This window comes from Rattus norvegicus, chromosome 12 (genome assembly GCF_036323735.1).
Source record: "Rattus norvegicus strain BN/NHsdMcwi chromosome 12, GRCr8, whole genome shotgun sequence".
NCBI classification, from domain to species: Eukaryota; Metazoa; Chordata; class Mammalia; order Rodentia; family Muridae; genus Rattus; species Rattus norvegicus.
This window is the reverse complement of record NC_086030.1, coordinates 10,543,128-10,609,448: the sequence shown is the minus strand read 5'-3', so window position 1 is coordinate 10,609,448 and position 66,321 is coordinate 10,543,128. Positions and strand designations below refer to the sequence as shown.

The 66,321-nt window shown below is 47.1% G+C and overlaps 1 protein-coding gene and 2 long non-coding RNA genes across 4 annotated transcripts; 1 reads left to right on the top strand and 2 right to left on the bottom strand.

The window, feature by feature from the left end:
• The first annotated feature begins 15,938 nt into the window (after nt 1-15,938).
• Wdr95l (WD40 repeat domain 95 like) lies at nt 15,939-51,328 on the top strand. The gene is made up of 8 exons (XM_039089921.2): nt 15,939-16,693; nt 21,567-21,807; nt 40,447-40,500; nt 40,826-40,909; nt 44,955-45,020; nt 47,308-47,538; nt 48,486-48,568; nt 50,865-51,328. Exons 1-8 carry the CDS (start codon nt 16,632-16,634, stop codon nt 50,959-50,961), a joined length of 918 nt encoding a protein of 305 aa, XP_038945849.1. The 5' UTR covers nt 15,939-16,631; the 3' UTR covers nt 50,962-51,328.
• On the bottom strand, nt 48,282-53,218 carry LOC134481257 (uncharacterized). 2 transcript variants are annotated; one of them, XR_010056691.1, is made up of 3 exons: nt 50,810-50,948; nt 50,060-50,172; nt 48,282-48,774 (listed from the first exon to the last, which is right to left on the bottom strand). It is a non-coding gene; the product is annotated as an uncharacterized LOC134481257 (long non-coding RNA). The 2 variants fall into 2 exon arrangements; XR_010056690.1 differs by lacking the exon at nt 48,282-48,774 and adding an exon at nt 53,085-53,218 and having other exon boundaries at nt 48,816-50,172; nt 50,810-52,700.
• A 2,304-nt stretch (nt 53,219-55,522) lies between these two features.
• Nucleotides 55,523-59,145, bottom strand: LOC102551137 (uncharacterized). The gene is made up of 3 exons (XR_358491.5): nt 58,956-59,145; nt 58,389-58,543; nt 55,523-57,352 (listed from the first exon to the last, which is right to left on the bottom strand). It is a non-coding gene; the product is annotated as an uncharacterized LOC102551137 (long non-coding RNA).
• Between the last annotated feature and the right edge of the window lie 7,176 nt (nt 59,146-66,321).

Sequence of the window (66,321 nt, the reverse complement as noted above, 5' to 3'; positions counted from 1 at the left end):
TGAAGTCAGGTCCTCTCTGTGAGAGCAGCCAGTGCTCTAACCATTGGGCCACTCCTCCAGCTCTCGGTCTGTTTTTGTCTCTTGCTTTCCAGGCCTTTGCCTGGGTCTTACCTTGTATAACAGGTCAGACTGTGTGTTCTGATGCTGGTCACCCCATTGTGACAGAGAACCCCCTGGTTTGGGGTTTCTATACCATGATTGCCATTTGCCACCCTTCCTCTTCCATTTTCCCAGTCTTCTCTACCTTTTAAGCATGTGAGCTTCGTTTTCGCTATTCATCACACACCGTTATTACTAAATCTAAGTATTCTCTCCACCCACATGTGTGTGTGTGAATGGCACAGTCCCTCTATCCTCAGTGCCTTTGTTTGGTCACTCAGTCCTCCCTTTGTCTGGTGAGAAAAAAAAATTAAACATTTTTGTTTTCTCACTTCGTGTTTTGCTCCTAATTCCATCTCCTGAGCACGCAGCGTGAGCTCTCTCTCCAGTTTAGATGTTTAGATAATTTAGAGTTTGTTTTATTAGAGACCCCCCCCATTTAAAATTAGTCATAAGCGTGCTATCGATGGTCAATTGCTTATTAATGCGGTCCTTTATACAGAGCTAGCTCTCCTTCCTATTCCTTATTTCTCTGCATCGAAAGCTCCATGTTCTGATTTACACTCAGCTGGTGAGAAAGCTTCCCCATTGAAGGCAGTGTAGCAAATCCTTACTCGTTCAAGCGTATCCTAGAACTCACCACATACAGCAGGCTGACCTCAAACTCACAGACATCCACCTGCCTCTGCTTCTGGAGCGTGAGAGTAATTTGGGGCTTTTCTATTGTCCCCAGTGACATGGCGACCTGGTGTGTTTATTTAAGGCTTTGGGTGCTAAGCTGGGCAGCTTCTGAGCTGTTCTAACCAACCATGCTGGCCTGGCCCACTTCCCAGCCACACATCCCGTCGTCACTTACCCTGCCTCTTCTTTCATGTATCCTCATGGTGACTCTGGTGATCTGTTCAAGGTGAACGTGTCATGGCAAGTCTTTCACAGCAAGTCTCTCATTTTCTGGTCCTCACCAGAGACCCACTCACTGGGATTAGAAGTCCCACCTTATTCTCGCCTGCCCATTCATTAGGTAATTGGCACTTTAATAACCAACCAGAGATGATGGGAAACGATGTTTACACAACACCGAGACAGGAATGTTTGACAGTGCCAGTGTCTGGACGGCCACCACACCTCTGGGCACAGTAATCAGCGTCTAACTACACCGTGCACAAAACCATCCCCCAACCCTGGAGTGCTGGGATTACAGGCATGTGTCAGCCACGCCCAGTTTATATTTTAATTCGAATGTTTCCTTTTCCCCCTCTCTCTGTTTCCTTTTGCTAATCAGTGGTTTGGTTTTTTTTTTAAACTACTTCAACTTCACTCTCAATTTCTTGTTTGCCTTGCTTGTCTATTGATTGGTTGCCCCAGTTTTTCCAGGATGCTTCTAGAATTAATCAGACGTTGTACCAAATAGCATCGCCCCAAAAGTATTTGCAGGTCTTCTACATGTGTGTTCCCAATTCCTCCCTCCTTGCCCTTTTGCTAATGTAATTCTTATTTTATTTTTACATATAAATACACATATCTGAATTTCAAGCAAAATTAGTTATTTACAACACTTATATTTGTCATCTGTCTAGCCCTTTTTCTTTCAGAGTTTGTTTGGTGCCATGTTCCTCTCTCTGAAGAATTTCTTTCTACCACTTTTAATAGCTTTTCTCCCTGGTACCCCCTTCCTGTGCGGTATGAACTTCGTCAGGAGATGGGGTGAATTTGAGACTAGTTGTTGGGGTCACCATCAGAGCACCAAAGGCCTCCAAGGTTTCTCTTTCGCTTTGTGTTTGCCTTAAAATGCCATTTCTCCTCCGGTCACGAGAGGTAGCTCTTCCAGCCACAGAATCCTTTCCCAGCAGGCTTTGGTTCTTTCAGCCACCAATTGCTGGTGTCAGTTCCAAAAAATGTCTCTTTCTCTTGTTGCCTTTCAATAGTTTGAATATGCTATGAAATGTTTTTTCTTTCTCTTTGGCTAGCTGTGGTATGTATCCTGCTTGTTGTTCTGTGAGCCTCCTAACAGGATTGACGTCTGTTATTAACTTGGAAAGTTCTCATTGTGTCTTTAAATATGTCTTCCACTCCGGTCCAGTTATATGTCATTGGATACTGTCACACATTTCTTTTTTTTTTTTTTTTTTTTTTTTTGTTCTTTTTTTTCGGAGCTGGGGACCGAACCCAGGGCCTTGCGCTTCCTAGGTAAGCGCTCTACCACTGAGCTAAATCCCCAGCCCCTCTGTCACACATTTCTAGAGTGGCTTTTCTCCCCTGGTTGTTTTTGCCCCTTATACTTCAGTCAGGCTGAGTTTTACGGAAGCGTCTATTAAAAGTGGCGTACATTGACTGTCTACCACGCTTACTGGTTCTTTTCTTTTCTTTTCTTTTCTTTTTTTTCTTTGGTTCTTTTTTTTCCGGAGCTGGGGACCGAACCCAGGGCCTTGCGCTTCCTAAGTAAGCGCTCTACCACTGAGCTAAATCCCCAGCCCCACTGGTTCTTTTCTTGTCTGAGTCAAGTCTCCTGTTCAGCCTTCAAAAGGGTTACCCATTTCTGCTGCTATGCTTTCGTGGGGAACATTTCTGTGTCTGTCTTCCCGTGGATCCCCAGCTCTACTGAAATGTCTTTGGTGTTGCATCGCGTCCGTGTTTTCATTGGCGACTTTAGCATTTTAATCAGTTAATTAAAAATTTAACATCTGGGGCTTAAGGGACGCCTCAGGATTTGATAGCACTGTCGGCTCTCAAGTTCCAGTTCCAGCGATCCAACTCTCTCTTCTGGCCTTCTTAGGCGCTACCCGCATGTGGTGCACAGTACACGTGCAAGCAGAACAGGCAGGTAAGGGAAAGGAAAAAAAATCCTAAAGCGTTAAAAGTCAAATTTGAATGCCTGTGCCATGTCTGTCTGCTTCCGTGGGTTGCTTTGGGTCTCCATGCTGCTTCCAGGCACATCCACAGCTTGCTTTGTTCACACAGGCAAATTGCTGCGCGAGAACAGCGCCCTCACACCACACGGTTTTCTTCCCCTCCACCTCCCATCCCCACATAATGAAATCTATGCAGACCAAATCCGTCATCTAAACGTGCAGAACAAGTGCCTGGAACCCGATTGCCGAGTCCTGAGTAGAGATCGGGTCTGTGCAGATCTCAGTGGAGCCTTCCTAGTGCGGAACCAGAGGAAGCTGCTCACGCCCCCTCCCCTTACCTCTGGAAGGGGCTTCTGGATTGTTCTGCCTTGCGAAACCTCTGTGGAAAGCCAAACTTTTTGATATCCCTTTTATGGAAACCACAGACACAGGACAAAGGTTTTGCCTCGCCAAAACTGCCGTTTCCCTACCGCAGCCTCCCTTCTGGTTTGCAGGCCACCACTGCCTCTTTTCTTTCGCAGATGCCTTCCTTCCCAACCCGAGGGCTGATGGTATTTACTGCCCCCACCCGAGGGTGGGCGGTGGGGGTTGGGTGTGAGGTGGAGGTTCTATTTGTCAATCATCGCTGGGACACTTGATCTTAAGAATCCAGGAAGTCTTTTCTCTATTCCTGGAAGAATCCTTGCCTTCCTTTTGGCTCAGCAAACAAGAAAACTTCCAAGTCCTGAATAAGAGGGAACGCCAGGAAGGCTTCATTCTTTCCATCACACATTAGGCTGAGGCAAAGCACAGTTAAGAGTCAGGGTCCCCAAACTGTGGTGTCCAGAAGTCTGGAGGGATCAAGGAGCAAGGCTAGCTTTTCTGGTGTCTATAGAGTTGAAGCAGCCAAAGGGGTGCCAAGCAATCACCACCCCCAGCCACTCTCGGCTGTCTTGGACTCTGCTGATCACTAATTAGATGAAACACTTCTCCAGTGACCGCCATTTCTTATTTCTCATCCCTCGCCGCAAGGTGATGTGGGAAGCCAGGCTGGTTTGCCAAATGCCTGCTGATGGAATTCTTTGAGTAAAAGGAATTTAGTCTCTCTCTCTCTCTCTCTCTCTCTCTCTCTCTCTCTCTCTCTCTCTCTCTCTCTCTCTCTTTCTCCAGGAAAGGGTGGTAGGTAGCATTTTGATGCCCAGTTGGACAGAGTAGGAGGAGTTGGCCTCAGAAGTGGAGTGAGTAGATGGTTGTTGTATTTATCTTGAACCATTGAGATTGCTATAACCAGCCTCCCTTTACAGGAGCCTAGAGAGCCCAAAGGATAAGTATTGGGTGAGGGCTTGGCTGCTGACACACACTGTGACCTCTTGTATGGCTTAAGGGTTCCCTTGTGCCCTTGGGCTTATTTTCTAAAGACTTTCAAGCCATTAGTAATTACTTCTCAAAGGCCCCAGCTCCTAACACCAGCACCTGGGGTAAAGATCTCAACAGAGGAAGGGGAGCACACACTTTCAGGTGGGAGCACTCCCTTGGTGCGCTCACCTAGCAGTAGATATTTTTTAGGTAGCGACTGGCTTCCAGAGGTGGTTTCTTTTTCTTCTTCTTCTTCTTCTTCTTCTTCTTCTTCTTCTTCTTCTTCTTCTTCTTCTTCTTCTTCTTCTTCTTCTTCTTCTTCTTCTTCTTTTCTTCTTCAAAAAAAAAATCAAATTCTGTAAGTGAGGACCGTGGGAGAGTTTTAGCTCTTTTTTATGCAGAATACATTTCCAGGGGCTGCAGCCATAAAGCAAAAATAAAGACAGCCAAGTGCCAAGTGTTACTCCTCGAACAACTGAATTATATCTCTCATATAGTGAAACAAATATGGAGCATTCTCACAGCAAAAGTATTGTCAATTATTTCCCCTTAGTGCTGGAAGTAAAATATCACTCTGTCTCAGAAAAATAAACAAATAAACCATGCAAAATGAATTAATATTTTAATTATTTGTGGAGTTTTGTTTGTTTGTTTGTTTGAGATTACATCATTTCACATTTCCTTTCTTCCTCTAGCCTTTCCTAAATGCTCTTCCTGGATCTTTTTCAATTTGATTGAAAGCCATGCTTACATTTAGATATATTTTGGTCCTATTCTCCCCCTCCCTCCTCTTCTCCCCTCCACCCACCCAACTTTAAGCTCTTTCTCAAAATACAACCCCCCCCAAAAAAAACAATACAACAACAAACTCTAGAAAGCAAAATACAGTAACACACAAAAAAGGAAAAGGCCAACAAAAACACACAAAAGCCACACCAAATTGTAACCAAATAATGAGTTATTCGTAACCAGAACAAATGACAATTTTGCTGTTGACCTTGATCCTAAGTTTATAGTCACTCGTTCTTTCTTTCTATTTAAAATTTTAACAGAATACAGTAAGGTAAAACAAAAACTATCCCATCAAAATTGGATGAGACAAACCAACAGAAGGAAAAGAACCCAAGGGAAGGCACAAGAGTCAGAGACCCACTCACCCCCACACTCAGGAATCCCATAAAACAGGAAACAGGAAGCCATGATATAATCACAGAGGACCTGGTGCAGACCCGTGGAGACCCTGTGCATGCTACTTCACATGCAAACTTTGCTTACATTGACTTAGCCTGGGTTTTTTTGTTTTTTTTGTTTTTTGTGTCCCTCATTCTCTCTGACTCATACATTCATTCTTTACACTTCTTCTTTCTTGAGGTTTCCTGAGTTCCGAGGGGAGGGATTTGATGGAGACATGAAGACATCCCATGTAGGAGTGAGCGTTCCAAGGTCTTTCACTCTCTGTGTAACGTCTGGCTGTAGGCATCTCAGCAGCTGTTCCCATCTGCTGCAGGAGGAAGCTTCTTTGATGATGGTTGAATAAGACACTGATCTATAAATATAGCAGAATGTCGTGTCTTATCACTGGTTTTCCTTTCTTTTTTTCCATCTTCCTTTTCTCTTTTTCTTTCTCTTCCCTTTCTCCTGCCTTTTCTTCTCCTCTTCCTTTTTTTCTTCTTTTCCCTTCCCCTCCCCCCTTTCCTCCTCCTCCTTTGCCATTATCATTTGATTTTGCCCTAAGTCCTAGGATATCCAGTTTCAGGTCACCCAAGCAGTGTTGAGTAGGGACTCCATTTCATGGAGTTATGGTCACTCCCACAAGCTTTAAACCGCCATTGCCCTAGCAGATCTTAAAGATAGGGGGCTTGTGGCTGGCTTGGTGTTTGCATTTCTCTTCTAATAGCACACAGTGCCTTCTTGTAACAAAGACACTGTCACGTAGGGGTGAGGGCTCTATGTAGGCACCCGCTCAACATCTCCATGATCGGTGAATTGAGCTGGTGTTGTCTACAGCAACGAGGCCTTGCTTTCGGTTTGTCATAGGAGAACAACCTAAGGGCTTGACAGCAGCCTGGGTTGTTCGGGGGTTCCCATGGGTCCCCAATTGCATGTAACCTAAGGCCGGTACTGGAAGTTTCATATCATGACAAGTGATGGCCAGTGGGGACCCTATCTCCCCTGTTATTTGGCAATGTCATTTAGATCATAAATGTATGCACCGTAGGAGTTTTCTACTGTTAGGTTTCTATACTGCCTCTCAAACGTCCTTTAATTTTAGATGTCTCTCCCATATTCTCTCCCTCTACCCCTGCCCTCTCCCCATCCCTATTTGCTTGATCCTCTCATTCTAGATCCCACCTTCATCCATCCATACAATTGAAGCTGTCTTCAATTTCTGGCTCATATGAGGAGAGCGGTGGTGAACACAGCCAAGCAAGTGTCCTTATTGTAGGCTGAATCGACCTTTAGGTAGATGCCCAAGAGTGTTATAGCTGGGTCCTGAGGTAGATCTACTCCCAGCTTCTCATGTTGACTTCCATAGTGGTTGTACAAGTGTGCACTCCCACCAACCACGGACGAGTATTCCTCCTACTCCACATCCTCACCAGGAAGAATTGTCACTTCTTTTATTGATCTCAGTCTCCCTGACAGGCATAAGACGGAATCTCAAAGTAGTTTTGATTTGCATTTCCCCGATGGCTAAAGGTGTTGAATATTTCCCCGATGGCTAAAGGTGTTGAAGTGCTTCTCAGCCACTCGAGTTTCCTCTTTGGGGAATTCTGTTTAGATCTGTACCCCGTTTTTAAAATCAGGTTATTTGTTGTCTTGATGTCTTAGTTAGGGTTTCTATTGCTCTGAAGAGACACCGTGACCAAGGCAACTCTTATAAAGGAAACCCTGTCATTGGAGCTGGCTTAGAGTCTCAGAGGTTCAGTCCATTATCATCATGGCGGGCAGCATGGCAGCCTGAGGGCAGACATGGAGCTGGAGAAGGAGCTGAGAGTTCTTTCTACATCTTGATCTGCAGGCTGCAGAAGGGGACTGTGTCACACTGGGCACAGCTTGAGCATAGAAGACCTCAAAGCCCACCCCCACAGTGACACACTTCTTCCAACAAGGCCACACCTCTCTATAGTGCCACTCCGTGTGTGCCAAGCATTCAAAAGAGTAAATCTGTGTGGGCCATTCCTGGTCAAACCAGCACATTTGATATCTCGTTTCTTGAGTTCTTTATACATCTTGGAAATTAGCTCTAAGAGGGTTTTTCTTGGTTGCTCCTCTTGCTTCAGTCTTTGCTTTCTTGAGTGTCTCAGGGTGGTCTTTTCCACAGCTGTGAGTCCCTCCTGCTGCTACTTCCGGCTCCTGCTGCTATAGGCTGAGCTGAGACAAGCTTAGGAAGGATTCCAGGCAGTAGTTACTGTCCCCAAAGCCTGCACCATTAAAGATCTCCCCGCCAAAGTCACCAATCCCTTGTATGTACTCTTGGGGCCATAAAGAAAAGTCTGTAAGTGGTGTAGATGCCATTAACACAGACACAGCCCCACTGCGCTCCACATGTTCTCAGCCTCTGTGTCTTTCCCAAGTCTGCTTGGGTGAGTTAATTGAATGGTTACCATATTACTGTGAGCCATGAGAACCAGCTGCCCGGAGGCCTGAAATCTTCTCTGAAGGGATGGAATAAAGCTAGTTGAATCTAAAGTAGCCCCAGAGCCACTGAGACAACCAAATATTATATGCTGATGGATACCTTCTGTGTTGTGACAGTTGACAGTTGCCCCGGTGACAACTGGAAAGAACCAAGAACCATCAATAGACCTGGGGGGGGGGGGGCAGCGCCTGGATTCCTCAACTCTCCATAACTTCCAGAAAAGACAATTTTCCGGGGGTTAGTCTGTCGTCCTACATGATATCTGTACCCCCACTCCAGGGTTCTCAAGGGTTAAGAAGCTGATTTTGATAATATTGGACCAACTTGAAAATCAGCTTCAGATGGTGCTCAATCTCACGGTCGAGCTCGATCTTCTGAGATGGAAAAGAGGACCCATGCTGGGGTAAACAGCCCACAGCCGTTCTTTTCCTAGGATCCTTCTACCACAAGTGTCTCCCTTCTCCCCACAGACACATGCTTGCCCAAAATCAATCCCTCTGAGTGACTCAAAATGACAGCAGTCAGCGTGACGCTCGTCCCTGTTCTCTGTTCCTGCCAATGTGGAAGTGACACTATTCCCAGCTCTTTAGATGCCCAAGCAGGGGCTTCCCACGGAGATTTCTGGCCTGGCTAGGTGCTCGGTTCAGGTGAGGGGAGAGAACTCAGACAGGGACGGGGAACAGCCTTCGCCACTCCTGCTGATGGTGCTGCTGCTTTCTGCTGCTGCCGGTTAGGCTGGGCTAAGCCAGCAGAGGCTGACTAGCCAGCGAGGGGTGCAGGGGAGCTTCTGATGGCGATTTCGAGAATTCGGGAGAGCAGATCTCTTCCCCAGCTCTTATGACAGAAGCTCTCAGATGATGGAATAATTTCTGCACACTTTAATCCTTCTGAACAGGATTCTTAAGTACAGTTTTGGGACAGGTCAGGGTCTGACAGTGGAATACTTCCTGTTGGTTTGGCCTGAGAGCTTGAGAAGACCTCATCTACATATTTGGGGGCGTGGTCCTGCTGCTACGTGACTGATCTGTCTTGAGCCTATGTGACCTGTGGTCATATCCTCACCTGTGGAGGAAGGGCTTGAGGCGTTGCCCTAGGAGACTGATCTGTCTCAAACCTCTCTACAGGGGTCTGTGGGGGCTGTAGCTACACAAGAAGGGCCTGATCCTCTAGGAGACTGCGAATGCTCCTGCTGTCCCTTTTAGGGTCTCCAGGGATTTGACTTATCTCGACCAGGAAATAGGGCACCTTTCACAGCCCACAGCCCTACAAGCAGGAACTGAGGCAGGGGATGATAGAGGACAGTAAGCCTTTTATCTTTATATTTTCGACAAGCTTTGGAATTGAAACAGCCCTAAGGGTGTCCCTTGGCGATTTCTCCGGACTCATGAAACAAAAACTGTAGATGAACCTGATTCAGCACATCTCCCTCTTTGCTAATTTTTTTCTTAGTTGATAGGAAGAACCTGCTTTTCAATAACCCATTGTGAACTGATTTCTTTTTTTTTTTTAGTTTTTAAATTTTAATTATACATCTATATATAAACAGTACATATACATTGACATGTAATACGTAATGAAAATAAATAATTATATACAAATCAAGATTTAATCGAAGGTACATAAATGTACAAGCCCATAAAATACATAACATTCCTCTGGAAATGTATGGGACCCATATGACAAAGCTTCTGGAAGCTCACTCAGAGTCACAAAGTTGGCCTTGAAGAAACTTGAGGCCACTGAAGTTTTAGGCAGGAAGATAGAGCTTCCTAAAGTGACGTAGACACTTCAACACGTACAGAACTTCCAAAGATAGTCACTTCACGGGTGCTGCATGCATATGCACAAAATTTAAAGAGAAAAAAATGAAAACTGGCTTGGAAAGAATGCATATCTAGAAAGTTCAGAGGCTTTGTGATGGAGGGGCGAGTGCAGGGGACAGTGTCTCCTCACAAATACTAAAATACATCAAAAGTCATTGAGCCACTCTGCTACAGGTGCAAGGGGAGACAAGTGGGTTAATGGAACAAAAACAGTCTCCAGAAAAAAATATATAAAGTGTGTATATATATATGTATATGTGTACATATGTATGTATATGTGTGTATATATGTACACATGTGTATATATGTATATGAATATATGTGTATATATGTATGTGTATATATATGTATGTATATATGTGTATTGTATATATGTATATATGTATATGTGTATGCATGTATATACATATGTATGTGTGTATATATGTATATGTGTATATGCATGTATATACGTATATATATGTATATGTGTGTATATATGTATACATGTGTATATATGTGTATATATGTGTGTATGTGTATATATGTGTATATGTGTGTATATACATATATGTGTGTATATGTGTATATGTATGTATATGTGTGTATATGCACATATATACATGTGTATATGTGTATATATGTGTGTATGTGTATATATTATATATCTGAACATGTGTGTATATGCATATATGTGTATATATGTGTATATATGTATATATGTGCATATGCATGTATATACATGTATATATGTGTATATATGTATATGAAAACTTGATATATAATAAAGGCACCAATATAAAGCTCCATAGAAACTGACTTATTGAATAAACAACACCGAAGCTAACCTTTGCAGGGAAAAGATGTGCTTATACACTACTTGTCCATAAAACAAACTGCAGATAGATGAATCATAATATATAATAAATACATCTATCATTTAAATTGATAGAATAAGTTTCAATTCCCTACACACACACACACACACACACACACACACACACACACACCATAATGTTTTCATTAATCATTTTGGAATTTCATTCAATAAAACCAGATCACACTCACTTCCTATTCTTCCCAGGTCCACCCTCCCACCCTTGGGCCCCCTCCCCTTCGCCCAAAATATATGAACAGAAGAAAAGCTACATTTGTATTGACCGTATCCTCACTGGATGCTGGTCGAATCTACCAGTGGCCAGCCTCTTAAAGAAAAATGAGTCCTTCCCCACCTCACCCCAACACCCGCTAGAAACCATCAACTGAAGGGCTACACTTCTGCATCTTGTTCACAATTGGTAAGGACTCTCTTCCATGTCTAAACTGTTTCCTGGGGAGTGAGGGAGAAGGAAAGCAGGCACAGAAACCTACAGTGTGTCTCATTCTCGCGAGACTGCAGTCACAGCTAGAACTGCAAAAGATGCCTCCTTGCCCAGAGCACCAATCAACATGATTTCCTGCAGTAGCGCAGATCACAGGAGATTTAACCCAGAAAATGAACCACTTTTCATCTCGGATACCTTGACGTCGCTCAGAGTCAGGGTGATCTGCACTTAGGCACTCTGACCCCAGTGCCAGTGACCTAGCCAGCACCATGGGCGTGACCATCATGTTCGACGCCCATGGGCAGTGCCACAGTCCCACTCTCCTTGTTCTCCTCGGCAGTGATGCTGTCCTGTGTGCCAAAGCATCTGCATCGCGGCCTGCACACGTGCGTCTCTTCACTGTGCATGCTGGGGGGGGGGGGTGGTGTTACGTCATCTTTTTTTGCCAAATATCAAAAATTTTTAAAGGACAGAAAAATAAATCACCCAACTTCTAAAAGATTTTCTATCTTTTTTTTCTTTTCTTTTTTTTTTTTTTACCTTAAGTCTGTGCCTAAGGAAGTCTTTTCTAACTAAATGTGTTATAAAATCCATAAACTTAGACTGCTAAATTTGTCTTTCTAAAACTTAAAATCTTAGAGTGGGGGGAGGGAGGTGGGGGAAATCCTCTTGGAGACAGCGGGGAGGAGGAATAGGATGAGAAACTGTGGGAGGGTGGACCAGGATGGGGCGGGAGTGGGGGTAACGGCTAGAGTGTAAAAAAATTAAAAATAATTTTTAAAAAGTTACTGATAAAAACCATGCCACAGACTGAAAAGCGAAATACTTCACTATGGCCCAAATAAATCAAAAATAGTATTTATTCTCTAAACACACACACACACACACACACACACGTACTCGAGCACGCAGGCTCGCACGCGTCGGGTGGGAGGAAGGGAGGGGAAGAGAATTCTTAAATCATTAAGAATTTAATAAGCACTTCTGTGAAAAACTTGGTCAAAGATTTGACATAGGACAGAGTTGAACCAAACAGTATGGGGAAAGGAACCTCAAAACAGCATATGTCTCCTAGGACTATAACCAAGTACCATGGGCCAAACGGCTTAAAACAAAACAAAACAAACAAAAAATGTAGTCTTGTAGTTCTGGGTGCTAGAAGCAAAATTTAAGGTGTTGGCCCGGGATGTCCTTTTAAGGATGCCAGGGAGGACCCTGGAGTACCATCTGATGATCTAGGGCTTATCACTGCAGTCTCTCCCCCACTGTTGTGTCTGAGCCTCCCCACCGCCATCTTTCTTTGTGTCAGTTTGTACAACTGTCCTCCATACTGGACTATTGAGTCTGGCCAGATGTTCCAGGTGCCACTTTTATTAATTCTATTAACTCTAAAATTTATTAATTTTATTAACTCTAACGAGTTCCTTACATCTGTGGACAGTTTACATTAAAAGTATGTCATTATTATTAATCAAATCACCATGTAAGATAAAAAAGTATTAAAAAAAACTTTCTGTTCATCAAACACGAACTGTTAGTGTGGTGGTTTAAGTGAGAATGTTCTCCATAGCTTACGAGCTATGGAGTATTTGGGTCCCCAGTTGATGGCACTCTTTGAGGGAGGTTTGGGAAATGTGGCTTTCTGGAGGAAATATGTTGTGGGGTGGTGCTTTGAATGTTAAAATTCTCTAGTCACTTCCAGTTCTGTCTGCCTGTGTTTGTCTGCCTGTCTGCCTGCCTGCCTGTCTATCTGTCTGTCTCTCTGTCTCTCTCTGTGTGTCTGTGTGTGTATCTGTGCGTGTGTGTCTGTGTGTCTGTGTGTGTCTGTCTGTGTCTGTGTCTGTGTGTGTCTGTGTCTCTGTGTGTGTGTGTCTGTGTATGTCTGTGTGTGTGTTTGTGTGTCTGTGTGTATGTGTCTGTGTGTGTGTCTGTGTGTGTGTCTTTGTGTGTGTGTCTGTGTGTATGTGTCTGTGTGTATATGTGTCTGTGTGTGTGTCTCTGTGTGTGTGTCTCTGTGTGTGTGTCTCTGTGTGTGTGTCTGTGTGTTTGTGTGTCTCTCTGTGTGTGTATCTGTGCGTGTGTGTCTGTGTGTCTGTGTGTGTCTGTCTGTGTCTGTGTCTGTGTGTGTCTGTGTCTCTGTGTGTGTGTGTCTGTGTATGTCTGTGTGTGTGTTTGTGTGTCTGTGTGTGTGTGTCTGTGTGTGTGTCTTTGTGTGTGTGTCTGTGTGTATGTGTCTGTGTGTATATGTGTCTGTGTGTGTGTCTCTGTGTGTGTGTCTCTGTGTGTGTGTCTGTGTGTTTGTGTGTCTCTGTGTGTGTGTGTCTGTGTGTGTGTGTGTGTGTGTGTGTGTGTGTGTGTCTGACAGCACTCTGTTGCTATGCCTGCCAGTTGCCTCTATTCAGTCATTATGGACCATAGCCCTCTGGAACCACAATCACAAATTAACGCCTCTTTCTTCTGAAAGTTGCCTGGCTTGTGTTAATCCCAGCAACAGAAAAAGTAAACTCAGAATGAAAAGCCATGTGCCCATCTTGTTGACGTTCATGTAGAAACAGTCCAGCTATCTTGCTCCATGAAAAGGTAGCCTAGGAAATCTCATTAATACAAAATGCTAGTTGACAGCTCCGGAGCAGTGCTGGTTACTATGGGGATGGGGGAAGCAGAGTCGCGCACTGCTAGTTAGCTAACTTGCCAAACGTTATTTATAAATGGGATATCACCACTTTTTAACCTACTTTCTGGTTGGCAGTCTGTTCAAGATCACACTTTTATAAACTCTCCCTAATGAGCTCTTAAAACAAATAGGGAAGATATAAAACCAGTGTGTTGCTAATGCTAATCAAAGCACCATTGTCAAAGCGCACGCACACACGCACACACACACACACACACACACACACACACACACAAGTCAGAAAATACCCATGGTCCTCTTTCTAGCTGGAATGGGACGGGCTTGGACAGAACATTCCTATGAGGCCCAGGGGAAATGCAGTTTTGGGGACAAGCCAGGCTAAACCTATACAGGAGTTAACCACAGCAAAACGTGACCTTAACCTCAGACTTCTAGCCTGGATAAGAATTCTTATATAGGACCCAAGGTTAGAACATGGAGAGAGAAGAGCAGAAGGAGCAGGAGTTTTCCAAGAGCCAGAGGGTCAGGACAGCTGGAGTGTCTTCTGGCTATGACAAGAGAGCCATGCCAGGGAAATCACCACAACGTGGTTGCTCAAACGGGACCTGCATAACAGCACCAGGGACATGCCAATGTGGACTAAACAGGAGAATTTCAAAGTGTCCTGCCGCTCTGTGAAGAGTTACAACCAATGGCTGCTGAGGGAGAGGTGGACACTATGTTTCCTTCAGGATGAGCTCCCCATAGGTTATCCAATCCCCAATGGTCAGCCCTAAACACATGTACATATGAGCAACATCATATGGACGTGTATGTGTGTGTGTATGTGTGTGTGTCTGGGTGTGTATGTGTGTGTAACAAGTCATGAATTGAGTGGGAGTGGACAGAGAAAGGTGGGGAAAATGGTGTAAATACAGTACTCGTGTATGAAATTCTTTAAACTATTTAAAAATTAAATTAGAAAAGATTGGCACACCCCTACTCTTTCCATAGAAGTTTCTGGGAGGCCATAGGTGAAACAGCCTTGGAGCAGTTCAAAGGAGCTCACATATAGGACAGCGAAGTCAGCCCATCCCCAAACAGACGTGATCCTACCATACTGACTACGGAATCCGAAGTTAGCCATGCCTACTCTGGGCCTCTTTCTTTCTCTGTAGTGAGAATCACAACACTCTGGGATTATTATAAGGGTTCAGTAGATAAAGTCTTTGGAAACTGTTGGAAACCATCACTCTCTCACTCGCTTGATCGCTCATTTATTCGACTATGCCATGCACACATAACTCTAGGCTCTGGGATCGCATAAAAGGTAAATTCACATTCACAGCGCTCCTGTTACAAAGCAGGGAACGTGACAACTGACGTAGAGCTGTATATCAACGTAAGATACAGACAAACAGACATACGACGAAGATGTACTCATAGTGTGCTATTAACTGCAGGAGAAATTAAAATCAAGTAGGTTGAAGGGACAGCTGCTCCATTTAGGGTGTTGGGGTGGGCTAAAATGGCACTGAGTTCGTCCTGGTGGGTGTGACTGGGACTCTTATTGCTATCTGGGAAGGAGACTCCTGGCAGAGAAAATGGTTACAGAGCCCTGAGTGCCCTACTGCGAGCAAAGAGAGAAGTGCAGTAGGAGGCGCCAGACAGGAGGGGGCGCCTTCGAGGCCTCTAATTCTTTGGATTTTTTTCTTCCAAGAAATGAGAAATCTGGTAGGGTTTTAGAGGGTTTTAGAGGCTTAATGTCACCCAACATCTGACTGGGTCTCTAGCTGGTAGGGAAGTAGACGGACATCAGGGGGAGGCACTGGCGGCTCCGCCGTGGTCCACGTGAGAGAAGGGTTTGTCTGGTCCGAGATGAGGGTAAACAGGACAGGACTGGGGTGTGATAGAGGTAAGGCCAATAGGACTTACTGGGGGACTCAGTGTATTTCTGTGAGAGGAAGAGGAGGTGGGGTGATTTCGAAGATTCTATTAGAAGCCACCTCAAGAAGGAAGTTTGCTATCTGAGCAGGGAAGGTGGGAAGGGGTAGGATCGGGAACTAGAGTTCAGGCTTGAATGGCAGATGGTATTTTGTGTGTTAAGGTCATATTGAGTGTTAGCATTCTGTCTAAGCTCCACCCCCACAGTTACCTGGCAACAGCCAGGTATGCTCCGCCCCCAGTTACCAGGCAACAACCAGGCTAGCCTGACTCTATAAAAGGGGCTGCTTGCCCCCTCCTCTCTCTCTCTTGCTCCTCTTGCCTCTTTGTCCCTTCTCTTCCCATTCCCCTACCCCCTTCTCACCACGTATTCATGACCTGCCTGCTGTACTCTCCTCCTCTCCTCTTCCATTTCTCTCTCTCTCTCTCTCTCTCTCTCTCTCTCTCTCTCTCTCTCTCTCTCTGCCCTACTACCCTCTCAACTCCCCTCCCCATGCCCTGAATGAACTCAACTCTATATATATACCATCTTGTGGCTGGTCCCTCAGGGGGAAGGGATGTCTCAGCATGGGCCTGTTGAGCACCCCCCTTTCCTCAGAACTCCATAGAACATAATCCCCCCTCACTTTATCCTTGTATTAACACAACATTGAGTATATTCTGAACGAGGTGACAAAGCACGTTTATTACCAAATCTGTTCGCTCGCTCCCTTGAATTCTCTCTTCCCACAAGGTCACGTGGTTTTCAGTTACTAACACCTGTAGAGGGGTTACCCAGGGAGGAGTGGCGAAGGGAGGAACCTATAGTCCATAGGTGCTCCAATTACCACCCTGTCACTGACAGTGGGCACCAGAGCCTCTGTCCTGGGTACACCAGCAGCATGGGCTGCTCCCTGCAAGAAAACACACAGTTTTCTTCATGCACCATCCCTCTGGTCATTTAAGACTATTCCAAAAGGCTGAGTGTACACTGTTCCAATCAGAAAAGGGGTCCCTGAAAAGTCCTCGCTGCCTGCTACCATGAGCTGGAAACGAAGGTCTTGCTCTGCTTTGGGAAGATTAGAAACTTCTCAGGATAGTAGGTAAGGAAAAGTTACTTTTGTTTCTGTTGGGAAAAAAAAAATGTCCCCAAAGTTTTCTAGAACTCTTTTAGCTTGGGGTATGGGCCTGGATCTGGTTACTATAAACACAAGCTGTGTGAGTAAGGTAATTGTTTGTGTTGTCAAGGAAGATGGAGGGACATTTGTCCCATTGTCACTGTGACCAGCCCTCCCTCGGTCAGGCAAGAACAACATGCACAGAAAGGCTTCCAGCCCTGTGCGTTTAACTGGCTGTTGCTATGGAATTTTCCCTCATAATCAGACCCTCCACCTTGATAACTTAATTGCACACACACACACACACACACACACACACACACACACTTGAATTGGAGTCAATCCTGAAAATAAGAGAGCTTTTGATTAATGCAAAATGAGAGCTCTTTCAGAAGCATTAATTGGATAAAGAGAATATGATTAAAGAAGTGTGGGGCTGTCCTGAACCCATACCGCTGCTGTGGCCATGACATCAGGAGTTTCTTACTCAAAGCACAAAGAGTCTTTGCAGAGACTTTTACTTCTGAGTGTTTTCTATGTCAGTGTCCAATCTCCTGACCACAAGGATGCTTCTCCTCCTCCTCCTTCCCCTCCTCCTCCTCTTCTTCCTCTTCCTCCTCCTTCTCCTCTTCCTCCTTCTCCTCCTCCTCTTCCTCCTCCTCCTCTTCTTCCTCCTCCTCCTCCTCCCCTTCCTCCTCCTCCTTCTCCTCCTCATTCTCCTCCTCCCCCTCCTCTCCCCTTCTTCGTCCTCTTCCTCCTTCCCCCTCTCTTCCTCCTTCCCCTTCTTCTCCTCCTCCTCCTCTTCCTCCTCCTCCTCCCCTTCCTCCTCCTCTTCTTCCTCCTCCTCCTCCCCTTCCTCCTCCTCCTTCTCCTCCTCATTCTCCTCCTCCTCCCCCTCCTCTCCCCTTCTTCATCCTCTTCCTCCTTCCCCCTCTCTTCCTCCTTCCCCTTCTTCTCCTTCTCCTCCTCTTCCTCCTCCTCCTTTTCCTCTTCCTCCTTCCCCTTCTCCTCCTTCTCTTCCTCCTCCTTCCCCTTCTCCTCCTTCTCCTCCTCCTTCCCCTTCTCCTCCTCCTCCTTCTCCTCCTCTCCTCTTCTTCGTCCTCTTCCTCCTTCCCCTTCTTCTCCTTCCCCTCCTTCTCCTTCTCCTCCTCCTCTTCCTTCTTCCCCTTCTCCTCCTCCTCCTTCTCCTCTTCTTCATCCTCTTCCTCCTTCCCCTTCTTCTCCTTCTCCTCCTCCTCCTCTTCCTCCTTCCCCTTCTCCTCCTCCTCCTTCCCCTTCTTCTCCTTCTCCTCCTCCTCTTCCTTCCCCTTCTCTTCCTCCTCCTTCCCCTTCTTCTCCTCCTCCTCCTTCTCCTCCTCTTCGTCCTCTTCCTCCTTCCCCCTCTCCTCCTCCTTCCCCTTCTTCTCCTCATTCTCCTCCTCCTTCTCCTCCTCCTTCCCCTTCTCCTCCTCCTTCCCCTTCTCCTCCTCCTTCCCCTTCTCCTCCTCCTCCTCCTTCTCCTTCTCCTCCTCCTCCTTCCCCTTCCACTCCTTCTCCTCCTCCTCCTCCCTCTCCTCCTCCTCCTCTTCTCACATTACCCCATCATGAGTCTTTTCCACATCCACAAGAAAATTAATTCTAGGATATTCCCCAGTCTCCTCAGCCCAGCCTCCTCACTTCCCAAGTGTTGATGATGAAATGCTTCTAGAAAGTCTTTAAGCACCTGGGAGTGAATGCCTGTGAATCTAACACCACAGAGGCCGAGGCAAGAGGTTCTTGAGTCTGAGACCAGTTTGAGATATACAAACAAGACCCTGTTTTCAAAAACAATGAAACTTCAAAACAGAAACGTGTTCCATGTCTCCTGAGGTAACACTCCCAGAGTGGAAGAGAAATCTTTGTTCTCATTGTTGCAACCATAGACTACCAATGATGTGCCTAAAACAACAAGCAATTGTTATTTTCCCAAAATATGGGGGTGGGCTTCAAGGTTTCAAAACCTCCCAACATTCCCAGTTGGCTCTCTGCTTCATGCTTGTGGCTCAAGACAGGAGCCCTCAGTGACTGCTATAGCCACCACGCCTGTGGCTGGCTGTCATATCTCTCAGCCAGGATGGGTTCTTAGTCCTCCAGAACCGTAAATCCCAGAGGAGTTCTTCTTTCTATAAGCTGCCCTGGCCCTGGTGTTTTATCACAGCAACAGAAATACACAATACATTTACTAAATGCTAAGTCCTGAGTTTTTCCTTACATATCTAGCATACCCTCTTTTCCTTTGTTCAGTGTGATATCTAATACGCCATTCTGAGGGCCACACTCTACAGTAGAAATTCCTTAGCATGTGTTAGAGGTTGATTAAATGCACCTGTACCAGCCATGCTTCGACTGAGAAGTGGAAAGATGAAAGACATTAAAAGCACAAGGTTAGGATGGTGGTATTCTGCAGAAATGTCTGCTCCGAGATGGAAGTCGGTATTTACAGTACCTTCTGAGGGTTTAAAGCAATCCATTCAGCTCACGGTGGCGTTACACTCAACAATGGCGCCAGCTCAAGAAAGATCACTCCTTGGCCTCATCACCTCATGGTCTAGAAGATCATGCAGGAGTGTGCACAGGGCCAAGCCAATCATTACCCCTCAAGCCAGGAGCAGAGAGCAAGGGCTGGACTCTTCCTTCTCACTATTCTCTCTGCAGGGCATTGCCTGTGAACTACCTCGTGCCTCTGATGGCCAAAGGTTCCATAGCACTTCCTATTATCACCCTGCTGTAGATGGGACCTTTGAGGACAAACCATACCACTGATGACCCTAATATTAGACAGGTGGAGGACAAGGTCAACAAGCATCCACAAAACCAGGCATCCACCACTGTTGCATTCAGGAGTGACTGACTGCTCTAGGTTGGGGAACTGTCCAAGTAGAGGCCTCGTGACTGGATTTGGTGGAGACGGTAGCTGTCCCTCATCTGTTCATTTGCATTCCCGCTGAAGGTCCAGTGGCCCCTAGGCAGGCTCTTCTCACAGGCATGACAAAAGCACAGCGGGACAACTCTCAGAGTCCTTTAAAGTCTCCCCTCAGAATTGGCTCTGTGCCTCTTTGTCAAATTAGTCAAAGTGAGCTACTAAGCCAAGGCCATGGTCAAGGGCAAAGCATGACGCCTTTCATGGAAGGACGCACCAAGTTACCGGCAAGGGCCATGGACAGGGCAAAGGTGAGGAATTGGGGCAATGCTACCTCAGTCTGCCCAGGGATGTGCAGCCCTTCTAAAGACAACAGAAGAGAAACCCCAGCAAGGGGGAGGCCTGGGCAGACCCGTGGCTGGCTCTCTCCACAGCTGCATCTCATTATAGTTCAAACTACACCCTCCAGCCCATTTAGAATAGGTCGCCCCCGGTGCTGGCTCCATCTTCCCACCCTTTATCCAGTAACGCGGGACGGCTCTCCAGGCGGGTATTCTGGCTGTGGATTCCTCTAGTGTGGTTGTTATGGGAGACATTTCATTTCACATCTGCTGATGCAATTTGCTGTCTCTCAACTAGAAAGACTGAGGTAGAGGAGAAGGGAAATTCATACTCTGTTGACTCTAAAGGCTAATGATTAATTTATTCCGGAGCTATATACAAATCAGACTATCGTCTTTCAGACAGAATCAATAATGCAATTTTAAGCCCACACACATTTACAAATGCTAGCACTCCAGTGCAGCTGGGTTGCCATGGGCAACCAGGGCATGCCAGCTCAGGATCTGAAGCCGGCTGCTGTCTTCCAGCCTTGCAAGCACATTCGGCAGACAGAATTCTAGGGAGCCCAGGGCACCCGTGTTGGCTCTGATCTGGCCGCCGCACAAATGCACCCCTGTGATGACTTGGATTAGCTCTTGTCTGAATTGCTTAGCGCTCTTTAAGCTCCCGCCTGCACCAACTTTCTTTGATATACTTTGTGTCTGCAGCTCTATGAGCTGGGCATGCGCAGAGGGTAGAGGTGGGGAGCTGTGGGAGGTCAGAAGGCAATGAGAACAGGGAGAGAATGGCTCAGGTGCCCAGTGTAGCCTGAGACAGAGTTCGGGCGTGTTGCTAACTAGAAAGCAGGGCCAGTGGAGATCGTGGTATGACTGATAACCCCTAGGCAAAACCTCTCCTCAGATTACCCGATCTGTCTTTTGACTCTTAAGACAAGGAGACAGGATTATAAACTTCTTTGCTCTTGCAGGGCAGCCAAAGAGAAAACGTTCCTTCTGGTATATATTTATCCAGAAATAAAGAAGCAAGGTTTTTGCATTGCAGTTCAAGCAGGGGCCTAGCAGATAGCCTTCTGAGTACAAATTCCTAAAGGGCTCCGTGCTTCAGAAGAGAAGTCTACAAACCGTCGCTGTCTGTTCCCTTAAGGTGCAAACCCTCTCTGGCAGAGCCAGCAGCCAACCAAGGTACCACCGGGATCCTGTGGGATCACTGTGGCAAAGTGAACCGTAATTGGGATTATCGTTTAAACGTGCCGCCATTTCTATCTAATTGCTGTGCACTACAATAAAAATTATGAAATACATGTCACATTTACTCTGCTTTTGACTTGTTTAATCGCAGTCTTTTACTTCACTTTGTCCCGTCCTCACGTCCCCATTACTTTCCTTCAGAACAGAAACGGTTTATGAGACCTGCTTAGGGCCAACCCTCCCTCCCTCCCGCCCTTCCCACAGTGAGAAGGGCTCAGTTTATGCTTCCTATCCTGATCAAGTGCAGTACAGGTCCTGACCCCACGCCCCCAAAAGCATTTTGGGGCCATGGCTGTCCAGACTGCCCAGAGTGTTGTACAAGCCAGGTAGGGTGGATCGCAAAGTTCTTCAGAGTCCCTAAGGGAACTATGTCTATGTGGTGTCCATGCAGCATCCTGAAACCAGCAGCTATCCTGGGGGAGCCTGTGCTGCTTCGAGCTCAGACATCCCCAGCAAGGCCTCAGTCTTCAGGGGAGCCCGGCCTTCAGAGCGTGGAGCCCCCCATCTGGCTGCTGCGGGAATGCCTCACTCGAGAACGAATGCGCAGCCACTCGGTCAGCGCCCAAGAGCCCACACACAGGAGAACGCCTCTGCGCCACGCAGACCTAGTCCAAAACCTGAGGGCTGAAAAGGTAAGAAAACGGAGTCCAGACTGCACCCTCACGCCCAGGCAAATCTAGAGCAGAGATCTGAGGCTGGGCTCCCTAGGCATTTCAGGAGTTCACTTACCGCCAGCGACAGTGAAAACCTTGGGCCAAACTCAGGTCCCTGCGTATCAGCTTGGTGTCCACCCCTTTGCTCTTGGAACAACCCCAGGTACCCCGAGACCCTGCTGGCCTCTACATCTCTCCCCTCTCCCTTCTCCCTTCTCCCCTCTCCCCCCCCCTCCCCTCTCCCCTCTCCCCTCTCCTCCAGTTGCCCACCCACAGTGTTTCTAAGCCCGGCTCCATTCTAGCAACTAAGCTATCCCCAACTAGAGGCTCGCCCAAACTGGTAAAAATGTAAGTTCACGGTCTAATGTTCACTAGGACACTGTGTCAGGCCACACGGCAGATAGCTAGAACCAACTCATCTTGCAACATGGTGGCTTCATGGAGGGTCCTTTAAAAAGCTAAGATGAGGGGCTGGGGATTTAGCTCAGTGGTAGAGCGCTTACCTAGGAAGCGCAAGGCCCTGGGTTCGATCCCCAGCTCCGAAAAAAAGAACCAAAAAAAAAAAAAAAAGCTAAGATGAGAGATCTAGTGATTCTGTCCCTAGGTTGATACCAATAGGAAGTTCCTAAAGAGGGAGACGCAGCCCCACAAACACAGAACCATTTCACCATGACTGACAGATGCAGATGGTGCGGCCGGGAGCTGTTGCTTATGACCACACTGGGGTTGGGTTTGTTTGTTTGTTTTACTTTTTACCGTGTCAGGAGTACGACAGGCCCTGATAGACTCCGAAACTCCAAGTGAAGTGTGGGGGAGGGGTGGGGGGTGGAGTGGGGGCATAGGTGAAAGTGCAGGGTGCCTTCTGACGCCGCTGCAGACCAAGACAGATGGCCTAAAAATGGCCTGGATTTAGGTTCGCTGTGGGACAACAAGCACGCAGGAGCTATTTTAATTTCATGGTAGAGCAGACAGGAGCTGGGGTTGCTCATAGGGAAGAATGTTGGCTTTGTATGAAGGAAAAGAAGACGTCGTCAGACTAGACACATCGTCGCCACAGATGGCAGCAAAAAGCACAGGAAGAAAGTAGACAGGAAGACCTACGCATGTGCGAACTGGCCCAGGTTTATGACTAAGGACCTACCTGTGTGTAAACTGACCCAGGTTTATGAGTAGGACCTGCCCAAGTGTGAACTGGCCTAGATTTATAACTGGGACCTACCCATGTGTGAACTAGGCCAGGTTTATGACTGGGACCTGCCCATGTGTGAACTGGCCCGGGTTTATGACTGGGACCTACTCATGTGTGAATTGGCCCAGGTTTATGCCTGGGACTTGCCCATGTGTGAACTGGCCCAGGTTCATGACTAAGGACCTACCTGTGTGTAAACTGACCCAGGTTTATGAGTAGGACCTGCCCAAGTGTGAATTGGCCTAGATTTATAACTGGGACCTACCCATGTGTGAACTAGGCCAGGTTTATGACTGGGACCTGCCCAAGTGTGAACTGGCCCAGGTTTATGATTGGGACCTGCCCATGTGTGAACTGGCCCGGGTTTATGACTGGGATTTGCCCATGTGTGAACTGGCCTGGTTTATGACTGGGACCTGCCCATGTGTGAACTGGCCTGGTTTATGACTGGGACCTGCCCATGTGTGAACTGGCCCAATTTTATGAGGAGAAACACCAGATTCCTTTCACCTGTGAGAAGCCCAAACTTGCTTCCACCACCCTGGGCCAACTTCTTCATATTGCACTTCACCCTTCCTCATGTCTTACTCCCAAGAAACTTCTAGAAGTTCCGCTCTCAGTCCTTTGAAGACACCGTCATTGTTCAGCAAGTCTGAGTATATAAGTAACCAGAAGCATGGTGGCACCTAGAATATCTGTCACCGGCAGTGGAGACACCTGTAAGGGTGGGCACCATTCCCGACACACCTGAAGCACACCTGAAGCACACCTGAAGCACACAGCATGGTCTTCCACCATCCCAGTCTGCAGTCTGCTTCTGTTGCTCTAAGAAAGCACCTGGAACTGTGCAATCTGTTTGGCTCACGATTGTGGTGACTGGAAAAACTCAGGCGCCCTGCATCTGGAGAGGAACAAGCTGGTTGCATTTTACCATGGCTGAGGGGGAAGTGGGGGAAGCAGCAGGCAGCTTTGCAGAAGAGACATTTCACTCTCTCTAAAACTAATCAAATCAGGTGAGCATCCAATAGGCCCCGCCTCTTAAAGGGTCCACAACCAAAATCCCAGCACACAGATCTCTGATGTAAGGATTGTATCCTGACCGTGGTGTCCTCTTACGCAGTCTGTTAGTTTGATTGGTGATACACTGGGCTAGATTTTTAAAGGTAGGAAGAACCAGGTCAAATTCCCTTCCTCAGAGATAAAATAAAACCAGAAACATGAAATCATTTCAGCCCAGTCATCTCGTGTCTTCTGAGCATCCACAAGTCTCAGACTCCATTCCTGATACACGAGCCACCTGCCCTCCTCCTCTGAGCCTCACCTAGGAAGTCTTGCAGATTCTGGACATTCTGAGGGTAGGTCTGTCAGGGTATGAGCAGCCAGCCATCCACCATGGCCAGCAGAGGCTAAGGAAGACTCAGCCACAGCTAGGCATAATGAAAATGTTCATTTCATTTCAGAAAATGTTCCCTGAAGGGGACAGTCATGGTTGTATTTCTGAAGTCTTGAAAGAGAAAGGTCAGATCCTGGAGGTGGGGGAAGGGGCATGGAGGCAAACCCAGGAAACTCGTAGCCATTTCTTTCAAACGTGTTTTATCTACCTATTTACACCCATTACTTAGAGCTGTGATAGTGAGTCCCACCTGCTAACATAACAAAGTCTTCTGACTGCTTTCTGTGACTTCCACACTGCAGGTCCCGACCCACGACCCACCGCTGGGATCGTGACATCAGTTTAGTAGAGAAAGAGCCCAACTTGGGGAAAGGGAACAGGAAGTAGAATTGGGATCATGATCGAGTGGTGCCTCACACATACTGAAGATAAATGCGTTTCGAAACTGTTACATGTGTGTAACATTGTGTGTGTTTGGGTTTGCACGCGCATACATCCCAGTGGGGGAAGTGGTATTCTAGATCAGCGATGGAATCAGAGATTAACGTGCCTTAACAGACGTGTGTCAGCTATTGCTGCCTTGGTAACGCCGTGTAACGACCACAGAATCTCAATGGCCCAGGAAGCTCTGCCTTCTCACAGGCCTGAGTCAGTCAGAGAGCTCTGTTCTCTGATTGGCTGACTCACATATTTGGGAGAAGCAAACCTAAGATGAATGTGGCAGGGGTGACCGGGGAAACCTGGCCTACTATGTTGACGTGAGCTGGAGGGCAGATGTTCTAACAACTACCACTGTGATCATGTAAGGCACTTAGCATGTGACACACAAGAAACTCAGCGATGGTTGGACAGGGAAGGAAGGGGTGCCTGAAGCTAGAAGAATTGTCTTAAAACCAAAATCACTTTACTGATTTTCTGACATTAATAGAAAGGAAAGATTGGTTTTGGCTGAATTCGTTTGTTTGTTTCTGTGTAGCCCAGGCTGGCCTTGAACACCTGACCCTCCAATCTCAATGCAAGATAGTCTTTTTTTTTTTTAATTTTAGATTATTTCATTTGTTTTATGAATGCTTCGAAAGTATGCATGTACGTGGACTGTGTATGTGCCTGCCGGAGACCCTAGAATTTGTATTACAAATGTTTGTGAACTACAATATGGATGAAGGGAATCAAACCCAGGTTCTCTGCAGGAGCAACGGGTGCTCTTAAACACTCTCCAAGGTAGTTTTTTTTTTAAAGATTTATTTTATTTATTTCATGTATATGAGTACACTGTAGGTGTCTTCAGACACAACAGAAAGGGACATCAGATCTCATTACAGATGGTTGTGAGCCACCATGTGGTTGCTGGGAATTGAACTCAGGACCTCTGGATGAGCAGTCAGTGCTCTTAACCGCTGAGCCATCTCTCCAGCCCTAGTCTTTTTTTTTTTTTTTTTTTTTAAGGTCTCATATCCTTGTGATTTTGAAAGGCCTTGGCACAATCCCTCACTCATATGACAATTTAAAAATAAAAGAAGTTTGCACAGTTGTATTAGCTTTCCATCGCTGTGATAAAGTACCCAATCTCACAGTCAGTAGGTTCTGCCCCTTGCTTTGGGCCCAAGGCCTCACAGTCCACTGTAGAGGGGGGTGTGGCAGGGGAGTCCCAGCCACTTCATAGCATCTGGAAGGCAAAGAAAGAGACCGAGGGGGCCAGGTTCTCAATATTGCTTTCAAGACAAAGCTCCCAATGTCTGAACTTCCTCCTACTAAACCCACCCCTTAGACCCCTTAGATGCCCCACCAACTCCCAAGAGTGCCCCAGGCTTGAGACTAAAACTCTAACACCTTGGGCTTTGGGAAACACTTCAGTTTATAGAATAATCATAATTTCATGGAGCTTGTCCTCTTTAGACCTGGGGAGTCTCTCTCCCCCTCTCCCCCTCTCCCCCTCTCCCCCTCCCCCCTCTCCCTCTCTCCCCCTCTCCCTCTCCATCTCCATCTCTATCTCTATATCTTTCTTTGCTTGCTCATATCCATTTTCTGAAACTAGAGACAGCCACTCATGACCTAAGCTGGCCTGCATGCCTGCCTTTCTTCTTCCATTCATCCACCCATCTATCCATTCATTCATCCATCCATCCATTTATTCATCCTCCTTCCCATCCTCCCACCCATCCTCCTACCTATCCTCCCACCCATCCTCTCATCCATCCTCCCACCCATCCTCCCACCCATCCTCTCACCCATTCCCCCTCCCTCCCTCCCTCCCTCCCTCCCACCCATCCTCTCATCCATCCTCCCACCCATCCTCCCACCCATTCTCTCATCCATTCCCCCTCCCTCCCTCCCTCCCTCCCTCCCTCCCTCCCTCCCTCTTTCCCTTCCTAGAATACTTGATTTTTCAAAAGGGAAGTTATCTTGAGTCAGAGGCAGGGATAGAGCAGGAAGGCCCAGGGAGAAATAGATTTTTCAAAGGGATACTTTATTCGATTAATTAGTCAATTCCCCTGTCGAGGAAGAGGAATTATCTGTAAACCACCCTGACAGAGGAGACTCTTCCTGCAAGGAGCAGAAGGAAGCTTTGCCATTAACCATGGAAGAACTCATTTACGATGTAAATGAGCAACCAGCAGGCAAATGAACCCTTCTGGGAAAAGCATTCTAATCATAAACCTGCTTGCCTTGGGGGAGCTGCAAAACGAGGGGCGAGCAGAAGCAGGGCTCCTAGAACTCCCTCTAACAGGGCCTATGAGGGGAGGGTCTGGGAATTTGCTGCGAAATTGCATTTGAGTGCCGCAAGTGCAGAGCTTGGCAGAGGCTGGTGTCTCTAAAAGCCCAATGCACGTTTGCAGACTGACTTATTACGATTGCCACTACGTAAATAAGCCACGCTATTTGGATATAAAATAGTCAGATGTTTCCCTTTGTTTTTTATTTGTAGGGAAACAAGTCATTCAAGCAGTCTTTTTGTGTGTGATAGAATGTGACTTACTGGCCATGGTTGTTGGGAAGTTTCAAGCCCTGCCAAGCACAGGAGCGTCCAGAAGGGACATGTGTTTTCTCCGCTTCGTGCTCCAAATTTGCCTTAAAACCACGCAGTTACAGGAAAGCCTGATTTATATTTTCAAGGAACAGCGCGATAATGGCCCTGTTTTGTTGCGGCACTTTTTCCAAAAGCGTATCTTTATTGCTGCCTTTCTCTTTCAAAAGAACTTGGCTGATGATCATTGGATTTTCACTTTCCTCGGTGCCACGAAAATCCAATGAAGTGTCTCAGGACAGCAAGAATTTGGTTTACATGGCCGCAGACTTGGAGCCTGTCACACCTCTAGTTGCCTTTACTCTGTTCCTTCTTTTGATGGGAGGTGCAAAAGCAGGCAGAGGTTTGTGTACACACATAACCAAGAGGCAAAGAACCACAGAAACACTAGGAAGACACAGCGCACACCGGGCCAGATGCCTAAAGGCCGCCAGTGTATCCTACATGGATACTGGGGGTGGCTGGGGGTGGGCATTGTCTGCAGGGTCTGGCTCTGGGGAGTAGTGGTCACATCTCATGCATAAACGAAAATTATCGTAGAATCCTTTGTAAATGACACAATCACACTGGCTTGCGGGTATCCTGCCCTTTGTGGCTGTTGTTAATGGAGGTCTTTACTCTACTATGTCAGTGAAGGATTAAAAATTAATAATAAGCCGCCTAGCTACCCAAAAAGAAGAGGTAGGGTCTGTGAGAACATGAACTTTTCGCCCCTCCCTTGCTGTACAATGGTTCCCGGAACATTCTTGCATGAAAGGTTTCCTGGAACAGCCACAATGACCCATAGCCTCCGGCCACAATGGTCCAATGGCCCTGTAAAATGTCACTACCCCTAATCACAATGTCACAAAGTCCTAAATTGTATGGGCAGTTTATGGTTTTGGAATTCCCCTCCTCCCTCCCTCTTGATCCCCCTGGTTTGTGGTTTTTTCCTTTATAAGCTCTGTGAAAATTCAGGTCGGGGTCGAACTCCTCTACTCCCTGTGTGGCGTATGAGTCTCGACCCCAGCATGCTGGCCTGAGCTCTCGTTTCATCTCGCTCACAATAAATCTTCCTCGTGTGATTACAGCAGGTCGGTGTCTGTGTCCTACTGGGTGCGCGTCTTTCCCGAGACTTGAGTGGGGGGCTCCCTTCGGGGGTCTTTCATTTGGGGGCTCGTCCGGGATCTGCGCGACCACCCAGGGGTCCTAGACCCACTTGGAGGTAAGATTCTCTGTTTTATCTCAGCGCTGTGTCTGGGTCTGTGTCTATGTTCTGTCTGGGAATCTGGTGCGATCGCTGTTTCGGTTTTGCGGACGCTCAGTGAGACCGCGCTCCAGGAAGGAGAGCGGGTGGATAGGGATAGACGTGTCCAGGTACCCACCGTCCGTTCGCCCTGGGAGACGTCCCAGGAGGACAAGGGGGGACCAGGGACGCCTGGTGAACCCCATCTGATAGGTCCAGAGGAGACTTTACTCCTTGACGACCTGTTTGTTAGGCAAGGTCTGCGACCTGCCGATCAGTTTCAGTGCCTCTGGTCGACACGAAGTCGACGTCGGTTTTGTTTTTTTTTTTTTTTTCTCTTTTGTTTGTGCTCGTGTGTGTGAGTGTGTGTGAATTAAGTCCTGTAGTCTGTGTTTTTCGGTACCGGTTTAAGGTCTTAGTGCACTGTCTGGGCAGATGAAGGATTCCTGCCCTGTGCACGGGTGGAAGAAGGTTCCCCACCCCGAAATGGCGCCTGTGAGTAGATGAAGGATTCCTACTCCGAATAGTCTTTTTCTTTCTTTTTTTCCTTTTTAGAAAGCGCACCGGGGGACGCCCCAATCGCGCAGGCTCTGGGACTCGTGAGAGACGTTCCACGAGTCAGCCTTTGTTGGGTCCTGGCTCTGGGACGCGTGAGAAACGTTCCTCGAGCCGAATTTTGTCGGGAGGACCCGGCAACGGACAGTCAAAAAGATCTGACTGTGACTTTGGAGGTCGAGTTCGGCTGCCTATTTAAGTATAGGCACGGACAAGTGTGCTTAGATGTGTTAGTGTCTGTTGTCTGTATTCTGTTTCTGTGTTTGGTATCCCGGAAGCAGCTAAGGTTAAGCTGCAGTTTGGGCCAGGTACTGAAGGTACCAGGCATCTGTGGAAATTGGTTATAGGATGCTTTGTCTTGGTCTTGTTTGTCTGGATTGTTTTCTGTGGTATTGTCCAGTGTTTTTTTGACTTTTGTTTCGTGTTTGAATTTGGACTGACGACCGTGTTTAAAATCTTGGACTGACGACTGTGTTTGAAATCATGAAACTGTTTGCTTTGTTCGTTGAAGAGTTTTACTTGGTCCCCTTAATGCTTAGTAAGAAACTTAATCTTATGGACCCCGCTCTAGTGGCGGTGTGTTGGTTGATAGCCAAAGTTAATTTTTAAAATAGTGTTTTATCTGTGCTTGTGCTCGCAGCACACAGTAGAGGGGAGCGAAATTAGCTGCGGAGCTGCTGCAGCGAGCATGGGGACTTCTCAAGTCTCACCCAATTTTTCTGGCTCTTCAGGAGCTGTTTAAAAGGAAAAGGCTTAAGGTAAAAAGAAACACTATAGAGAGATTTCTTAGTGAATTACTACACCTTGCTTCGCGATCTCTGGGAATCTCATGGTGGACAGCTGAGATAAGCTGGAAAAGGATTTAAATTTTGCTTGGGAGCAAAGAATCTTAAAGGCGGAGTTTCAGCCGGTATGACACTTAGTGCATAACTGCCTAAAAGATCAAAAATGCTGTTAACAGGCTAAAAAAAAAAAAAAAAAAAAAAAAAAGAGGGACAGGCTGTGTCCCCGCCAGCGGGGACCCAGTTATTCAGGGTCCCGAAGAGGCTTTCTACCTGTGGGCCAAAATGGGGGTGAAGAGAAGAAGGAGACCAAGCAAAAGTTCTGTTGTCAAGGTCTCGTTTATTGGGATGAACATTGCAGCTTTTAAGGCTTTCAGGTAGGGGGAGTGACCTTTGTGAAATATGAAGGAGGGGGAGATGAGGGTATAGGCAGTGATAGCTGGAGGCAAAGAAGTCAGGCGATGAGGTCAGGTGGTGGAGACACTGGGTGTTGACTGAGGAGATAACTGGTATCTGCTCGAGCTGAGGCATCCCTTGAATGTTATACTCCTGTGCCGTAAATTCATGGGAGAGGCTTTATCCAACAATCTTAAGATTTATGGCAGTCATCTTCGGGGTGAGTCTCTGTGGCCAAACAGCCCAGAGTCACTTTGAACCATGCAGTCAAAAAGCGGCTAGGCCCAAATCCAATACGGCTCCGTGCATCTCCCCCATTTTTCTTTTATAAAAGACCATTAGGTGGAAGTAGTGGTCTGAGAGAGATCAGACATGCCTCACAGAGTGCCCAGCTCGGCCATGGTGAGCCACTCTTGCAGTTAGGACTGCACCCCAATGGCTAGGAATGAACTTATGCTGTAACACACCGTTCTGGGCTATACGTGTGTGTTATTGGGGGAGAAACTGGGCAGAGGAGCATTTGACCGGCCCGCACGTTTAAACGGGGTGTAGCCACCTCTGTCTTAGGATCGACCTCTCAAACCCCAGCCTCTCTGTCATAGGACCACCTTGTCGCCCTCAAGGCTCCATGTCTAGATTGGTCAAGGGTCAGAGGAAGTTGCCCGTCACTGAGGAAAGCTACATTGGATCATCTTCTCATTCCTCTTACTTGAGCCCAGGGGCGAAGGAGCAGGAGCCAGATGGCATTAATATAAGAGATTGTGGAAATTGAGCCTCTCCCGATAAGTTGTAGGCACCTCATCTGGTTCTCCTCAGCTGCTATGGCCATACCACCAAGGACCTAGTCAAGCCTCTCCTGTAATAAAATTTAGAATTCCCAATTGTTAGCAACTACTCCAGAAAGTTCACCCACTGTGCTTGCTTAACAATAGATTTGGGGAGGGTAGCTCCAGACACTGCAGACACAATGGCTGCAGCAGTAATGGCTGCTACAATAGCAGCGAAAATGCCAAGGTCTTTCCCAGGACAGTTCAGGATCGGTCATTCTTCTCTGGAACAACCAGCAGGCAATGGGACCATGTCTGAGATCTGCAAAACAGGGCAGAGTTCCCCAGTCCACAGCAGCTTCCACCAAGCAACAGTGCACAGAGGGTCGGAGCGCAGGCCGTGGTGGGACGGGACACAATGACTGCAGCAACGCCAGAATTTCTGTGATGACAAAAGATGAGTGGGAATCCTCCATATTCCTCCAAGGACACAGGAATGACTCCAGGGACCCGAACCAGGAGAGCTGAATCTTCATGCTCCCAGGATCAGCAAGTCTCACCAGCCACTCGGGCAGCTGGCACACTCCTGTAGCATCCTGTAGAAAAAACACAAAGATTCCCTCTTCCCCATATAAAATATCTGAACAGGATCATGCCAATATGTGGATCTTTCTATTTCACCTTGGCAGAAGTATGCCTAGTTGTAGGGTGCCATAAACTCAGAGTGTTCCTTGGCATCCAAATTTTAAAATTGAAATAAAAGGAGCATATTTTAGCATACAGGGATAACTCCCCTTTTTTATTTGTTAAAATATTATTTATTAAGATAAGTCCTTAAGGATTAAATTGAGGACACTGAGCACTTGTATTTATAAATTTACTTTTATACCAAATTATTGTCTCCAGCATTACTGTTTTGGATATATAAAGAATGAGATTTTTTGACTAATTGTTCCTATGTAAGGCCTATAATCTGTCTGGTATCATTGTCCTCCCTTGCTAAGTGGTCTAGGCAATCTAATTTGAGTTCTTAAATGGCCTATAAAGGAACAGTACTTAGTGCTCTTAACCACTAAGCCATCTCTCCAGCCCCTCACCAGCTTTATTTACCTAAACATAAGCATTAATTAGAGATGCCAAATCCTATAAATACTGTACTAGAAATCCCTGAGCCGGCAAGGTGAGGCTGGGAGTTGAAAGTAAGCAAATGGAGTCTTCCTCTTTTCAAGAGGGTGTGTTATCAACTCCATTACCATTTTCAAAGAGCTGGGTCTATGGTTTTGTTTAGTTGTCTGAGCCAGAGCACTGAAAGGACAGTGAGTTGTCAGACAATTCACACTGAAATCACTTTGATTTTAAGTAGAAAACCTGCCTCTAATATAGCATTAAGTAATTGTAAAATTTGAGGGCTAGTAGTATCTAAAAAAAAAAACAAAAGAACGAAAACTTTTTAATCAATTGTAAAACCACAAGCCACACATTGGCTATCAGCGTATGAATTGAAAGCTTGATTTTTAACATTTAAAAACAGTGGCTACAGCACGTAATGTAATTTAATAATCTGTGTTGAAGCGGGGGAAACTCAAGAGAATAAACAAGTGATCCAATCATACATGTAGCCTTTTCATTAGATGAACCACCTATAAATACACTAAGTGCATTTTCTATGGGTTGCATGCACAAATTTACAGTAAATACAAAAGCATGCAAGGAGTAAAATTATCAATTTTGCCTGAAATTTGTATATGTAATAGGCCAAATATCAGTATTTTGTAATAACCAATTTGATTGCTGTTTGGAATAAGGTATGTTTCACCAGGTTTCTTTTTAAAATACTTCCATGACTCTAGCCTACAATTTTGTACTAATGACAAAAGCTTTATCTCCAATGAGGATAACAAAGTTAAGTCCTCTGGTAAGGTGAGGTACTTTGGCAATTAACATATAAAGCTCATTTAGAGAGCAAAAGTTTGTAGTAAAAATTTCTATATACACTTAAAGATTTAAAGTTCTAACTTCTTACATTGAAGAAGCGACAAAATTACATAATATAAGGCTATTAGCCATTCTTTAGTAAAAATTTTAATGATATCACTTTATGGGCTCTCTAAAATTATAAGCAAGCTCACGAAATGAAAACTCACAATCGCCAGGACGTAAACAAATTGTATAAAAACAATCCTCTAAATCTATCTTGAAATGGCAGTTGGATAAGCAAACAAGCTGTAATGTTCTCACAAGTTCTAAAACCTCATCAATCCTTTTTAAATCCTGTAACAATCTCTACCTGTTTGATTTTTTTCTTAATGTAACACTGACAATCTTTAATCACAATCTTTAAGATCTCTTTGTAACACCAGAGCACAGCCACAACTTTGGAAAGTCACCTGAATTCTGAGTATGTGACTAGGCAGCTGTTCTTGGGACAGTGGAATTAGCATCAAAATACAGTAACTTTAGGGCAAACCACACCTTTGGCTATGATTGCCAATTCCTACATGTGAACGCACGATGGTGCGGTCTCCAATACCTCAACAAAGAGACACTGCCCTAAAATCTTTTAGAAGCCTGGTTTTTAGAATAAGAATTCCATAAAAATATTACCTCAATTTGGACCTGTTTCCCTAGGTTGGCTCATATCCAAATTACAGTTTTAAGCCAACTTTCTGTTACCAATGTTACACCTTTTAAGCTGTGAAGCTCCTGGTGTCTTTAGGATCAGCTAGTATAAACATTTAGCCAGCCCCTGGGGAGCTTGTCCAGCAGACTTAGGCTTCTAGCTACAGATGTAGGCTCCAAAAGCCAATTGAAACTGTTTTTTATGCATTGTTCCCTTCTTGAAACGAGTTAAAACCAAGTCAAGGTGTGAACGACTGGCAGATAAAGTTTTTATCATTTTTTTCTTTTGAACACGAAACATAAAACATTTAAACAACGAGAAACAAAGACCACAGACATAAACTGACAGACATGGATAGCTTGGTGCACCAAGGACACACAATAGACATAGAGGGAAAAAACTAGATGGTGTCCCACGATAGGGACCCACATATCCTACCTATGGAACCCAGAACTAGAAATAAGCATTTCTCCAATAGGAGCCAGCAGAGAGGCAGGACGTCTCCTGCCTTTCTTCTGTTCCCAGGAGAGCCCTGAAAAGTTTTTCTCTTTCTCCAAAGCATCCGTGGAGAGTCCGGGAGGACTGTTTTTCCCAAACCCATTCTCTTTCATGTCTAGGGTGTAAACTATCTCTAGTCAGGATCCAAAGACTAAAATATAACTCTAAAAGAACGCATATGCAAAAACACTTTACCATTACCTTGTCCCTTTTTTATTACAAGTTTTACTTAAGCTAGCCCCACACTGCTTAAAATTAACCAGGGACACCTTTCATCAATAAAACAAAAAAACTTGATTAAGTCCTTTTTCTTAACTCTTAATCCTCTCTCCCTGAGTGAGCGCTTGATCTCTCCTATGAAACAAGCCTCCTAAATCCATACCTTCCCCATGGCAATTAGACGACAATTATTCGACCGGTCCTTACCTCCTTCTCCAGCGACGCACGAGCGATGCGGCCTGAAGAGTCCTTGATTCCCGCTGCAGCTCTCTTATCTCCATCGTCCTGTAGTCGGCCTTGCTTCGGGGTCCCTGTGTTCGGGCGCCACTTGTCCCCGCCAGCGGGGACCCAGTTATTCAGGGTCCCGAAGAGGCTTTCTACCTGTGGGCCAAAATGGGGGTGAAGAGAAGAAGGAGACCAAGCAAAAGTTCTGTTGTCAAGGTCTCGTTTATTGGGATGAACATTGCAGCTTTTAAGGCTTTCAGGTAGGGGGAGTGACCTTTGTGAAATATGAAGGAGGGGGAGATGAGGGTATAGGCAGTGATAGCTGGAGGCAAAGAAGTCAGGCGATGAGGTCAGGTGGTGGAGACACTGGGTGTTGACTGAGGAGATAACTGGTATCTGCTCGAGCTGAGGCATCCCTTGAATGTTATACTCCTGTGCCGTAAATTCATGGGAGAGGCTTTATCCAACAATCTTAAGATTTATGGCAGTCATCTTCGGGGTGAGTCTCTGTGGCCAAACAGCCCAGAGTCACTTTGAACCATGCAGTCAAAAAGCGGCTAGGCCCAAATCCAATATGGCTCCGTGCAAGGCTGTGTTAGAAATGCTACAGGAAGAATAATCTAAAAAGGCTGAGAGCTAGGTGGGGCTATAAGGAAAACAAGAATAGGAAAGGAATTTCTGACATTTGCTCACAGAAGGAGAGTGCTCATTTAGAGAAGTTCTTTAAGGAAGCCTGCCTTATCTGCTGTCTTTATTCCAAGGGAGGAGTCAGTCTCCAGCACTAAATTACTTGGAGGTAGCCAAGGTCAGGATTAATGTTTTCTTTTCCATGGGCCTTTAAACCCAGTGAGACAGTTTGGTAAAGGGCTACTACTGAGGTCCTGATAGCCCCAGGTGAACTGGTTACAATTCTTTTATCAGCCCCCTGGCATCTAGCACCCAGGTTCTAACCATCTCTCCATCCTTTTGTTATTAGTTGTTACTAGAAGCCTAGTGTCATTTGGAGGCTGGTTCTCTTGAGAGGCAAAGCCATGGAGCTGACACTGACAATGGCCTTTTTGCTCCAAGAAAGGCCTCCTGGTTTAGCTGTGTGACTAAATGCTGTTTGCCCTCTTCGGTAGACTCTATTCTCAAGATTCTCTTGTTTTCTCACCATCCCATTTGATATGCTTGTTAGTAACTGTTACAGGTCTTCTTTACCACTGAGGAAAGACGGAATCCTACTAGAGGCCAGAAAAAAAAAAAAAAAGGGTTCCAACACGCATAGAAGGCCCTCACTTCTGCCTGCTCTCTTCATACCCCTGAAGGTAGGGAGTGCTCCAGGTCTGCCCCCAGGCTCCAAGGGTGGGTCTCCTAGGGGCTGGAAAATGCCCCACCAATCTGGCTAAGATAAGGAAAAGATATGAAGAGAAAGTTACAGAAACTTGAAGGGTTAAGCTAAGTCGCTGAGAGAGTTATTGTAAGTTGATGCATGGTTCAGGGTCTGTGCAGAAAAGTGGACAGCACCTAATAGCTGTAGAAGAAGATGCAGAGAGACAGAAAAAAAAAAGAAAGAAAGAAAGAAGGTAAAAAGAGCAGGAAGCTAGGGAAGAAAAGAGACTAAAAGAAGAGGAAATTAGAGAGCTAAAGAGAGATAAAAGACAAGAGAGGAACATATACTGGCCACAGTAGTTAGGGAACCTAGGAAGACAGTACCTGGCAACAGAAGAGAATTCCTGGCTAAAGATCAGTGTGCCTAATGCAAAGAAAAAAAAAAAAAAGACACTGGGTCAGGGACTGCCCCAGAAAGAACAAGAGGGGACACTGGAGAGCCTCTTGGTCCTAGAGTGCTGGCTATGTACAGAGATAGAAGGGAAGTGTGGATGCAGGGACCCAATGCTCTGTGCTCCTATGCCCCCCTCCAGTGGGCCAATATCCAAAGACCTTGGGTACAGGGGCCTACTGGCAACAAACAATACTTATGGACTGCCCGAAGAACAGTGGACCTTGGCGTGGGCCGGGTAACCCACTAGTTCATAGTCATCCCTGACTGCCCCTATCCCTTGCTCATGAGAAAATTGCTCTCCAAAATGGCTTGCGTGGGCTGAAATGGCTGGGTGAGGCCATGTGTATGCATATCTACAGACTGTGTATGCGGAGCTTAAGACCTGTCTCAGTGCACCAGTACCTGATGCTGGGAGATGAATGGCTTAGCGCTGTTCTACTTGGAACATATCACTCCTGCCAGCCGGGCACTAACAATTATCACCCAATCCAGGACTTAAACTGTGATAGAGTGGCTGATGTTCTGCCTTTGAATAGAGTGTCCCAAAAGATGGGACCACTGGTCAGCTGCCATGGACTAGATTCTCCACCGGTTGGGGACAATCTGGTCACCTTGCTGCCCAATCCGGACCTGGAGCCACCACAGCACGAGTGTCAAGTACTGGCAGAAGCCCATGGGTGGAGGAAAGACCTCTGCGACTGGCTGATTGACCCCTGCTGAAAGCCGAGGACCTTGTCCACAGACGGGAACAGTTCTCTTCATGAATGAAGGTCAGAGACAAGTGGGTGCTGCCATGGTGGACAATACAATGTCATCTGGGATGGCTGAACCTCTACCCCCCCCAGTACATCAGCACTGCAGATGCCTTTACCATCTCTTGGATGCCCTGGTGAAGCCAACAACTGTGAGTACTATTCATTGCTCAGGATATCAGGAGGGAAGAGATTCAGTGACATGGGGCAATAACGAAGCAGATAAAGTGGCTCGAAAAATGGTTATGCAGGAGCCCATCCTGGTTGCAGGCCTGCAAGAGACAGCCACTGGGAACTGGGATCGGACTAAGGGATGGCCTCACTTAGAAAAGGCCCAAATTGCTTAAAAGATAAAGGACAATGGCACATTGAGGGGAAAGCTATACTTCCCAGAGAACAAAGAAAAGACTCACTTTGCCAAATACAGAAATGGACTCAATTAGGAGATAAAAAGTTTGTCCAAGTAGTTAAGTGTATGTAATAGACTTTAAGATTTTAGCCAGAGAGACAGTAGAAAGTATAAGGTATGTCAATAAGTGAATGCTTAGCAAGCAAACAGGGCAAAGAGACCTAGAGAGTTTGGTGAAAAGTCGAAGTGAACTTCACTGAGATAAAACCAGAAAAATATAATCACAAGTATCTCCTAGTGCTTGTAGATACTTTTTCAGGAATAGATAGAAGCTTTCCTCACCAAACAAGAGACGGCCTCTGCAATCATCAAGAAGATACTGGAAGAAATCTTCCTCCGATTTGGAATGCCCAAGGTAATCTGGTCAGACAATGGCCCTACTTTCGTTGCCAAGGTAAGCCAGGGTGTGGCCAAGTATTTAGAGGTCGATTGGAAATTACATTGTATTTACAGACCTCAAAGTTCAGGACAGGTAGGGTAAATAAATAGAACTCTAAAAGAGACCCTGACCAAATTAACCATGGAGACTGGCACAGACTGGGTGACACTCCTTCCCTCTTGCTCTCTTCAGAGCAAGAAATACCCTTCCAGATTCAGCCTTACCCCCTTTGAGATCTTATATGGGGCCTCAGCCCCCCTGACTGTATTAGATGATGTTACTGAACCAACATGTCATAGTGCCATAGTAATAATGATTTGTGTGCCAGGCTAAAAGACCTACAGGTGATACAGAAAGAAATCTGCTCACAGCTGACAGCAGCCTATGCCCCGGAGACCCCTGAGACATCCCATCAGTTCCAGGTTGCAGCTACACTGAGTCCAGACACTCGAGCCTCGCTGGAAAGGACCGTACCTGGTGCTGCTGACCACCCTGACAGCTGTCAATTCTCAGCCCTCACCAGCCATGTACTAGCTGTTGGGGCTGAGAGCTAGAGGGAAACTCAGTCATGTTTGTCCTGGGTTCTATCAAGATAGGTGTGGGATAGGCTTGATTTCCATTACAAATGATGTAACATTGCATATGTTAGTACTCTTAACACTTCTTGGGACTGTGCCTCAGGGATCACAGTCCGTATAAGCTTAGAAGTTCTAAAAGCTAGTCATGACCTTGGTGGATAGGCTTGGATAGTGTCCAGGTTAGAATCCTCATGTTAAGACTACAATACCAAGCTGTTATGCTAGATGAAGCTGAGTTCTCCATGAAGTTCTAGGATTAGAACTATTAACAAAAAAAGAAGAAGTGGGGAATGAAGGATTAAAAATTAATAATAAGCCGCCTAGCTACCCAAAAAGAAGAGGTAGGGTCTGTGAGAACATGAACTTTTCGCCCCTCCCTTGCTGTACAATGGTTCCCGGAACATTCTTGCATGAAAGGTTTCCTGGAACAGCCACAATGACCCATAGCCTCCGGCCACAATGGTCCAATGGCCCTGTAAAATGTCACTACCCCTAATCACAATGTCACAAAGTCCTAAATTGTATGGGCAGTTTATGGTTTTGGAATTCCCCTCCTCCCTCCCTCTTGATCCCCCTGGTTTGTGGTTTTTTCCTTTATAAGCTCTGTGAAAATTCAGGTTGGGGTCGAACTCCTCTACTCCCTGTGTGGCGTATGAGTCTCGACCCCAGCATGCTGGCCTGAGCTCTCGTTTCATCTCGCTCACAATAAATCTTCCTCGTGTGATTACAGCAGGTCGGTGTCTGTGTCCTACTGGGTGCGCGTCTTTCCCGAGACTTGAGTGGGGGGCTCCCTTCGGGGGTCTTTCATCAGCAGTATTTCTAGTACATTCGTAGAACAAATAGAAGTTAGTGTCTTTCCAGATGGGTGGGGGCGGGGCTCTCCTGGGAGGCGGGGCAACAGGTCCTTGCTGTTGTTACTTGTTCTTTTATTCTGGAATGGAGATCCAGGAAGGCGAAAGACCAACTCACTAACTATTGGGTCACTCAAGATAGAATTTGAAAGCTGTTTGTATCTTATTAAGATGGCGGCTTACCCAATAGCTTGGGGTTGGCCTGAGTTTTATGGAGGAAAGGGGGCAGGACCACTTTGGAGGTCGGTACACATCAATTTCAGACGATCCTGGTCGGGGAAAAGCCACTCTCTGTCACTGTCATAGGTCACACTGCGGTTTAACTCGGCCTTCCCTGGTATTTGGGGATCTGTACTGGCTTTAAAAAAAAAAAAAAACTTCTTTTTTATATGGTAGATAAAAGACTGGGAGTGAGAACATGCACTCTGGAGATCTGTTTACTGAGCTGAGGCGCTCCAAGAGAGAGCCTGCCTCTTTCCAGTCAAAATGTTTAGCCAAAATAACGCCCACTAAATGGAAGGCCTGGTGCCTGGTGGTATCTCTTCCCGGAAGGCCGATGACACAGCTGAGCTACCAAGTTGTTGCAATTTCAGTGTTTGGAGTCTCTGCTGGTTCTGTTCTAACCCCAGCCCCAAATTCCGGCAACAGGCTGGGTGGTGTAAACCGGAAGGGAGAGAGAAGAGAAAGGGATCTTGAGAGAGGATGAGGGTAGGCACTGACGTGGAGGAAATAAAAGAAGAAGAAACATCAGAAGCTGGACTGGGGGAAGAAGGAAGAGTGAGAATTCACCGTGATTCTAAAGACAGTGTTCAGGATCTGGTTCAGGATCCAACCCCGGGACCCCTGTACGTTTGAACTTCCTCTGAGCACACCGGACGGGACGCCTGAGGGTTCCCAGGAGTTATGCTGGGGAGGACAGCTCTGCCCTCTTTTCCTTGAGAAAAATCTTCGTGTTGTTGATTCTAATTTGCTTCTTTTTGTCTTGGTGAGATCGAACAGCAAGTGACTCTGGGAGAGCTACGACGCTTAAAAGCACTCTTTCAGGTAAGAGCTGGCCAGGTAAACTTTGAAACACCCATCTGGGCCTTTGATTCTTTACTTGATATTTGATTTTTTTTTTTCAGTACAAAGTACAAACTTTTAAAACTTCAATGAAATAGTCACAAAGAGTAATTGTTTCGATCGTCGTTTCTTATCGTAATTAAAAACAAGTTGCTTTTATTAGTTTAACCGATTCAAAATGAGCCTAATTAGACATTCAGTTGTGTACTGACCTGTTCTATCCTGCACTGGACAGAACGCAGTGTCTGTAAGTTCCCAGCTGACTGTTTTCTTTCTTTTTATCTTTTACATTTTTTTTTTTTTGTAGGAACATGAGAAGAGAGGAAGCCAGCTGCTAGATATGGAAACGTTCAAATGCATAATGAAGCAGAGTATGAGGTCCCATGGCAAAGTAAGTGGGGGTTGTACATAGCCGATCGTGCAGACCACAGTTAATGCTGTAAACACTGAGCCAATGAGATCCGGGCATCCCTGTGAGCTCCGCTCCTCTCCTCTCCACTAAGACCTGACTGGTTCACCAGACAGTTTGTTGGTATTCTGTCTAAGCTCCACCCCCACGGTTACCTGGCAACAGCCACGTATGCTCCGCCCCATGGTTACCTGGCAACAACCAGGCATGCGGGACACTATAAAGGGGACTGCTTGCCCTTTCCTCATCCTCTTTTTCTCTTCTCTGCTCTCTTGCCCTCTTCGCCTTTGTCCCTGTCTCTTCTCTCACCATTCCTCTCCCCACTTCCCTCCTCGTGCCCATGGCCGGCCTTTACATCTCCCCTCTTCTACTCTTCTTCTCTCATTAAACCTTTCCACGTGGAATTATGTTGGCTTGGTGTGGTCTGTCCGGACGCGAGCCGACATTTAAATCCCAACATAGTTGACTTGGAAAGGGCTTTAAATCACTTGGTGAACCGGAGCAGTGAGATATTTAGAGACTTTGCTTAGGAGGGAAACGGGACTCACCAGATTGTTGCTTACTTGCGTATATGCTTTTATTCCAAAGACAACCACTTAACTTCTCTTCAGTCTTCCTCCACTTCCCTGACAGCGGTAATAAACCAGTTTACTCATTTTCTGCCATTTTGGTTAGCTCAGGATACAACATTTTTTTTTAATTTTATTTTACTTTTTATTTCCTTTTGTATTCTTTGATAATTTTGTATACACATTGTGGTTATTGGAATAGGTGTGGGTCCCATAGATTCATGTGTCTGAATGCTTGGGCATAGGGAGTGGCGCTATTAGCAGGTGTGGTCTTGTTGGAGTGGGTGTGGCTTTGTTGGAGTGGGTGTGGCTTTGTTAGAGTGGGTGTGGCTTTGTTAGAGTGGGTGTGGCTTTGTTAGAGTGGGTGTGGCTTTGTTAGAGAAGTATGTATGTCACTGTGGGGGCGGGCTTTGAGGTGGAGCTATGCCCAGTGTGGCCCACAGTCTCCTTCTACTGCCTTTGGATCAAGATGTAGACCTCTCAGCTCCTTCGCCAGCCCCATGCCTGCCTGGATGCTGCCATGCTTCCCGCCATGATGATAACAGACTAAACCTCTGAACCTGTAAAGCCAGCTTCAATGAAATGTTTCCCTTTATAAAAAATTGCTGTGGTCGTGTTGTCTCTTCACAACAATAAAACCCTAACTAAGACACACATGCGATACACATCTTGAATTTTGGTCATTTTTTTTACATCTGTTTGTTGCCTTCTCTTATCCCTCCTCCATTCCTCCCAAACTCTTTTTGTTCCCAACAGCTCCCCCCAGCACCCCCCCCACACACACACACCCTTTTGTATCACGGTTCTGTTGTTGTTTAGTTGTTTTGATGGCTTGACGAATTTAATGAGGATTGCTTGCCTGCGCATAGGTGGGGTTTGTTTTCTGAAGCATAAGCCAGTTGCTAGAAAATAGTCTTAATGAGCAAGACTATAGGGGGCTGAAGGGAATTCTCTCGGCTGGTGAAATGCTTGATTCAGAAGCACAGAATCTGAGTTTAACTCACAACTAAAGATCTGGGTGTGGTGTCACACATCTGTAACCACAGCCCCCCCCCGGGGGGGGTGGCAAAACCAGGAGGCCTGTGGGAACTTAATGGCCAACCAGTCTAACAACACTGCTGATCTTTAGGTTCAGTGAGACACTGTCTTAAAACATAAGATGGAGAGCCAAAGAGGAAGATGCCTGATGTCCACCTCTGGCCTCCGAGTGCATGTGCACACACACACTCGCACACCTGAACATGTTCTCACACATACACCACACCCACAAGATTTTACTCGTGAAATGAGTTGTATATGATAAAGGACAGGCTGCTTAGGTGCTGCCCGTCAAGATCCCACGGTTGTCTCTTGTTAAAGAAGAAAATTCAACACGGAAGTCTAAGATCTGGGCCCGGAGGGCTGTTACCCCCCAAATCTATTTCTTAGCCAGCGAGCTTCAGGGAAGTTAGTCTGGCATCTCCAAGCCTCTCTTTTCAGTGGTCAAAGGGAGCAGGGGAGAGATGGCTCCAGAATGGGGCTGCTCTGCTACTCTGGGGTCTGACGGAACTCGACACACAGAGAGCCTTAGGCCATGTGAGTAGACAGTCAGAAATCAATAACTCTCTGTTCAATAAGTGATAAAGATCTTCATAGTTCCTCATGGTGCTCTGTGCTAAATTTTAGTCAGCGTAAACAGTATGGACAGAGCGGTGTCTGTCTTGGATTCTCCTAGAATGAGGTAGACATTCTCTCTCTCTCTCCCCCTCCCCCCATCTCGTGTGTGTATGTGTATGTGTGTGGTGTGTGTATATGTGTGTGTGGTGTGTGTGTGTATGTGTGTGTGGTGTGTGTGTATGTGCGTGTGTGTCTATGTGTGTCTATGTGTGTGTGGCGTATGTATGTGTGTGTATGGCGTATGTATGTGTGTGTATGTGTGTGTGGTGTGTGTGTATGTGTGTGTGTGGTGTGTGTATCTGTGTGTATGTGTATGTGGTGTGCTTGTGTATGTGTGTGTATGTGTGTGTATGTGTGTGTGGTGTGTGTGTATATGTGTGTATGTGTGTGTATGTGTGTATATGTGTGTGTATGTGTGTGTGTATGTGTGTGTGGTGTGTGTGTGTATGTGTGTGTGGTGTGTGTGTATGTGCGTGTGTGTCTATGTGTGTCTATGTGTGTGTGGCGTATGTATGTGTGTGTATGTGTGTGTGGTGTGTGTGTATGTGTGTGTGTGGTGTGTGTATCTGTGTGTATGTGTATGTGGTGTGCTTGTGTATGTGTGTGTATGTGTGTGTATGTGTGTGTGGTGTGTGTGTATGTGTGTATGTGTGTGTATGTGTGTATGTGTGTATATGTGTGTATGTGTGTGTGTGTATGTGTGTGGTGTGTGTGTGTATATGTGTGTGTGTCTGTGTGTGTATGTGTGTGTGGTGTGTGTGTATATGTGTGTATGTGTGTGTGTGTCTGTGTATGTGTGTGTATGTGTATGGTGTGTGTGTGTATGTGTGTGTGTCTGTGTGTGTATGTGTGTGTGTGTGGTGTGTGTATATATGTGTATGTGTGTCTGTGTCTGTGTATGTGTGTGTATGTGTGTGTATGGTGTGGTGTGTGTGTGTATGTGTGTGTGTCTGTGTTCAGTGACAAGGAGGCCAGAAGACGACGTTGGATGTCCTAGAGCTGGAGTTACAGATGGCTGTGAGTTACCTGACATGGGTACTTGGAACTGAACTTAGGTCCTTCGAAAAAGCAGCAGCACACTTAACCGCTGAGCCAGCCCTCGAGCCCAGATCTTAGCACGTCAACTTGAGTGTCCTTCCATCACGAGAGGCTAGTATGAAACTTCGACAAACAGAGCTCAAACAACTTGTCCACTGTCAAATGTAGTTCTTGTCATGAGGCAGTCTTGTGTGTGTGGTGTATCTGTTGGTTTAAGGTTTAACTGCAATTACAGATAGCCCTTCAACCAGTGGGGTCCATGGGACAGACAGACCTTTTATCTTTCAGCTCTGAAACCTTGACCTCTCCCAGAGTTTGGCATATACTTGGTGGTCACTATGGAGTTTCCCAATGGCCCCCATGATGAGTCCTATTCATTCAGTAACATGTGCACCCCAGCTCTGGGCTGAGCCCAGGGTCACTTTTAGCAGGGTCACTCCTGGCACAGCCTTGGGGGAATAGATTGAGTCCTGCACAACACAATCTTCATGCCGTGATTTACATCCAGAGCCGTGGAGGGACCATCCCCACCCCCACATATACTGAAGCTCTCCCAGGCTCTGATGGGGTCTGACAGGCAGGCTGAATCCAGGCAGCGATGGCTACCACCCTGAGATTTCTGTTCTCTGTTTCATCTTTGATTCCAGGCTTTTGAGTGAGGCCATCCCTCACTAACCATGTGTTTGTCTGAAGTCTGGCACCTCTGCGCGAACCTCTTTCCTCAATACCAGCGAAGCCTATTGACCTTTTCTTTTCCTTCCCAGAGTATCGGGCAAATAGAACAACTCTTCATGAAAGTCGACTGCGAGGCCGTGGGGAGAATCACGTGGGTAAGTCACGTCGTGTAGATCCATCTTAACTTTGGTAAGGAATGTACATGACACTCCACTGGGAGGCTGGCTTCGTCCCTTTGGCCACTCCAAGCTGAACCAAGGTAAAGTGCTTGCTAGCAACTTTCAAATTCCTGTATGAAGGAGCTTAGCTGGGAACCTCAGTAGCTCAGGGCGGGCTCCACATAGGGTCCCCTAAAACCAAGAGTGGGAGTCATGGTCACCACTTCACCAGAGAGAAAACAGAGGTCAAGAAATCCCTTGGGTCGAAGGTTGCCGGCGGCCAACACCGTGAGCCCCTGCAGAGGGTTTGCAGCCGGGACTGTCACAGCATAGGTCCTCCAGGACTGTCACCACCATCATCATTACTCAGTTTTCAGTGCGTGGTTATGAAGAGGTAGGACATCTGCTTGTAGCACTCTTGGCCGTTGTGCCCGTCATCCCACCACCACTGTCTGGGTGTGACTTAAGTTTAAAAATGACAGATTGAGGGGCTGGGGATTTAGCTTAGTGGTAGAGCGCTTACCTAGGAAGCACAAGGCCCTGGGTTCGGTCCCCAGCTCCGAAAAAAAGAACCAAAAAAAAAAAAAAAATGACAGATTGAGCAGTATGCCATCTCTATTCAGACCTCTGGTCAATTCGCCAGCCCAGTCAGATGGAAGGGTTTCCCGTTCTCACCTGGTTTCTAAAGAAGCGTTCAAGGCTCCTGCCCACAAAAAGAAAGCTAGCGAAGTGGGGGCTTGGGAGACATGGAGAGGAAATAAAATTCCTCAAGTCCCACGCTACCCACCTCCATGTCACAGGTTCAAGGCTACCTTCCCCCCCCCCTTTTTTTAAAGCCACAAAGTTCCTTTTTATGGGCATCCTGCTAAAATCCTGAGGGAGGCACAGTAAAGTCCAGTAGGCAGGGGCACAGTCCCGAGACAGACATTTTTTAGATTCGTTTCTGTTTGGTTGGTTAGTTGGTTGGTTAGTTGGTTAGTTAGTTTGTTGGTTGGTTAGTTGGTTGGTTAATTGGTTAGTTGGTTGGTTGGTTAGTTGGTTGGTTGGTTAGTTGGTTGGTTGGTTAGTTGGTTAGTTAGTTGGTTAGTTAGTTTGTTGGTTGGTTAGTTGGTTAGTTAATTTGTTAGTTGTGTGGTTGGTTAGTTGGTTGGTTAATTGGTTAGTTAGTTGGTTGGTTGGTTGGTTAGTTGGTTAGTTGATTAGTTAATTGGTTGGTTAGTTGGTTGGTTGGTTAGTTGGTTATTTGGTTGGCTGGTTATTTGGTTGGTTGGTTGGTTATTTGGTTGGCTGGTTGGTTATTTGGTTCGTTGTTTTTGTTTTCTTAAACAGATCTTGCCTCAAATTTATTAGTAAAAGCCTCATAGGATGCTGGTCATCTGAAAATAGTGTGAGGTGTACCTGACACACCAGTCCATCTCTCTTCACACTGGCAGAGAAGCCTTTTTCTATGTGGCCTTCACGGGAGTCTGGGCACATTGGGAGCCTTAGCTGGAGCTGCGGCCTCTGCCTTGCTTTGAACCTTCAGCTTTGGTTGGCAGAGCCTACGTCCCTTCCCATATAGCTTTGACTCTTCTTCCCAAGCTTGGGGTGACTGATGAAAGCCAGACGGCTGAGTTTGTGGCTGGGGCCCTTTGGCATCTTGGGTTTGACGGCCTAGGACTTCACAAGGACCTTGATGGCCTCTCTGCACGTGCACTCACTGCCTTTGCTTTGTTGGCCTGCGTCTTCTTCAGGCCTGTCTTGTTCTGAGACAGGGTTTCTCTGTGTAGCCCTGGCTGTCCTAGAACTCACTCCAGGCTGGTCTTGAACGCAAGGGATCTACCTGCCTCTGCCTCTGCCTCTGCCCCTGCCCCTGCCCCTGCCCCTGCCCCTGCCCCTGCCCCTGCCCCTGCCCCTGCCCCTGCCCCTGCCCCTGCCCCTGCCTCTGCCTCTGCCGAGTGCTGGAGTTAAAGACGGGCACCACCACCACCCAACAATGACTAAGGTTTCTTGCCATGTCATGTGGGTCAGGTATGGTACATGGCTAGAAACAACTGCCACCATTGTCGAGATGCCCACCTCACCCCCACACCACCCTTAGAGGAAGAGGGAAGGCAGACAGCTGGGCAACAGACCACCAGGCCCAGCTGAATATACCCCACAGTTACCGCTCCCCAAGTTGGCAGTGTGTGCTAACAATTCTATCAATGCACAAGAAGAGAGTTTTATCCATTCTCTGACGGGAAAGAGAATTTCTGAAAGCCGAAATGGCCGAGGGCTTGCCCTGTTGTGCTTTGTTCTCTAGGATACTTTCTGCACATACCTGCAGCTTGAGTACTCAGAGCAAGCTAAGGCTGCCGCTCGGCAGGCAGAGGCCTCTCTCCTGCTGCCTGCTGTTCAGCAGAGGCTGACACATGGGAGACCCGTGCTGCGCATTCTCTCTCTGCCCGATGACACCTTAATCACCATCCGAGAAGATGGCGCTATTTATTTCTGGTCCCTGCAGCTGAAGCTGAAGAGGAAAAAGCCGATTTTTGTATGTGATTTTCATTTGATAAGGGTGCTGAGTGCTACGGTTTGGTTCTATCTGCTATTTTAAAACTGGCTCCTTAAGTGGCGTGATTACATAAATTGTGCCCTGTGAATATAACATATCCGTGGCAGATTTTGCGAGTCTACAGGTTTCGAATAAGACACAAGCCCTACGAGGCGTCCAAGATAAATGCTTCTTCTTCTTCTTCTTCTTTTTTTTTGCTTCTAAATTCAGATGAAATGATGAATTACACATGCTTCTGTCATGTAATTTCTCACGTGTCTTACTGAATGACAGATGGATCGGGCATCCCCGCCCCTTGGTGGTTGTACCCACGAGGCAGTTCCGATAAGGCTTTTCGTCTGAATCACTAATCAGAGACTCAGAAGCCAGCACGCATTGGGAAAGTGTAATTAGGAGAAAGGATGCCCGGCCCACTTCTGCCTCCTGCAACCCCTCTCAATCAGCAAATATTTGAGCTCCCGCAGTAAAGCAGGCTCTGTGCTGGGTGCTGGGGACAGAAAGTCCAGCATCTGCCCTCAGGCAGCTTAGAACTAGAAGGTACAACTAAGCCTCTCAGGCCCCTTCCAGGGGACAGCACTGAATTGGCTCTTCAAAGGCACCAAGTTCCTCCCCAGGAAGGAGAAAATCAATTAAAGAAAACTACAGGGTTGGCTGCTCTTCCGGAGGACCTGAGTTCAGTTCCCAGCACCCACCTAGAGCTCACAACCATTTGTATCTCGAGTTCCAAGGGGACCTGATGCCCCCTTCTGGCATCTGAGAGCACCAAGCACCCATGTGGGGCCCATACACATAGACATGCAGGCCAACACTCATGCACATAAAATACACGTAAGCTCTTTACAGTAAAAATGAAATAAACTAAAATTAAATGAATACCGTTTTTAAAGGCATATACATTTGTTTCTTTTCACCTTTCAATTCTGTAGCGCAAGTCCACCAGCCAGAAGTCCCGATGGGTGACAGACATTGTCAGCATGCCACAGTACAACAAAGTAATCATTGGGACCGGGTAAGTACAACCGAAAGGGAACAGTTCCGGTGTGAAGGGATACCTATCCGTGTCTGAGGTCACATAAACATACACATTTGCAGTGTGAAGGCTAACGTTGGAGTCTTAAGATATTAGCTCCCATGTGTGTAAACAGAGGTACACTTTGTGTGACTTCATGCCGAGAGCTCATTATCTCGAGGATGCCCGTCTTGTAGAAAATCCTTCTGGAACCAAGAAAGGGCCACAGGAGGAAAATTAGTCTGAGTACTTTTCAAGCACACTTTATTTGGATTAAATGGTTTATTTGTTTTCTTATCCATCTAAAGTGAGTCTTGACTGCACTGGACTAATTCGCAGGGTAAAATACACAGCGCGAACATGGAGGTGCCCACTCATTGCCGTTGCCGCTGCCGCAGCGGTTGTGCGGCGGCGCGAGGTCCAGAGGGCTCAGGCTCGCACAGGGCTCCGGCTCACAGGAATGTGAACTCAGATCGCAGAGGGAGGGTAGAAGCTGAAGACCATTTTGGAGGGGGGTGGCTTTAGGGTGTAGCTACAGTTAAGGAGCAGGTGGAAGGGTTCTCACAACTCCGCCTACCATACAAGCCCCTCACTGCCGAAAAGCCCTCTCCACAACTCTCTTCCACAAGTCCCTGAGGCTCTAGGCTTTAATGTCCAATTCCATGACCAACCCAACCTATCCCCGTTATTTTATTAAATTATAATTGTTCATGTGGTGTAATACCTTATATTAACTCATCTTCAAAAATACATTTATTGAAATATCAACATAGTTGATATAATCAATTTAATATGATGATAAGTAGTAAGCAACAAATGCAAGTTTATAAATTTGGCTCAATTTGGATTTTAAAATTTTTTATTACATTTATTTTTAATCATTTTAAAAAAGATATACTGCTTATTTATGTGTGTATTACGCACACATATATATGAGTGCAATACCCAAGGAGCCCAGAAGAGGACATCAGTTATTGGCAGCTATGAGCCATCTGAGGTGGGCGTTGGGAACAGAGCTCAGGTCCTGTGGAAGAGAATCAAGCCCAGCCATCTTTCTAGCTGTGTTCTTTTTTTAAAAAAAATCATAACACTTGTATACTGGGATACAGTATGCTAATCTAATATACGATTACTCCCTGTAATGATCAAATTGTGGTGATATTTACTTTGATTGATCACCAATCAAATGCTAATCATTTTGATGTGTTATTGAGAAGACGAAATATGTTACAGCTTATTTTAAACAATAGTTACCCAGCTGGCCTATAGAAAGTAAGAATTGCTCCTCTTTCTGATTTGGTGCTCCTAATTTAAATTCTTTCCCCCACCACTCTGACCTTCTCCACCGCCCTTCTCAGTGTCTAGTGGTCCTGTGAGGTCCCTGTGCGTCAGCTCCACCAACAAGAACTCGCTGTGCGCCTTTTCTTTCTGTGGCTTATTTCACTTGACACGGTGACCTCCTCTAGTCTGATTTTTGAGAAAGATGCTTACTGGCCTTGTTGTGTGTGATCTCACCACGATTCAGTGACTGACATGGCCACTTATTAAACACTCCGAGCTGGCCAGTGGCACACTTCACTGGGGTCCAGGGATCCACATTTGAACTGCATTGTGAGGAAGGGAGTGAGAGGAAATGACATTTAGCACAAGGAGGCCCAGGCTGAGGGCCAGGATTAGAGCATGGTGTGAGCTATCGTTTTTGTTGCTCTCACAAAGCTGTTCTCATCTCAGCAGCCCCAAGGTAGGAGGGTTGGGTCAAAGTACTAGTAATGATGTTGGGAAGAGGAAAAAGGAGGGAAGGCTGCTTGGTGTTTTAGCTAATGAAGAGCCCTCCACCCGTCAGGTTCCAATCTGACGTCCTATGTTCTCCACACTAAAGCCTGACATTCTGAGTGGTCCCCAGACTTCAGACCAACCACTCTCTCACGGGTTACCTCACGGCACCTTGGTGGCTCATCTCTAACACAGAGATTGTCAGGACCCCATTTTACAGAGAAGGGACCTCAGTGGTGAGCTGAGCTCTGTGTTCCCTACAGCCAGGCTCCAGAGCCAAGGCAGCAGAAAACTGTACCAGCCCCTGATGGAAAAGAGCCAGTCATGTGGCCGGGCTTAGAACCCGGCTGAAGAGATGTCCCCACCTTAGAGAGGTTTGGGAAGGCTGGAATTTAAGCCCCATAGGGCAGGATTTTCACTGGTTGGGGGCCCCCTCTTTGTGGAATCAATGGGATTTAATATACTCACACAGGGATGGGGTGAGGGGCTTCCAGTTGCCTTCAACCATGCTTGCCTTGGACAGGAGCCGGGAGTTGCAGCTGCATGAGCTCTCGAACTTGGAGCCTTACTGTCAGATCCGTGGCCTGGAAGCTGTGCCCCTGAAACTGGACTACTGGTAAGAAAGTCCATTCTAGGGAGGCTGCCTGTGGGTGGCTCGCCCCCAGGCACTAGGAACTGTTCCTTGGACAGCACTCGCTAACGCTCCACCTAGCATGATCCCACCATGTCACACGTCCCGGTGATGCTTAGCTGAGGGACTGTCCTTCACCAGCAGAGAGATGACCACCAAAGAGCCAAAAGTGGTGGTCATGGGCCTTGAATCATGCTTGAGGCAGAGGCAGGTGGATCTCTGTGAGTTCAAGGCCAGCCTGTTCTACAGATCGAGTTCCAGGACACCAGAGGCTACACACACACACACACACACACACACACACACACACACACTGAATCAAAAAACAAACAAACAAATAAAAGAACCAAAACTGAGTCCTGCAGTTATCAGTGATACCTTATATGTGGCCAGATCACTTGAAACTCGATCCTGAACATAATATCCGGCTTTCCCTACCTACTTACTCCCTGCACAGCCATACCGAGAGCTTTTGAATGGTGTCTTGGTCGGCTTCCTGTTGTGGTAATAGAACGCCTGAGAATGGGTAATTTATGAAGGAAGACAAGAGGTTATTTATACTTGAGGATCCGGCAGCTAGAAAGCATCATAGTGCGGTACCAGCTTCGACTCTGCTTCCGAGAGGGCGCCTGCTGCTCTGACTCACGGGGGGGGGGGGGGGGGGGTGGGGACCGCTAGGCTTGATCTGTAACAAGTGTCTCTCACGGAAACTCAGGCACTCCTGGCCCACGTGACCCAAACTGCCTCTAGCCCCTACCCCACAATGCTGCTACCGTGGAGACTAAGTCCCCGCGTGAGTTTTGGCGAGGAATATAAATACCCAAGCTAGAGCAGATGGCACCCCAGCTCCTCTCATTTCCCAACTTCCAACTGTGAAGCGTTTTCAAGTCGCAGGCATGATAACCTAGTGAACAGGACTCCTCCAACGCATGCCAAACAGGGGACCTCACGCGACACCCAGTGCTGCTCCTAGCTCCGACCACCTTTCCCGCAGTGTTTGTCAAGCACACACTGTGTGCCCGTATTGCTGACTATGGGGGACACATTCATAAATCGCAAGGTCGTGTAGATTCTCTGAGTAGGTGGCTCCCACTGAAACAGCCATTCTCTGAAGCTCACGTGGCATCTCTGAGAAAACTCCCCAGCGGCGCTTTCAAACCCAAGGCACCCTGGCCCTTGGCTGTGCTGGTGCTGCACTAAGCCACTGGTGCGCGAGTCCTGAGTGACTCACGGGTGACTCTGGTGTCTTGGGCTTTGCCGCTACTCTCTGGCTCCTAAACATCTACTGGCATCTACTAGGAGTGAGGAGCCTTGCACAAAATCCTTGTCCAGAGGGCCCGGTCCTGGGCACCCACTCCATTCCTCTCCACCTGGGGTCCACAATGAGGCCAGAAGGGGGCGCTTCAAACATTCAGAGCGTAGGTACCCCACCCCAACCCCCTTTCAGGAGTTTCTTTGTTGAATGGTTGTCATTGATGGCTCCCCCCACCCCCGGAGCTGGGGACCGAACCCAGGGCCTTGCGCTCGCTAGGCAAGCGCTCTACCACTGAGCTAAATCCCCAACCCCGCTTTTTTTTTTTAAAATCCATGTTCACTTAGTTTCTTGAAATGGCACAGTGTGCTAACATCACTTTGAGGAAGGACCATATAGGACACTCACGAGAATATGTTTTCTCCCGGTGAGATGGCCACCCCTAGGTACCTCTTCTACTCCAGGCACTGGGGAAGCTGGGATGGGAGGTGAAGACACACAGAGGCTGTGAGTCACACTTCAGCCCCCTTACCTCTGGAGAATTGGATAGGTGACATCTTTATCCACAACCACAGGGCAGGTCAAAGTCTCTGTATACACAACCCCTAACACAGCAGCATGCCATACCCAAGGGGAACACTGTCCTCACCAACTCACATGTGCTCTGAGGGTGGAAACAGAGCTAAACAGCCCTTGCCCTCAGAGCTGTTCAGACTTTTCCTGGTCCATTCCCACCCCCCAAACCTCCAAACGTCACGTGCTTCCCGAGTTGAACAAGTGTCCACCTGCAGCCCCGAAGCTCATCTGGGAGGGAGCTAGACCTAGGAACCAATGGGATTGTCCGTTAACGATGTTGTTACCTGAAAGCCATGACCTGATGAGCTCGCATCCTATGGGAAGGGAAGATTGTCCCAAGAGTCTCAAAGCGCAATCCGAGGCGCTTCTTTGCCACTCTGAAGTAGACTCTGCCTCTTTCCGTCGTCTAGCTTCTGTCCAGAGGGCCCGATCCTCGCCACCCCCTCCATTCCTCTCCACCTGGGGTCTACAATGAGGCCAGAAGGGGGCGCTTCAAACACTCCAAGCGTAGGTGGCCCCACCCCACCCCCACCCCTTTACAGGAGTTTCCTTGGTGAATGGTTGGCATTGATTTTTTTTCCCTATGTTCAGTTACGGTTTCTTGAAATGACACAGTGTGCTAAATCACTTCGGAAACCCTTTTTGGAAGAGCAGTTTATAACGTCACAGACTAAGCAGGCATGAGGAGGGCTGTGGATTATGTCCTTGGCCCCTTAGATGCCCTCTATGGCTGGCCGACTCGTTCTTTCCGCGAGTCTAGCGGAGCAGGAGAGCAAGCACTCGGACATTATCTCCGCTTCACCTCACCTCCCTCTCACACCCAGACCTAATCACTTAGCACAACCGAAGAACCAACGTGGTATTTATCGTAATATCCTGGGAGAGTGGAGTTCTGGGAAATACAATGGGATCTACTTACAGGGGCTGGCTGCTGCGGGGAACATTAATCACGGTCTCCGAGTATTTTCATGGGAGCACATTGTAAACTAATTACCATGTTGAGGCCCCGCTCTATCATTACCCATAATGCATGATTTCAAACGTAATCCCACTCCTGTTATATGTATTCGCTCCACTGTAGACATACTCCGAGGGACACCCCAGCCCCAAAACTACAAACATAAAACAGAAGGAGGCGGGAGAGAGGATTTTTCTTTTTCTAAGATGGTGCCTGGGTCCGCAAGCACACCAGACAAGCGCTCGACCCCTGAGCTGGATCCTCAAAGGAATATTGTTAATATGAGTGACAAATGCCTGTCTCGTGGAGTCTGCAGATGGCAGAAGTCACTCGACAGCTACTTTTGACACAATGAATGAATACAGGTAGCAACAATTTTTATTATTCCAGCCTGACCTCCTACTAATCCATATGCTCGCCCAGAGAAAGATGTTGACCTCATCCTATGCTAAACAAGAGGCAGCAGAGAGCTACATAGATAGATGATAGATAGATAGATAGATAGATAGATAGATAGATAGATAGATAGATATTTTAAAACTAGGAATATGATATCAATCTCTATCCAGGATTTCTCAAACAAAACATAAAGTAAAAGTTCACAACCTCATGTCATTATGGCATATCAGGAAAAAAGCGCTTGGCCTCATACCTACCCCAAAGGGCTCCAGTTCTGCATTAAGGAGGTGCTTGAGACTTGAACACTACCTTCCAAGAAGGCTTTATGGTGAGCCCCACCTCTCCAGCAACCTGAGAGGTGAGGACCCCCTCCTCCACCCCCTCAAGCCTTTGACCCTAGTCCTGGGGAAGGGGATGTATCTGAGAGGTAAGGCCCCTGTTTGGGTCTTTACTTCCCACTTGTAAAGGGTGTGTGTTTGTGTGTGCACGTGCACATGTTTGCCCCCACACACAAGTGTCCCTTCAAGAGTGCAAGCACATGCAAAGTTGAATTTTTTTTAAATCTATATTTTAGAGCAGCTACATAGATAGATAGATAGATAGATAGATAGATAGATAGATAGATAGATAGACAGACAGACAGACAGACAGACAGAAGCCAGAAGTGAGCACCAGACCCTCTGATACTGGAGTTACAGATGGTTGTGAGCCACCGTTGTAGGCTCTGGGAATTGAACCCAGATCCTCTGGAAGAGCAGCCAGTGCTCTTAACCACTGAGTCATCCTTCCGGCCTCAGAATGTACGTTTTAAGTAGACGTTAAAGGAAGCACACTCGTGATTAAATGGGAAGGGGTACTAGTGAAGGGCCAGAGAGATCAATGCAGAGCGTATTAGCAGCTGTTGTGGGTTTCTCACTGGTAAAATGTGAGCTTTGCTTAGTGGACATCGGGTTAACTTTTTAACTACCGACTGGCACGTAGTGGGTGCTCAATAACCAGCTGCCTCCATCACTGGGATTCTCCAGCCGGGCAGAGCAAAGGCGGCCAATAGAGGTTGCAACAGGGATGTCGAAGAGGAAGAAGTCAAGGCAGAGCTTCCTGGGAGGCCAGCTGGGGAATGGATGCTGAAGGAAACTGAGGCCTGAGCCTGTGTCTGGCTGGAAACACCATACAACGTCCCTGAGACGCTCACTTTAAGCCTCCTGAAAAAAAAAAAATAAAACCTCCCTTCCTTTCATCTTCCATGATGAACCTTTACATTCCTCACGAGACACAGCTGATCTGCTAATAAAAACGCCATTGTTCCCATATATTGAGAAAATAAAGCAAGATAAAAAAAAAAAACCCTCTCTCTAGTGCTAGTCAATACCCCACCGATTCTGTTGTCGTTAGAGCATCTGAGGCTGGATAAATTATGGAGACTATAGTCTCACTCCGCGTCAGGACGGTCTTCTTCCTGCATCACAAGTGGCAAAAGCACCACACAGGACAGAGCAAGTGCATCTCCGGCTCATCGGTACAGCCAGCCCCCTCCCCCATCGCAGGCCTCTACCCTCATTACCTCCTCCGATCCTAATTAGCTCCCAAAGGCTGCACCTCCAAACACCATTAACGTATGAATTCGGGGGCTAAATTTCCAGCCCAGGAATTCAGAGAGGGAACAACAGCATTCAAACCAAGTCATCCAACGGGCAGCAGAACTGCTCTGAGAGCCGGTGGTGCGTGCTGGTAATTGGAGCACCTGGGAAGCAGAGGCTGAGGACTGAGGTTTTAAGACTTGTGGGGGTGGGGGGGGGCTGTATACTGAGTTTTGAGCTAGGCTGGGCTGCACGATGAAGCCATATCTCAAATAAGTAACCGAATCACTAATAAATTAGATAGGTGGGTAGGTGGATGGATGGATGCATGCATGCATGGATGCATGGATGGATGGATGCATGGATGCATGGATGGATGGATGGATGGATGGATGGATGGGTAGATAGATATTATGTATATGATACAGATGGTTCATAGAGAAATAGATGATTTATAGATAGGTAGTATTAGATGATAGATACTAAATAGATGGTAGATAAATAATAGGTAAATAGATAATAGGTAGTGTGTAGCTAATCTATAGATAGGCAAATCTATAGATAGATATTGATGGATGGATGGTAGAGAAATAGATAATTGACAGATAGTAGGTAGAGAGATGATAGTATATAGATAATAGTATGTAGGCAATAGATGATAAATGGATGGTTGGTAAATAGATGATTGATGGGTGGTAAATAGACAGATGGATGGATGATAGATCAGCTATAGTTACTCTCTTCAATCCACTGCAACCGAGCTCTCCCCTTCCTTGCCCACCTCAAGCATCTCTTCCTTGGGTACCAACAGTGCTTGCACTAAGCACCCTTCATCAGTTCCTGAGCTCTCCTGACTTGGCACATCAGTCATTGTGGTATTTGAATGAAAATGAACCCCATAGTCTCCTATGTTTGAATACTTGGACTCCATTGGTGGAATTGTTTGGGAAGGACTCGGAGGTGGCCTTGGAGTTGGAGGGAGTGGGGGTGCGGTAGGGGGTGGAGATGGGGCAGGGAGGGGGTGGGGTTGAATGGGGAGTGGGCTTTGAGGTTTCAAAAGACTGGTAACAGTGCCATTGTGTCTCTCTGCCTCAATATGCAAGCTCTCAGCTTCTGCTCCCCTCAACTTCTCTGCGGCGCTGCCATGCTTCCCTGTCACGGTGGATTCTAACAGTCTGGAACCGTAGGGAAGCAAACCCTTACTTCTGTAAATGTTTTAGTCACGGTGTTTATCACAGTAATAGAAATTGAGACAGAGTCAGCCTGGTCCTTGATAGACTTTCTTTGTCTCCCTCCCCAGACATTTCACTTCCCACTTTCTTTTTCCAATGTGAAGAGGTTTATGAGAGAAGAGGAGAGGAAAGGAGGCTGACCATGGGCACATGGAGGGAAGGAGTGGGAGATGGGGAAGGAAGGGACAGGGACAAAGAGGGCATGAGAAAAGGAAGAGCAAGAAAGTGCAAGAGTTCCACTTCCCACTTCCTTTCAGTCGTCATGGCGTCTTTTCCCAGCCCACCTCTGCAGGCTCCTTCCCTTCTCCCAGACGTCACATCCTTGGCGCATGCTCAGTTCCTATTCCTGGTCCGTTGTACTCCTCCCCTTGGCGATCTCCTCTAGTCTGTTTTAAACACCGGCACAATGCTTGTGACTCCCAAGTCAATGTCTCTAGCACAGACCTTTCTCCCAAATTTCTGCCTCATACTTATTCAAGTACCCTCTTACCCTTGAACCTCCCCTACCTTGAAGTCTGGCAGAGTCTTCAAATACTACCAGTGACAGTGAGCGGTTCTCACTGTTTACACTCTGTCTCCCACCCCTCCTCCTAAGGCTCAGGTTCCAGCCCTCTGGGTCTTTTGTCTCTCCCTGCACCCCTGAGTAGCATCAACCCAGCCAGTATCCAGTTCAGTGCCCTGTCGCTGCCCACACACTGCCCATTCACCTCTGACCACTAGCATGCCACAGCCCCCAAATCCGGATGTATCATTTCCTTAAAGCCTTTGCTAATCCTCTGAACTGAAATTAATTTCTTCTCTGAGACCTAGAGTATTTTATTTTTATCTCTAGTGCCAACATCAGTCTTGTATCACAGGGACAAACAGTCACTCAGCAAAGACAGCAGTGGGACCGCTGTGGGCCAGACACCTTTCTGGGGTCTTCATGCTCTTCAAAGTAGTGAGGATCGAAATAGGAGGAGATTGCCAGTGAAGTATAAATACCAGGGACTAGGGACATGGCTTAGCTCAGAACATTCTTGCTGTGCAAGCCAGAGGACTAGATCCCAGCACCCACAAAAAAACCAAAAAAAACCAAAAAACAAAAAACCAAAAAAAACTGCATGTGGTGGCCATTTAACTGTAATCCCAGAGCTGAGAATGCAGAGACAGGGAGATTGCAAATCAGTGAGCTGCAGGTCCAGTGGGAGACCCAGTCTCAGAAGACTGAGTTAAGAGGCACTGAAAAAGACATGCGCATGCGCGCCATCTTATTTGCGCATGTGCGTGATGGATGGTTTTACTTCCGTTTTGTCGTTCATGTTTGACCTTAAATTTTCTGGAGTGGTTTCTTCCTCACCCTGAACTTAGTCTTGTCTGTCCACTTATTTCTGTAACACTGCCCTCTCACAAGACCCCATCTGAGACCCCATCCTTTCTTACCCGTGCTAGTTGGTAGGTCTGCTTTCTAGAGCCCCGTTTCTGGGCGAGTCTGGTTATTCTTTGCTCCACAGCCTTCAGCAGATCCGGTGGGCTTTGGCTCCCACTGCAGTGAGCATTGGTGCCTGGCATGGGGGCCACACCCCGTCTGAGCATCTCTGAAATGCAAGTGTGAGTAGAATGCCTAATGGATTCTGCTCTTAAATTCCATCCAAGTGGAATTTAAGACACATGCTGGTCCTCTCAAGATTTGACAGTTCCCACGAGTCTCCGAAATGAGCCGCAGCACCTAACTGACCTGGCTCTGGCGCTGGCGGCCTCGCTAGGCTGTAGTACCATTAATTCTGCTCATAATAAGCATACAGTAAGCCAAAGATGACCTCCTGTCTTCCCTAAGTTGGGCCATGTGTGGAATTGTTATTTCTGGCAGTCTAGCAAAGATCTAATGGCCGTAACCAGTCGCATTTCCACACGCGCTGTAATCAGAGTGGCCTCTTTCCCTTTCATGTGCTCTGAAAGGGCCAATGGCCCCTTGTCCACAGTTTCCCATCCACCCAGGTCGCCCATCACCTTTCATAACAGGAGTCAATGATTCTCTCCATCTTGAAGAGGGAGCCAGAAGATTTGTTTTGTAATTCATCCTTCTGCATCCCATAGAGGGGAGGGGAAGAAAAAAGAAGAAAGGCTCTTTGAAAATCAAAAGCGGTTTCAGTGTGGAGGTGGTGAGGTCATCGGGACTTCGAATGCTGTGATATGTCAGAAATTGCCCCCCTTTGCTTTTTCTGCGACTTGGAAAAGTTCAAAGAAACAGAAACTGGACTCGGTCCAGACACAGCTGGGCATTTGCAACTTCCCAGCCACCCCCATCCCTGCCCCCACCTCCGTCCCCCTCCCCTCCTTCTTCCCAATGGCCTTGCTCGGAGCTTGCCCTGTCCTGGGCGCACTGAACTCAGGGTGTTTGACAGGCTGAAGCTCTTGCCCATTGCTGCATTTGAAGCTAGTAAATTCACTTTTGTCAGCCTCGACTCCCAAATGAGATGGTTTCTTTGCTTCGGATATCAATGGTAAAGCCTGTCGACTATCAGTTACAGCCAAGAAACCCCAGCAGAAGGACCATCCGGGGCTAAATGTGGCCTCCTCCAATCTTAAAAGGAAATTCGGCATGGTTACTGTCTGCAAGGGCTGCTGTTGCTAAGGGGCCAGGCTGCCCGAATTCTCCAAGGCTTTGGCTTCTTGCCAGAGCCTTAGAGCAGTGTGAATAATTTCTGGGCTCTTTTACTGAGCTGGAGGAGGCATTTTGGGGGGGCAGGGGTGAGAGCAAACTGTCTTGGGAGTCTGTGTCTCTTAAAGCACTGGGTCATTTTATTCTTTGAAGTAGAATCGGAGACTGGGTGGGGGAGGGTGAGCCAATCTCCACTTCAGGCTGTTCTTCCCGGTTTTTTTCCAAGCATCTTCTGGGGAAAAAACAATCACACTGGTACCCAGAAGCAAAAACGCACTTCATGCTGTGTCTTGTCTGCATGCCCCAAGGGTACTGTAGAGGGTGTGGATTTCAGTCCGTAGAATGTACCGTACTTCGCAAAACTTAACTTCCTTCCTATTTTGAGTCCCTACCACCGATAATAATATCAGCTACGTTGAGGATTCCTCAGTAATGCCACTTTCTAGGGCGCTTTGATAGGGCATTGTCTACTCTTGATCAACTGACCACATAGGGAATACTAGGCAGATTTCTGTCACTATAACACAATACTTGGGATAATCAACTTATCTTTTTTTTTTCCCCCTCGGGGCTGGGGACCGAACCCAGGACCTTGCGCTTCCTAGGTAAGCGCTCTACCACTGAGCCAAATCCCCAACCCCGATAATCAACTTATAAGAAGCGAAAGGTTATTTGGATTCACACTTTTAGAGATGTTAGTATTGGCGCTGTTACAGACCAATGGTGGTGTAGCATTGTAGTGTATGGTTGAACAAAGCGGAAGGGAGGAGACCACAGGTCTCCCGACCCCTTCAGGGTCATACGCACCCCACCTCCCCACCCCAGTGGCTAACGATTTCAGGCCCTGCATCATTCAACCCGAGCCTCCGCACACAGTGGCCCACGCCAGCCTCTTTCTGACTCCGGGTTTTAGCTTTCTGTCATACCTGGGTTCACAGCTGAAAGGTTTCCGCCCCCTAGCCAGCTGCATCCATTACTCAGACCTGAGGTTGAATATCATGGCAGGTGGATGAGCAGGAGGAAGCTGCTCACACATGGTAGACAGGAAGCCACTGGGTCTAACTCTAACCTTGATAAACTGCACGCCCAATGGCTTACTGCAAATGGTGGGTCTGGTCCTTCCTCCCAGAAATAAGACTCAGACTCACAATGTATTTACAAATACCTTAGCCATGTAGCTAGACTCTTTTCTGACTAGATCATAACTTAATATAATCCAGTTATTCTGTCACATGGCTGGTACCTACAGCTGTCTAATTTCATCTTCCCAGGTGAATCTCCTGCACCTGGCTCTATCCCAGAATTCTTTCTGCCTTCCAGAATGTCCTACCTTCTATCCTACCCTTTCCTGTCGGCCATAGGTTTTTAATTGACAGGTGACACATCCAGACAATGCACAAGATACTCTCTCTACAGCTTAACTCCAGCCAAACCCTCCTCTCATGGGTTCTTATTACCTTCCCAAAAGGCACCAGCAGCTGGAGACCTGTGAGGATCATTTCACATTCACCTTCACTCCTCTTTGGATGCTCACTGCCTTCCTGCCCACACCTGGCACCCACACCTGCCACCCACACCTGCCACCCACACCTGCCACCCACACCTGCCACCCCACACCTGCCACCCACACCTGCCACCCACACCTGCCACCCCACACCTGCCACCCACACCTGCCACCCACAGCCTTCTTTGCCTCCCTTCTCTTGTAGTTCCTCTTCACCCAGATTTCCTCCAGCTTGGAGGGCTCGTTTACTCTTGGGAAGATCTTCCCATTATGCCTGCCTGCCGAACCACCATGTCCTTGTTCTCCCTGACTCCTGCTTACTCACTTTGCTGCAGGACACCCACTTTTCTGTTCTTCAAGCACCCCACACTCCCTGGCAGCAGAGCATTTGCATTTAGCATTATCTTGGAAGGCCCTTCTACTTGTGCTCCTCAATCCTTGTACTCTGCCCAGAGAGGCCCTTCTCCCACCCGCAGACCCAGAATTCTTTGTGACTCTCACCTGCTTCGTTTATCTCCATGACACTTTCCATCACATGACGTATCTTATACATTAGGCTCAACTTATTTTACAGACCCCAGCCCCCATAAAAGCACAAGTGTCATGATGGGAGAGTCCTAATCCATTAATGCTCCAAAGGTCTAGAATGAAGAATGGATGGATTTGGAAAAGTTCCCAGAACCTGCCAGGCCCTTGCTAAACGCCACACTTATTTAATTGGAAGCAAGACGCAAGCAAGCCCTGGTTCGTTTGATCAGCAACTTGATTGGATTAGTAAATGCTTCGTCAATTAGTAAAGCTCACCTCTGAGTGCATCTGGAGACCATGAGATCATAAGGACTCCCACCTGATGGATAATTTGATTTCTTGACAGCCTCATGGGTGGGAGGCGAAGTAACTGGAGACGTGTCTTTGGGGCTCCATCTTGCTCAGGCCCCTTTCTGCCCTACTTCCTCGCCGCCATAATGGGAGCTACTTTGCGCTGCTCCCTGGATGCCAGAGTCAGATAACTCTGCACCACCATGCTCTCCCCGCCTCAGGGGGCTGAGCCCTTGGAAGCTGTGAGCAGAATAAGCATTCTGCTATAACTCCCGTTTGCTCACGGCAACGCAACGGCCTCCACGGCCTCTACTTCCTTCCCGCCTTCAGATTCCTGCCTTGATCGCCTTGAGGGACTGCAACTTGCCCCTCCCCCAGGATGCTTTTGTTCACAGTTCTAACACCCCAGGAATGGGTAGGACAGCACCCTTAAGATGGGTGTGTGGCAAGTGCGGATAAAACATCTGGAAGGTTCAGCGATGTGGGAGGGTGCGGGGCGGGGGTGGGGGCGGAGCTACAGAGGCGTATAGTAGGAGTCCTAAGTCTGAGGCAGGAATGGATCCAGATGGGCCTCTCCTCAAGCAGTCACAGCAAATGGCAGAGATCTGGGAATCTACACGTTGTACGCAGGCAGACGTGATGCCGAGAGGTGGGGGTCAAACCATCCAGTCAGTAAACTGAAGTTCCGTCCTGCATGTTGATTGGCACACAGCAAACAAGGAGAGCTTTATGAGCGACTTCCCCTCCAAAAGCAGAGGTCACTATGTCTTCTGTGCTGACCAAACTACAGGGAGAAAAAAAAAAACCCCAGTGGGCTCAGGAGTTCATGCTGGAGTGGAAAGAGATGAACAGGCCGTGCTAAATCCACACGCTGTCTCAGAGAGAGTGAGGGTTGAGGGGAGCCCTGTGACATAGGAGAGACCAGAGAGTGACAGGCAGGGGTCTATGGCAGAGCAGAGGCCAGAGGGAGAGTGTCAATGTTCCCTGGGCAGCCAGGTGAGCTGGACAGTGTTAGCACAGCTGGTGTGTACACACAGGCAGTGTGTGTGTGGTGGCTTGGAATTGCTTGACGGTTGACAAAGTCCCTATGAACCTGATATTATTCCCCACACATTAATGAGGGAGATGGGTGGGAACCCCACACCAGTAGAGCCCAACCCCTAGATTAGCGTTTCTCAACCTGTGGGTCAGACCCCTTGGTAGTCAAATGACCTTTTCACGGGGGTCACCTAAGACCATTGGAAAGCACAGGTTTTTACATCAAGATTCATAACAGTAGCAAACTTAAGAGTTATGAAGTAGCAGTGAAAACAACGTTATGGTTGGGGGTCCCCACAGCATGGGGAACTGTCTTAAAGGGTCTCAGCATTAGGAAGGCTGAGAACCTCTGCCAATGGTAACCAGCCACACAATACGTGACCGCCAGGATGCCAGCAAAGGCAACCGTAGAAGGGGAGAGATGGCCAAGCTGTTCTTGCAGAGGACTCTGGTTCAGCTCCCAACACCCATGCACTGACCCCTCATGACTTCCAGAGGATCTGACAGCCACATGGACTGCATGGGTGCCTGTGTGCATAGGGAGCACATATGTACACACGTATGCATAAAATACATCTTTACTAAAGACCAATGCTAAGGACTAAAAGGAGCCAGGTAGGGGCATCAGAAAAGCTGTGTGTGTGTGTGTGTGTGTGTGTGTGTGTGTGTGTCTGTATATCTGTGTGTATCTCTGTGTGTGTGTCTCTGTGTGTGTGTGTCTGTGTGTCTGTGTGTGTGTCTGTGTGTGTGTGTGTCTGTGTGTCGTGTGTGTGTGTCTGTGTGTGTGTCTGTATATCTGTGTGTATTTCTGTGTGTGTGTCTCTGTGTGTGTGTGTCTCTGTGTGTGTGTGTCTGTATATCTGTGTGTATCTCTGTGTGTGTGTCTCTGTGTGTGTGTGTCTCTGTGTGTGTCTGTGTGTGTGTGTCTGTGTGTGTGTGTGTCTGTATATCTGTGTGTATCTGTGTGTGTGTGTCTCTGTGTGTGTGTGTCTGTGTATATGTGTGTCTGTGTGTGTCTCTGTCTGTGTGTGTCTGTCTGTATATCTGTGTGTATCTGTGTGTGTGTGTCTGTGTGTGTGTCTGTGTCTGTGTGTCTGTGCCTGTGTCTATATGTCTGTGTGTGTCTGTGGGTATGTCTATATGTCTGTGTGTGTCTGTGGGTATGTCTGTGTATCTCTGTGTTGGTGTGCCTGTGTGTGTATATATGTCAGTGTGTGTGTCTGTGTCTCTGTGTGTGTATCTGTGTGTATATATCTGTGTGTGTCCATGCATGTGTCCTTGTGTGTATGTGTGTGTCCATGTCTGTGTCCGTGTGTGTTTGTGTGTGTCAGTGTTTGTGTCTGTTTCTTTGTGTATGTCTGTGTGTGTCCATGTGTGTGTCCATGTGTGTGTCCTTGTGTGTGTGTATGTCTATGTGTGTGTGTGTGTGTGTGTTAGTTCAGAGAATGAACCGGAGTTAAAGCCTTGTGACTGATAGTTGTTCTTACCAGTAGCTCATATGCAGCAAGCGAGGGCTGAGCCTGGAGAGATCGAGATCAGGGGCACCTGCTGAAGAGAAGAGGGCTGAGGCCGTCCATGAGCTTTGTCAGCACGGAGACCACAGCACACTGTGTGGGCAGCTGCGGCAGGAGCTGTCAGAGAGCATGGGAAAGGAGAAGACAAACGGTATTACAGCACCTCGTTTCTCTCCCCTAGTGGGAGAAAGGGCATGTGCCCGTGTACTAGAGGGAAGACTCCAGTAAAAACTGAAAACCATACAATGTAGAAGAGAAAGAGGAGAAGGGCTGAGCTGTCACCCAGGGTGAGATGGGGTGCAACCTAATGCATGTGTCAGGGCTGGCTTCTTGGGTAGCGTGGCTGGTTTGTCTGGAGGAACCGAACACACACACACACACACACACACACACACACACACAGACACGTACACACAACACATGGACACACACAGTTGTATCTGTCTGGTTCAGATACAACTATGTATGCTTGTGTGATAAGAACTAATAGAGGGTTTCTTTGGGGCAATTTCTCCATGCTCTAGAAAGTTCCTGGGCTGGCTAGGTTTTGTCACGTTGATACAAACTAGAGTCACCTGGGAAGAGGGAACCTCAGTTAAGGGATTGACCACATCAGATGTATCTATGTACCATTTTCTTGATAGATGATTGACATGTGGGGGACCAGCCCACTGTGGGCAGTACCATCCCTAGGCAGGTGGGCCTGGGTTGTAGAGGAATCAGCCTTGGCACACCAGGGGGAGCAAGCCGTAGTTCTCCATGACCTCTGCTTTCAAGTCCTACCTCCAGGCTCCTTCCTGGAATTCTCGCCCTTGGCTTGTCTTAATAACGAACTGTAAGCAGTAAGACAGAAGAGACTCTCTTCTCACAGCCCACTCTCTTCAGGTCCCTGTTTGATCAGAGCAACAAGAGATGCAAACTAGGACAGCTCCTGTCTGCAAAAGGGCCCTGAGGATGAGGTCATGGAGATTTGCACTGGAAAGGGAAGAATAAAGATGAGGACCAAAGTGCCCGGAGCACTCAGAACCCATTAGTGGTTTGTGGCCATGAATTCCATGACAAGCCACTCAGTTCTGTGGTTTGTCTCCAGCCACATTCGCATATGGAGGAAGGCAAATCAAACCAGGCTTAACCTGAAGTTCTGCTTTGCTAAGCAAGGATGGACAAGGAAAGGAGCAAGGAAAGCATGGGGGTAGAAGGAAAATGGCTCTGTTCTGCTGAGGGGTTCAAGCCAGGCAGGAAGTGGGGACCATGCCACAAGGGTCTGTGTATCAGTGTGATCTTACCCATCAGAGCTGGATAAGAAGAGAGTGTCCCAGTGACTACCAACGACAAGGTCAAGGCAAGGACAGTGGCTGGATTATGGTAGAAGGTGAGACTATGAGGAGACAGGAGATCAAGGAAGCGAAAGACCAATAGACCACAAGAATTGTTTAAAACGGATACGACAATCACCAAGATGTATATATACAGGTGCTTTCCGCTTTATTCTGCCTCTGTGACAAAGTCCATTGCCAAAGTAACCCAGAGAAGAGAAAGGCTTTATTTCAGCTTAGGGGTCACAGACCATTACTCAGGGAAGTCAGAACTCAGGGAGGAACTAGAAGCAGAAGCCCCTGGAGGAGCAGTGCTTGGAGCTTTCCCTGCTGAGCCTTGCTTAGTTTTCTCCTCCAGCTCAGGATCACCTGCTCTACGGGGGGCGGAGTCCTTGTCCGGTGACTGACAGTTCACAGGCACACCCTCAGGCTGCTTGTCTCCAGGCTTTCCCTCAATGGAGATTCCCTTCTCAGGTAGCTCTAGATTGTGTCAAGTTGGCAGCTTGGGTTAAGAGGGACAGCA

What these genes read in the sequence shown, in the direction of transcription:
- Wdr95l (XM_039089921.2), top strand. Translation starts at nt 16,632, where the DNA reads ATGAGCTGGAAACGAAGGTCTTGCTCTGCTTTGGGAAGATTAGAAACT. An exon ending in AAAACCTGAGGGCTGAAAAG is followed by an intron (nt 21,808 to 40,446) that starts GTAAGAAAACGG and finishes TGTCTTGGTGAG; the next exon opens with ATCGAACAGCAAGTGACTCT. An exon ending in AGAGGAAAAAGCCGATTTTT is followed by an intron (nt 47,539 to 48,485) that starts GTATGTGATTTT and finishes TCAATTCTGTAG; the next exon opens with CGCAAGTCCACCAGCCAGAA.